The 71,642-nt window shown below is 48.9% G+C and overlaps 1 long non-coding RNA gene across 1 annotated transcript; it reads left to right on the forward strand.

Moving 5' to 3' along the window:
• Positions 1–21,820: 21,820 nt before the first annotated feature.
• On the forward strand, positions 21,821–24,894 carry LOC119003713 (uncharacterized). Its single transcript, XR_005070008.1, has 2 exons — positions 21,821–22,041; positions 23,538–24,894. It is a non-coding gene; the product is annotated as an uncharacterized LOC119003713 (long non-coding RNA).
• Positions 24,895–71,642: the final 46,748 nt, after the last annotated feature.

Genomic DNA, 71,642 nt, shown 5'->3' on the forward strand with positions numbered 1-71,642 from the left:
AGAGGAAAAAGTCTTACAAAGAGGAGGAGCCTTCCTTCTGGGCATGTTTTTTCACCAGTACACTTTAAGATAGTATTTTAGTTTAGCATACATTTAGACTTGCTGAAAGGGGCCAAGTTCAAGCAGAGAGCTCCCGTGTGCTCTCCAGCCCCAACCTCAAATACAGAAGGTATGCGTGACTCCCTGGTTTCCCTGATCCAGCCTCTCATGCGGAAGATGTGCTGCATTTAGGTGCTGCATGTTAGTCTCCTTGGGTTTGCAACAGCTTCTCTGTCTCTGCTTTCAACGACCTTGACAGTTTTGAGAAGTCCTGGCCAGGCATATTGTAGAATGAACTGTGACATAGGTCTGTCTGCTGTCTTCTGCTGGTGCGACGGGAGTTGCGGGCTTGGGGAAGAAGACGGCAGAGGTGGCATGGCCTCTGGTTACATCGTACCTGACGCCCACGTGACTGACGCTGTGATGAACATGGATCGCTGGGCCAGGAAGCCCTCGCCAGGTTTGTGCAGGGGCTTTGGGCAGGTGGGCAGGGGTCACCGTCCCTGAGCACACTTGCTCAAAAGAGGTCTCTGCTACTAAGAATGGGATGACCAGTCGGGGTGGGAGAGAGGACTCAACAGCATCCAACAGCCCCTCGTCCACATTTCACACTGCGTCCCAGCCCACCTCCCCATCTGGTGCCCGCTGCTGGGCAGTATGAAAATGAATGAGGGGCAGACACAGGCACCCGCAGACGGCAGTAGCTCCAGAATGACATTGCGCTGTGTCACAGCAACAGTGCACGTGTGGAGCCTGACTGCTCAGATGCAAATCCCGGTTCTGCCATTTACTCACCATGGGACTTTGGGTGTGCCCGTCACATTCCCTGGGTCTCAGTGCCCTCATCTGAAAAATGGGCATAATAATAATGCTGACCTCATACGGCATGTAAAGGGTGAGGGTTAAACGAACCCCCAGCAAGACTGTGTGAGTGTTAGCTGTAATTTCATTTCTACTGAGTTCAAAACCATGGAAGGTTAAGTGATGCATTGTTAGGGGTGCAAACGTGCAGGAGAGCTATACTGAAGAGGCATGGAGTATTCAGAGGTCAGCACCGGGCTGATCCCCCTGAAGAAGGTCCCCAAAGGGGACAGACACTAGGGCCTCTGAGCTACGATCATATTCTATTTCATAAGCTGGGTTCATGGGAATTGATTTTATTCATTTGTGTAACTTACATACATGTTGCCCATTCTTTTCACATGGCTAAGTCATTTTATCACAGAAACAATACTCCATCTGGTCCCTGCTCGGTCTTCACAGGTGAGGTGGAGTTGGAGCCACCCTGGGTGCTGGCTGGGAGTTGGCAGGGTAAATGAACAACTCACAGGCAGGACCTGCCCTCTGGGCCCTGGTAGTGACTGGTGCTGGACTTGGAGTCAGGCCCTCTGGGTCCAACTCTGGCATTGACCAGCTGTATGACCTTGGCCAAATCACCTCTCCTGGTCTCGACGTCACTGTAGTATGAGTATTCAGACGGCTTGCCTTCCTTTTACGTTTAGGGGAGGGACAAGAAACGAGATGGGTGCAAGAGCTAGTGTTTGGGTTGTCATGTTTGGATCCCTGGGCCACGGGCTTCCAGGTCATTACTCCAGACCTTGTTCCGGGTCCCTCACTCACCTGGCCCAGTTGAGACCTGCTTCCCTGAGCAGCCCCGGACTGGCCGTTTGACCTGCAGCTCTGAGTAGTAATGTCAGCTCTAGGGGCAGGAGGAGGATCATAGCAGCACGTACAAGTCTGTGACCAGTTTTCCATGACCTTTGACCACTTTACCATGACCTTGAACCTTTCCTCGTTCACTTTGAGTTTTGAAACATGGCCAAACCGCATGGTCCCAGTAACATGGGTAAGACACAAGTTGCAGGCACAAGACAAAATAGGCTAACGCTGGAAACTCGCAAACCCCAGGAGAGTTTCCGATGGTAGAGCCTCTGCAACCAAATGATGTTATCTCGAGGGTCCTGCCCCAGAAAGGCAGACTGGCCTTACACCATGCAGGATACGAGGGGAGAGCTGGGTGTGCGGTCACCCTCCTAATGGGGACGTCGTAAGGATGCAAACTGGACACACACATGAGTTCCTGGCACAGCCGTAGGGACATGGGTGCTGTCCCTGCTTTTTTGTCTGTGCAGGGTTTGCTGCCACAGTCACCCCCTCTCCTGTGCCATCATTGTCCCCCTCTCCTGGGTCGCTTCCATCAGCATACAAACATGCACTAAGAGCTCCAGCTTCAGAAAGAAGAAACAGCGACTTCTTGGGCCCCTGGCCCCTGGCCATTGCCACGGCAAGCTGCTCCACTTGTAGAAAAACTCCTCCAGACAGGCCTCCACTCTCGAGCTCCATTTGCCCCCCTCCAGGTTCCCCACCTTCCTAACTCAGTGACATCCGAAATTTTCCTTGTGGCCTTCATACTCCGTGTGACCTGTCCCCCACCAACCTCTGTACCTCATCTCCCACTGCCGTCCCCACCATCCTCCAACACTGCTCCAGCCTCTGCTGTTCCTCTGTCAGGCCAAGCTCTCCCTTGCCTCGGGGCCTTTGCATTGGCTGTCCCCTCTGCCTGAAACACTTTCCCCTACATTTTCACATGACTCACTGCCATGCTTCACTCAAGGCTTGGCTCTTGCCCCTCCCCTGCCTGGTTCTCATTACACTTCTGCATCCTGAACATCCATCATGCCTGAATGGATTGCATTGGGTAGGATTTTTGGTCTCCCTCTCTGGACGGTAAATGTCAGAGGACTTGTCCTCTCTCCACTGTTTCCTGGGAGCCCAGCACAGTATCTGCATGGGCAGGTGCTCAACCCATACCTGCTGAATGAAGGAAATGGTCGCTAGGATGACCATTGACGGTGATCCGTAATAGCCTATACTATTATCATAAGTGATCCTGTGCAGGATGGGCTGGCCAGGTCATTCCAGCACGTTGGAGATGTTTTCTGAGCTGATCTCCTGCCCCCACCCCTTCTGTCAGACTGTACGTTTCAGGAGGGCAGGTGTTATCCAACTGGGAGGTAGCTCAGCCTGCAGTTTTCCAGATGGACTCATTGCATCTCTTGGTTTCAAGCTCCTCTGATGTGATTACCATCAGCAGGAGCAGGGACACAGACCGAGGCCCCTGCCCGTCACTCAAGGCTGGGAGTCAGGCACTCCGCTGTTTATCCTTGGTCCCACCAGTACCCTCCCGCTTCAGCTGAGCTTAAATTACATAGCCAAGCTGGCCTGGGCAAGAAAACCTGAGACAAACTCAGGCCAGAGGACACCGATGGGTCTAAATGAGGGGTAGATAAGGACAGAGGGAAACCGGCAGGCCTAGGAAATTGGCATCTAGGCCCGACTGGCCCAAGGCTCGCTGGACATGCCAGGTTCCAGGGGTCAGTGCAGAGCTGAGAACTGGGTTGGTCTCTCTCCATCCAAGAAAGTCTGAGTCCTGGCAGGCAGGGTTATTGCTGAACAGGTTATGAAGACTCACACTTTGTAGGAGAGCCCCAGTTATCCACATCCTCCGCCTGTGCCCCCTCACCACCCAGTGTCCAGCTGGAACAGACTGGCTGGTTCTACCTCCCCCATCACACTGGCACCCCATATCCCCTCCCCCTCTTCCATTAGGGCCTTTTAAGGCCCCCTTTTGCTGCAGCGCTTCAGAAACAAAGCTGGACTGAAACGCCAGCTCTGTCTCTTTCAGGTTCTGTAAATTTGAATATGCCGTTTAACCCAGGGGTCAGTGAACATTTTCTGTAAAGGGCCGGAGAGTAAATAGGTTAGCCTTTGTGGGCCACAGGGTCTCTGGTGCTGCTTCCCTGCTGCTGGAATAGCAGCCACAGATAATATGTAAATGGGTGTGGCTGTGTTTCAATAAAACTTTATTTATACAAACAGGAAGTGGGCCAGATTTGGCCCTATAAACCATGATTTATTAACCCCTGAATTACCCTTCTGAGACTCAGTTTACTCATCTATAAAATAGAGATAATAAAACCTTAATAGGATCACTGAGATTTGATACAGACAGAATTACTTAAAACTGCACAATGATTCTTGTTTTTGTCTGTTTTCTTTTTTTTTCTTACAGCAATCCCCTCCCCCACCCTCCACCAGAGCCCCAGCAGCCGCCCCTGCGTTCCTCAGTGGGCAGGGCAGCACAGCACAGCCAGTCGCTTTGACCTGGGAGCCTGCAAACCTTGGGTTGCTTGTGTTGTTATTTATTTCAGTGTGGCTATTCTGCTTCCCCAGTCCTGAGTGGAAAGACCTGAATGGCGTGAGGCCTTTCAAATGAGGCAGGATTGTGTGTATTTCTGATGAAGTCCGTGGGGAACACAATAGAGGGGCCGGGGCAGAACGCACCCCCTGCCTCCGCCTCATCTGCGCTGCTTTGTGCGTGATTTCCTCCTCTGTGGCCCCATTTTGCTTTTTCTCTTTATTTTTCTTATTCTCCCCCCTCCTCATCCGCTTAACAATGTGCCTCCCTCTGCTTGCTTCCCCCTGCCATCCCTACGGTTCCCCTAACAGCCCGGCTGCTCCTGCATTTAATAAGAGCTGCTGACAGGGAAATCCGGGCTAACTGAATTACTTCCTCATTAAAGAGGCGGGCAGATTCCTGGGCCCTGTGTGCTCTGTTGTCCCTGCCCTGCTTATCCCAGCTGCCTGCCCTGCAAATTCTGTGCAGCTTCTTTGAGCCCTGGTGGGGGGCCTGGGTCCTGCAGGGGGCTGGGTGGGGCTGTGGCTTCTCTCCAGGGTGATGCTGGCCCTGCTTCCTTTCCCACTTTCCCAGAGATTCAGTTCCACAGCCTGGAAGATCCAGGCCAGCTGAGACAGGAGAAGGAAGATGACTTGCCCAAGGTCCTCCTTCTACTCTTTATTCCAAAGGAGCTACGTGCTCTGGGCTGGTCAGGTGAGTCTGTGGTTCCCCAGATCTGCCTTTGGATCAAGGCAAGGCTGTGAGGACATCCCCTTAAGGTAGCTGGACTCCCCTAAGAAAAAGAAGAGGGGAACCTGGCTGGCTCCTGGGTCTTCCTTGGCTGTGTCTGCACTGCCTCACCTGCGGTACCCAGCTACCCACTGGCATCACTGCAGTGAAGTGAGCCAGCAGCTCATCTGTGGCAACCCCGCCAGCTTATCTCACCAAAAGCTCCTCTGTGCAGCTAGTAAGTGCTTTGCAGGGAACCCAGAAACAGGGGTTTTAAAAGCTGGCTACATTAGGAGCCTTTTACTTGCAGGCAGAGAAGATTTACACCTCCTTTTTGTTTGGGAAAACACCTTAATGGGCCTGCTGGCCCCTGGGTACTGCTAGATGGGAGAAGGTTGAGACAAAGAAACATGGACTTGCTCTGCATCGTAAAGCAAAAGAAAATTGATGTGCCCTAAGCAGCCCAAGGATGGGGGTGGTAGAGAGACTGGAAGAGAGTCTTGTGTGGGGGTGTGTGGACAAGGGGGATGAAAGCAGACTGGTTACAGCCTAGGAGGCCTGGAAGAAATACCTTAGACCACAAGACTCTCATTATCTTGCAGTGTCATGGGAGATGCTGGCGGGGGCTGAGAATCCTGCATAATTGTAACCCACTGGCTGGTGTCTTGGAACAAAGTTCCTGCAAGAAACCCCTGCTGGAGCTGGGGCTTCCTAAGCAAATGACACTTGGGAATGGAACATGCTGTTCCCCAGGCCATTTGGTGAAGTCATTCAGGCCTTTAGGTCTTGGTGATCTGGCTGCCTAATGCAGTTAACGATAATGCAGCAATTTGAGTTCAAGGACAGATACTCTCATTCCACTGCTGTGTGTGAAAGGCTTTTAGCGGTCTGTTCAGGATGGACTGTTGGGCGGTTTGCCTGAGGAGCCGGGTCCCAGAGGTTGTGGCTATGCTGGCTCTTGCTATGCTGGCTGTTCACTCAGTGTCATGTTCATGCAGGTGGTCCCTTTAGGAGGGGCCATCTTTCTCTGGGGCTCCTGTTGGGGCCCTTAGTGCTGTTTCTTCTCTGGCCAGCCAAGAAGTGATCCAGCTTTCCGAGGGTCTTATCTGTCTGCACAGTGCCTGTGAAGGGCTTCGACTTGACCATGGAGTGTCCAGACATTTGGTTAAACATTATTCTGGGTGTGTCTGTGAAGGTGTTTGGGATGAGATTAACACTTGAGTCTGCAGACTGAATAAAGCAGATGACCCTCTCTCTGTGGGTGGACCTTGCTGGATCTGTCAAGGTCTGAATAGAACAAAAAGGCTGATGGGTAAGAGGGTGCTCTGGCTGCCCGACTGCCTGGAGCTAGGACATTGGTCTTTTCCTGCTTCACGGGGAAACGTTGGCTCCTGCTGGGTCTCAAGCCTGCCAGCTATGGGATTAGAACCACCCCACGGGCTCTCTCTCCTAGGTCTTCAGCTTGCCAACTGCAGATCTTGGAACTTGTTTGCCTCCATAACCACGTGAGTCAGTTCCTCCTAGTAAACACCTGCCCCCACCTCTCTCTGGAGAACCCTGACTAATACAGCAACCAATTCTTGGTCCCACTGTGGGAGTACCCACTGGGAAACCCCGAAGAAGATGCTTTGGGATTGTCCCTGCCATGGGGAAGCTGAGCCTTCATCCTCTGACTCCTGTTCCACTTGGTTGAGGTTTACTCCTCCAGGGTCATTAGATCATCTGACACTTCTAGGCTGCCCTGTGTACAAGTTACATAGATTGTACCAGGTCCCAGGGCACTGGGGAAAGATCTCAGGTAGGAAAGCAGAGAAATGCAGGGACTTGAGGTAGAAGGCAGCAATGGCTACAGGTGAACCTCAAGGTGGGCTGACAGGTTACGGGATGGGATAAAGAACGCATTTGCTATAAATCCCTAATGTCACTGAAGCTGATCCCAGAGAAGAATTTCAAGCCTTCAGAGGAGCTCACAGAAGTGCCAGTGAGTTGGAAGACTGTGTTCTCAGGCCCTGCTTTGGCTATTCCTTTCAGAATAGTTTATTTTAACATAGAGATTAAATACCTGGAGAATGAATTAATACCTATGGTTCTGGGTTTTTTAATGGGGTTTTCTGTCTAAGAGGAAAAAGCATGATGAATTTAGGACAATTGGGGACATATATGACAAAATTCATAGCCATAATATATAAAGACCTGCTGCATTCAACAAGAAAACCATCACAAACTGATAGAGAAAATAGTCCAATGATACAAACAGCAAACGGGAGTTCAACGAAAATGACAAGCAAATTGCTGATAAATTCCTAAAACTATTTCAATTTCATTCACAATAAAAATAATTTAAAAGAAGGTATTATTTCTTTCCCCATCAGATGGGCAAAAAGTCTGGAAGACTGACGCTAGCCAGAGTCAGTGAGGGTGTGGAAGGGTCGATGCCCTCACGCCCTCCACTCTTTGTGAAAGGCATGTGGCAATGTGTGTTCAAAGTAAAAAGTGAGATTGCCCTTGACCTGGCCGTCCTGCTTTTGGGTGTGTGTCCCATAGAAATATCACCATGATTGCCCAAAGGTGTCAGAGACAAAGAAGTTCATTTTGGTTATAATCACAAAGTCTTAACCCATCTAAATATCTATAAGCAGGTGGAACCTTGCAGTATGCCTGTGGCCTAAAACACTGAACAGCTGTTAAAAAGAACGAGATAGACTTATCAGAGGCCCACTAAGTAAAAGAAATAGGTCTCAGAACAATATCTGTTATTCCAGTTTCATCAAATGAAGAACCCTGTGTGGGTGTTCACATTGAAAACTATCTGAAAGGATGTATATCTGATTGTTAACAATGGTCCCTCTAGGAGATGAATCAGAGCGGGGACCACCGGCATGGGCAGGGGTAGAGCTAGATGGTACAGTAAGCAGGGCTTTAACTTCATACAGGCTTCTTTTGTTTGTGATCTTCCTAATGAGCCTGTGTTATTTATGCAGCATGGTGAAAGCTAATAAAATCTGAAGCATTGACATAAGCAGAATTTCAGAGGATCCTAACAACTCTCAGTGCCTAAATTTGATTTTTTTGGCTCGCCATAGAACAGCTCCCTGTGGGGAAGCCTGGGCATCAGAGATTCAGTCTGAGCTTCCCAGGGTTTCACATCTTCTAGCACCAAGCCTGGCTCCCTTCAGGCTGATCTCTGGAATGACTTTAATGTGTAGATAAAAGAGATGTATCAGTTAGTTGTAGCTGCATACCAAGCATCCCAAATCCTAGTGGCTTAAGGCAGCAACCATTATGGCTTCCCATGAGTCTACAGGTCAGCTGAACTGGGCTCAGCTGATCTTGTCTGGGCTTGTTCATGTATCTGTGATATAGGTTGGCTGGTGGCTAACTGGTCCAGGATGACCTGGGCTGTGGCTTCTTGGTTTTCCTCCATGTGTGTCTCGCATGCTTCCAGCAAGTTAGACCAGGTGTGTCCTCCTGGTGGAAGCACAGGTACCTGGTGAAAATGCACAAGCACTTTTTCAAACTCTGCTTGAGTCCAGGTGACTTCTGTCCCATTGGCCAAATCGAGTCACACGTCTGAGTTGAGACTTTTGAGGACTGTGGGATGTCGCTATCAAAGGGCCTGGAGACAGAGACAGAGGGGCCGTTCAGAGCCATTAACACAATCTACCACAGAGACTAGCTTGGGATCTCCAGCAGTCAGAGATGGTTGAGGCATCTGGTCCGCACGACCTTGGAAGCATGGTTGCGGGGAGTCTAAGTGCCGAGCGGTTACTGGTGACCACAGCCTCCTCTGCATCAGGTTCAGCCTGGGGATAACAGAGTCCAGTCTTTCCGCTGCAGGAATAGAAACCACAATACAGCAGTGGAGGAAACAGCTCCACAGGTGACGAGTTGGAGATTCACCATTGGTGGTTAGCCAGCCTTCCAACTACAGCTGGGGGCCCAGAGTGAGCCTGAAGGTGAAGAAATTGAGGAGGAGGCAGGGAGTAGGGAGGAGTTAAAGAACCTGCAGCAAGCCAGAAATGTCTGCATGTTCCGCAGTGAATTTGTCCTGGGTATTCATCAGGCAGCCGCTGTCTGGCCTCTCTGTGACTCCTCGCTTTCTACCTTCGGCATCCCCACCCCTGCCTGTTAAGTGTGTTGAGCTGGGAATTAATTCTGTAGCAATGTCCATTTTTGGCTGCAAGGCTACTTCCTGCTTAAAGAGAGGGGACTGAGTTTGCCCCCTCTGGAGTCCTGGTCCTGTTGCCGTGTCCTCCCTGGCTCCTGTCCACTAGCCCCAACCAGAGACCCTCCTTCAACACACTCTCACACGGACAGATCCTTTGGTGCCTGCAGGGACTCCAGGGCCGAGTGATAGATTCTGCTGGCTCTTGCTTTCAAGAAATATCGCCACTCACCTCGCATTTGTCCTGCCCCTCATCACTGCGTGGAGACCTAGGCTGGGGCGGGCTCCTGGCCATCTATTACCTGCCTGTGCTGGAGGAGGAGGACAGGCCTGCACCTGGCTGCCACGGGTGGGCTGTGGCTGGGGAAATGGAGCTCTTGTTTAATAAGCCACAAATATTTATCAGGAGTGGGCTGTGTGCAGAGAGCTGCAGAAAGCAGAGCCGAGACATGGTGCCAGAGGGGTGAGGGACACTCCCACCACACTGAGACCTGGGGCAACAGAGGTGAGACTTAAGCTTCTATAAGCCGAAGCCTTCATTCCACTGGTGGCAGCAGAAGTTGGGACAACAGTGCTAGACGGCGATTCGAAATCAGGTACAGAATCCTGCGGGAGCATGCCCTTTGACCTGGGAATTCCACTTCTAGAAATTTTCCTAATGGGATGTGTGTGTGTGGAGATGAGCATGCAAGGTTTACCAAAACATTATTTATAGCAGAGACGTAACTAGAAAGCATCCTAATAAGAGGCGAGTTTGTATATTCACACGGGGAAATACCAAGTTGAATATTAAAATGCAAGTGGTGGGAAAATATTTATTGGTATATCAAAAAGCCCATGAATTATCAAGAGATGATTTCCAGTAGGTCAGTGTATGTAGTACTGGCCATGTTTTTATACACACCGTTTCCCCCAAATAAAATAATACTCTGTCTTGTTGCTGTACCTCATCCCCCTCCCCCAAATGCTCCTGGGAAGTTTGGGCTGCAGGGAACCAAGTGGGGTCATCGGCAAAGCTGTGGACGCCAGTGGTCCCGTGAGGATCCACTTTGCCCCATGGAGCTCTACTGGATGGTGTTTATCACGAGGACCCTTAGAGCTCAGTGTCATTTGAGAAGGCAGCTGAATACATACAATATTTTTTAAAAGGTTGTGATAGAGAATGAGGACGCTTGTAATTGAATATTTAAGTACATGGGAAATCTCATCTGTGGCTGCAGGGTGAGCACCTGTGACACCTGAGTGTAATCCAGGTGTCCCACCTTCCCACAAGCAGCTTTTTATTGTCTATCTCCATCCCCAGCTGCAGGCACGATTGAGATAACCCCCAAATGGGATTGCCTGCTGGGAATCCCAATGTTTTGAAGGGAAGGCATAATTATACTGGAACTCAGAAATCTTCCAGGGAGGGTCTGTTTTGGCAGCTGTGAGCTTAGTGCTAAGATATGAGTCCAGGATGAATGAATGAGGATATGAGCTCAGAGTTCGGGGGAAAAGTGGGTGGGTGTGGGCTGTAGTAATAGCCATGAACTTTCTGGAAGACCCTCTGGACCTAAAGCTTGAGGGAGGTTGCAACAGGCAGGTGGGGAAAATCAATAGGATCGAGATTGGGACAAGCAACCGAGATTCAGAGAGGTGTTGTGACTTATGCCATATCACATAGCTTAACGGGGAGCCTGGAACTTGTCCATGTTCTGGCTTCTGAGGGAGCACATGTGCTACCCAAGGCTCTGGAGCATCTGGGAAGGACAGAGCCTGGCAAGGAGGGGTGGGACATGGCCTCTCAAGTCCACTTTGATGGAATATCTTGAACGTAGTTATCATGTGTGGATGGCTGTGGAGGAAAGTCTTGTACTCCATTCTCATTTGCATGTGTAAATGCATGTGTATATATATTGCTTATTAGTGTCAGTAGAATTTGCATTTTAAGTAGATTGGTTTGTTGGGCATGTTCTTTACAGGCCCTGGACTTGAAAGGAATTTTCCAACTTCAGTGTTGTTCCTGTTTATACAATAAACAGTAGGGTCTTTCTGAGGGCCTGATGAGAGGTTGATTGATGTGGTGTGAAGGAAGGAGAGGGACACTGAGCTAGGTGTCAGGATCAGGGTTCACTTGCAGCTCAGCCAGCAGTGACCTTGGACAGGCATCAGTTTCCCATGCCTTGGTCTCCTTATCTGCACCATCTTTCCAGCTTAGCTCACAGAACTGACTTAGGCTCACAGGAAAGGTCATTGTCACAGTGAGCAGGCTCTGTGCGTAGCCTCACTGCATGAGGCTCTGCAGAAATAGGCATCATTGCCCTGGCTGGTGTAGCTCAGTGGATTGAGCGCGGGCCTGCAAACCACACGATCGCGGTTTGATTCCCAGTCAGGGCACATGCCTGGGTTGCAGGCCAGTTCCCAGCAGGGGACTCATGAGAGGCAACCATACACTGATGTTTCTCTCCTTCTCTCCTTCCCTTCCCCTCTGAAGATAAAGAAATAAAATCTTTAAAAAAAAAAAGAAATAGGCATCATTATCACTCTTGCAAACCAAGCAGTTGCCATTCGTTCATTCTTGGCCACCAGTGTCTACCCATAGCTGGTATTTATCTCTGCACTCCACCCAGACCCTGAACCTGGCATGTCTTCAAGTCCCCCAGCTCCCCACACAACTTTAATGAACAATCTAGACTTCAGTGGAGAGGGGTGGTGAGAAGTTATATTGAAGATTCCACAACAACCAACAAATTTACATTGAACATCTCTGCTCCCCAAATTCTACCTCTGAGGTCCTTCTCTAGGTTCAACACCCATCAACACTGTCTCTACTCTCATGGCATCCAGATTCCCTTTGGACATTTTCATTGTTTTACCTCTTACATGCTAAGTGATTCATTTCTGTTCCTGCTCCTACTCCCACCTTTGTTTACCTGAATCCATCAGGGTGCTCAGCTGGACAAAGGCCCTCTAGTTAATCAGACACCCTATCCTGGGAAGGTAGTTGGGACTGGACAACACAACTAACCCACCATTTATTTCAACACTGGTGTGTCACCTCAGCATTGGGGTGTTGGCTTGTTAGAGTGGTCTGTCTACTCATTGTAGTGGCCCACCATTAATTTAATGACGAGAAATCTGACTTCCTGAACTCCCTGAGGGCATATCTCCATTGTTACCAACAAAGAACAGTGACAGTGAGGGATGGCCAGCCAGTGCTTTTCTGGATCCAGCGTCATAACTAGGGGACAAGGACTAATGGAACTAAGAGTAACCAGGAGGTGGGAGAGGGCAAGGAGAAATAAGAGACAGTGAAATTTGCTGCTGCTCTGTCTGAAGAGTGTAATAAGTAAGGGTAAAAGGCAACTCTCCCATGCTGAAGAACTCCAAATAATTTATGTAGCTACACAACCCCTAAGGAGAAGAGAATCATTTCCCACTCCTGAAGTGGCTGCGCATTGTGACTTTCTTCTAAGCAGAAGGGGGACAAAGAGAAGAGAAACTTGACTACAAGGAAACCCAGTCACCTACTGTATGTCCCCTTGGTATGATGGGGTGGTGAGGATGGCACTTTACCCCGGTGGTCTTCCTCCCCCAAACATGTTACCCTAATCTAATCAAGATGAATACATTTACACCATGGAATTCTATGCTACAGAAAGGAAGAAGGAGCTCCTACCCTTTGCAACATCATGGATGGAAAGCATTATGCTGAGAAATAAGCCAGGTGGTGAAAGACAAATACCATATGATCTCACCTTTAACAGGAATCTGAAAAACAAAACAAACAAGAAAGCAAAATATGACCAATGACACTCAAATACGGAACAGGCTGACAGGGTCCAGAGAGGAGAAGGGAGAAAATCACAGGGGAAAAGGGGATGGACTCACATGAACAAGTATAAAGGACACATGGACAATAACTAAGGTGGGGGGCGGAAATGGGAGGGAGGTGGGAAGCATTGGGCAGGGCAGGGCTGGGAATATAAGACAGAAAACTGTACTTGAACAAGAATTAAATAATTGAAAAAAAGATGAAAACATCAGACAAATCCCAGTTGGGGAACAGTCAACTAAATAAGTGACCAGCACTCCTCAAAACTGTCACAGTCACCAAAAACAAGACAAGTCTGAGTTACAACCAAGAGGAGCCCAGGGAAAAGACGCAGTCACTACATGCCATGTGATATGCTGGAACAGAAAAAGGGACATTAGGAAACTCATGAAATCTGAATAATGTATGGACTCTAGTGAACAGTAATGTATTAATATTGGTTCATTAATTATGATGAATGTGCCATCATCATAGAAGATGTTAATCACAGGGAAACTGAGAGCTGATGATGGTTTGGGCTCAAGCGCTCATACTGAGACCTAGTAGAGGTCTGCTACCTTGGGAAAGGGGCAGGAAGTTTCTGACCCAAACCAACCTCATATACAAGGCAGTTCGGATGCCAAGGAAAGAGGACAAAGGGGGCAATGATGCTGAAAAAGCTTTACCCTCGAAGTGCAGGTATACAGAGCCCCCTAAAACTGAAATTAAGCAAGGCAACAGAAAGTTTTCCTGCCCCCTTGTCACAAGTCTAGTGAAAAGTACCAAAAAATAGCAGTCTACCGCGGAAAGAGGGTCAACAGCATGGAGAGAGACAGGCATACAAAGACTGATAAAAGCTGAGGGTAGAGTGTCGACACTGAGAAGAATCCCCTATCACCTAGCACCCATCCTAAGTATAGACAACAAACAGCCTACCACTAGACCATGAAGCCTGTAGTCCATGAAGGTTACCATAGCAACAGCAAAGTTGAAACCCAGCTCAACTTATAACTAAACTGACTCGACCTTCCATCTTGATGGCCTAAAACAAGAAGAGTTCTTATTTCTCTATATAAATACTATTTACTTCATACTACTATGTTCTAAACATGATGTCTGACATTCAGTGTTAAATTGAGAGACACACACAAAAAGCAAGAAAACACAAAATATTGAAAAGAGATAAAACAACCAAGAGAATAAGACTCAAATACGACCTGATGTTAGAACTGTCAGGCACTTTATAATAACTGATTAAAATGTTAGATGATCTAACCCTGGCTGGTGTAGCTCAGTGGATTGAGCGCGGGCCTGTGAACCCAAGCAACCAAGGTTCGATTCTCAGTCAGGGCACATGCCTGGGTTGCAGGCCAGTTCTCAGCAGGGGATGCATGAGAAGCAACCATACATTGATAAAAAATTTAAAAAATAAGAAAAAAAATGTTAGAGGATCTAGTGAGAAGGTAAACAATATGCATGAATAGGTGGAAAATTTTAGCTGAGAGAAACTATGAGAAAGGGGACATTGGGAGTGCTAGAAATAAAAACTACAATAGCAGAGATAAAGATTTCCTCTGTCAGACTCATCAGTGGACTCAACGCAGAAAAATATAGGTCAACAGAAATTACTCAAACTGAAACCCAAAAAGAACAAAAGAGTGTGGTGGGGGAACCAGATTAGAACACACAGCAACTCAAAGACTATATCAAGTAGTCTAAAGTATATATAATTGGAGTCCCGTTGAAAATAATTTTCAAAAATCAAGGAGAAATGCTTCTTATTTATTTATTTATTTATTTATTTTGAATTTAATTCTTTTTCAAGTACAGTTTTCTGTCTTATATTCCCAGCCCTGCCCCCCCAGTGCTCCCCACCTCCCTCCCATTTCCACCCCCCACCTTAGTTATTGTCCATGTGTCCTTTATACTTGTTCATATGAGTTCATCCCCATTTCTCCTGTGATTCTCTCCCCTCTCCCCTCTGGTCCATGTCAGCCTGTTCTGTATTTCAGTGTCTTTGGTCATATTTTGCTTGCTTGTTTGTTTTGTTGTTTAGATTCCTGTTAAAGGTGAGATCATATGGTATTTGTCTTTTACTGCCTGGCTTATTTCGCTCAGCATAATGCTTTCCAGTTCCATCCATGATGTTGCAAAGGGTAGGAGCTCCTTTCTTTCTGCTGCATAGAATTCCATTAAGAAATGCTTCTTTAAACAAGTAAAAGCTCAAAGAATTCATTGCTGATAGACCAGCAATGCAAGACTGTTTAAGGATGTCCTTGAAGTTGAGAAAAGTAAACATAAGCTCTCCCAAATGAAACTGATAATTAGGAAAACGACCAGGAAAACCAAAACAAGACACCATTTCGCACCTGCCAGATTGGCAAAGACATAAAGTCAATGCGAGGAGCTGGTGATGATGTGGAACAACAGAGCTCTCGTGGAGTGATTTTGGTGTGACTATTTTGGAGAACAGTCTTCCAGTTCATTTATAAAGTTCTATATGTGTTACCCTCACACTCACTTCCACATCTAGGTACAAACCTATGTATCTAGAGCAGTGCTTCTCAAACTTTAATGTGCGGGTGATCAGTTAACAACACAGATTCCGGGATGGTGGGTCTGGGATAGGACCCCAAACCTCTGAACTTTTAACAAGCTCCCAGAAGATGTTAATGCTACCAGCCTGAGGACCACACCTACACAGCAAACAGGAGTCGCGTGAATCGGTATTTACAACCACATCCATAACAGCACGAATCCCGAATTTCCACCAGCAGTAGGCAGATAAATTGCATCGTATTCATAGGTGAAAATTCTATTTGGAAGTGAAAATGAATAAACTACAACTACTCACATTAAAAATGGATGAATCTAACAAATAGATTGTGGAGCAAAAGAAGCAGGGCGCAAGAGAAAAAATACAGTACGATTCCATTATACAAAGTTCAAAACTCAGGCAGAGCTAAATAATATATTGTTTAGGAGTGCATACACACCTGGTAAAACTTTCTTTAAAAGGCCGGTGAGGAACTGATGAGCACAGAGCTCAAGCTAATGATTAGCTCCAGAGAAGGAGAGAAACGTGAGGGGCTAAATACTCAGGGGAGAGCAGTGCACGGTTTCTCAAGCCGGAACAGTGAATAGATGGGTGTTTTATTGTATTATTCTTCTTTACACTGTATATATACATTTTATGTCCCCTTTTGAATAAAACAGCTGCAGGAAGGCTTTTTGTATTTAAATCCCAGGTGACTAGTAAAATAAACCCAGTGAGTTATGAAAACTCTGTTATTTTGAGACTTGAGGTGACTCACACCCCTGAAGCAAAAAGCACATACGTCCTCACCCCAATGTGCAAGTCACGCAGCGTTGGCCACCAGCAGCAGCCCCTCAGGGGCGTGCTCGCTCCATCTAAGTGAGGACTCTCAGCTACCAGCAAATAGGTAGCGGGAGAAAAACCGGCAAAGTGCAGAGAGGTGACTGCTCCGCGACAGCAGCCCCACCCATGTGTTGACAGGGGTCAGCATCACTGACGGTGGGACTGGTGGGTGACCTCCTGGAGTGGCCGGTAAACAGAGAAGAAGGAGGGAGAATGAGGTCCTGCAGAAGGGACTCAAAACCCATCATCTCCCACTTCACTGGTTTGGGGAGTTCTCTGGGGAATCCCACTGCCCCTTTTTGAAGGTCTCACCAAAGCCTTCCTTCTCCCACTTTCAAAGGAGCACCACCCCCACACCAGCTGGCTGTGGGAGCCGCAGCAAGATGGGGTTAACTCTTCAGCCTCTGATTCTCTGGGGACCAGAGAACTGTGGTCCAAAGCCCTCTGTCTCCTAGACAGGTATGGTACCTGGGCCAGACTCTCCCCTTCATGCTAGGAGCTCCTCCCCCATGTGGCAGCCCTGCTTGCCTCTGACCACTCATGCAAGAATGATGATGAGATTGGATTTTAGCTTAGGGAGAAGCCAGATATAAATACATCCTGGCGTACTATTAATATCAATAATATTAGTGCAATTATTTCCAGACTAGTCAGATTCAATAAAAGCGACAGTAAATGAGCCTGGAGCAGCCACCAGGTGAGTGCTCCGGGGGCCGGCGCAGCTGATTGGCTGCTGACGACACTCTGTCTTGGCTACAGGCAGTTGAGCAGGAGGAGACTCTGAGTGGCTCTCTCAGCCCTGTGCCTTCCCCTGCCTCCCCAGTCCTGAGGCCCTCAAGTAACTGAGCTGGGCGGCCATCTCCATTCACTGTGTCATAGGTGCAAAACAGGCGGCGGGGAGAGGGGGGGGCGGCATTCATGCTGTTGACAGGTGAGGCACCTGCAAGCCGAGAGCAGAGTGTATAGTCCAGCTCTGCAGACCCCTTCCTGACATCCCCAGGTGTCTCTCTGGCACCACTCACTGCTTCGCAATTAGCTGTTTTGCATCTATCATCCCATTGGTCTCCGAGGACAATGACAAGGAATGCTGAGTGCCGTGACAGTATTCTGTGCAGAGTGTAACCTGAATGTCTGGGCCTGGCTGTTTGGGATATCACATCCTCTGGACTCTAAGAGGGTGGAAGGGAGGTAAGCCTGTTGACAGGCTAGGGGTCCCTCTTAGCTTCTGTGGCTGGCCTAAGAGTTTAAGTGATATAAGATAGATGAACAGGAGAAAAGCATACAGATTTATTTAATAGTTTTACATGCAAGGGGAGTCTTCTGAGAAAAATAAAGACCTGAAAAAGCTGTTAGACCAAGAGCTTTTATCTTTTTAAACAAAGACAAAAGGGCCTGAGCCGGGGGCAGTAAATTATGAGATCGTGACTAGGAAATACCTGGGGGAAACTAATGGAAAGTAAGGGTTGTTCTAGCAGGTTTGTTTATACAGGTCCACTTTAGCTTGGACTCCTAGACTCTAGTGATAAGAATGTTTTTCTTTTCCTGGTGCAAGGAAGGCACCTTTCTCATGGGGAAGGTTATGATCCGCTTTTAGGGAGGAGGAAGGCGGTCGGGGAACCCTTCCGGCAAAGTGCCGTTTCTCAAGGGTCTTCCACTCCAAACGATCAGTAGGACAAAGTGGCATGTTCTGGGGTGACCTGCTCTGAACCCTTTCTAACGCAAATCTGGAGTCTGGTGGGCACCGGGTCAAAGGCCTATCCTTCCACTTGTTGGCTGTGTGACTTTGGGTAAGTTACTCAGCCATTCTGTGCCTCACTTCATTCATTTGTAAAACAGAGATAATAGTGCTATTTGCCTCATAGGGTGGTTGTGAGGACCACCAGAGAGGATCAGTGTCAAATAAGATAACTTGGTACCAGGAACAAAGAGATGCTTCCTAAGCATATTATTATCTCACTGCTATAATAATATCAGAGAGGCAGGATGGTGGCATGGGTGGGAGTCAGACTCGCTGGGTTTCATTCCTGGCTCAGTCCTTTTCTAGTTAGGCAACCTTGTGTGTCAGGTCTGGGATCAGGGGCAAGTGAGGCACTTCGGGCATAAAATATAGACAGTTACCTCACTTGCCATGTGATCAAGGCTAAACGAATGTTAGTGGCTCTTCTCCAGGCCAACGTCCCTGAACAGTTGCCCAGGTAGCAGACTGTTCCAATGACGGACAGAAAGAATAATCTGAGCCCACCGGGGAGCCTAGCAGGAGGAAGCAGTTAAGAACTTCCACTGACGAAGAAAGAGAGGTGAGGAAAAAAAGACTTTCCTGGAGTGCCTCTGTTTCTTTTTGATCAAGATATTTTCCTGGTCTGCCTGGTGTGGCTCAGTGGATTGAGCACCAGCCTGAGAGCTGAAAAAGTTGCTGGTTCAATTCCCAGTCAGGGTCCATGCCTGGGTGGTGGGTCGGGTCCCCAGTAGGAGGGTGTGTGAGAGGCAACCGATTGATATTTCTCTTGCACATCAGTGTTTCTCTCCCTTTCTTTCTCCCCCTTTCCTCTTGCTCTGAAAAATAAGTAAATATATATTCTTTAAAAGATGTGTTCCTGGCTTTCGCTTGATTGGAATGCTCAAATGGAAGAGGCCTTGAAGGCCACAGTAAGAAGTTTGGTCTGGATTCTCTCTGGCTTCTCTCCCTTTATGATCCAGTCAGTGGCTCCCTCTTAGGAAGTCATGGCTTCTTTCGCATCCTCCCACCAGGCGATCTTACCCGCTTTCTTCCCACCCAGGCCGCGGGAGCAAATGGAGAAGAGTCACCCAGGGTGTCCCTGCGAGGAGAACATATAACATTCGTTGGCTGGCTCCTCTCCAATCAGGAAGAGATAGAGTCCACTTAATTCTTAAAAAGGTTAAAGCATTTTTCTTCCCAGCAGCTACCGACTTGGGACTTGAAACAAATTTGCATGCAACACCCCCTTCGGCAGCGTCCAGGCAAATGTCTCCAGCTCGCTTGCTCTCTACAAACGCCTGTATATCTTTTCCCTGGACCTTTCCAGCTGAATTTTAAAGAGGGTTTTAGAGAGAGTGTCATAACAAGGGTTCTTCAGAGTGGTCTAAATCACAGCACACAGAACTGAGAGAGGCCATTTCTTTCCTTGACAGTGATTTGCCCACCCTGATTCTTCCGTACCCTAGCCACAAGCTAAAAAACATGTAGCTTCCCATTCCCAATTTTTCCTCCCCAAGAAATCACTTTCAGTCTCTTTCTTTCCCCCTTGAGCTCCCCTCTCTTTTCCCTCTCCCCTCCTCTCCATCATAAAATAATAAGGCAGACCCGAGTGCATCTAAATCCTCTCCAGTAGCTAGAGAGGGGGCCAGCCAGACGTATTTACTACTAAGTGGATGCAAATTCACTTACTGCTGATTTCCAAAGAAATGAGACATCCCTGCCACAATATTGCTTTTCTCATCACCAAATGGGGCCTTTGCGTTGTAATTTGGCGAAGCTGTCAAAGCAATCAGATCTGGGAGGCTGGATGGTGTCTGCATCTGCCGTCCGCATCCGGAGAGATGGGTCTTGATGCAGCCTCAGGCGCCTCCACTCGGAAATGTGAGAAGCAGTGAGGAGTACGGGGCAGAGGCTTGGCCCGGACCAGGGGAAGCTTCAGGTTCCCCAGCAAACGCAGCCCCAGGGAGACAGGGTTCTGGACCATCCACAGGGCTGACTGGAGAGAGACACCCGTGCACAACCTAACGGCATCCTCGGCCCTTCCCTGGACTTTCACAGGCCCACTGGCCCCTCTGTATCCTGTCTATAGACTCTAGATCAAGCCCCCATGATGGGCAGAAAACTAATCTACTGTCCCAGACAAGTCGCTGGACCTTCTGGGCCTCACGAGCATTCTTCATCTGCAGAAGCCACGCACTCATTCATATATGTTCCGAAGCTCTAGTTTTGGGTCTTTAGAAGTAATGGATGTGAAAGCAAGTTATGAGAGCTTCATAATGGGCTACCTTGAAAAGGGATGCCAGTTCTCCTGGGGCTGAGTTCTTCGATGACAAAGGACAGACGATAGCTCTAACACAAGCTAATTTGGTCCAAGCAACCAGGAAGCTGAGTGGATTCGTTTTCTACTGCTGCTGTAACAAATCACCACACATTTAGTGGCTTAAAACACCACAGATTTGTTGTCTTACAGTTCCGGAAGCAGGTCAGAAGTCTGAAAATGGGTTTAGGTGACAAACACCAAGATGCAGCAAGGCCGCTTTCCTTTGGGAAGCTCTGGGAAAGACTTCATTTCTTGTCTTTTCTGAGCTTCGGGGGCATGCCTGCGTTCCTCGACTCGTGGTCTCCTTCCTGCTAAGGCACAGCTTTGACCTGTGCTTCGGCCATGAGATCTCGTCCTTTGAATCTGGGCATCCTGCTCCCCTCTTGGGATAAAGACCCCCGGGGATTGCATTGAGCCCACCCAGATAAACCAGGATACTCTTGAGATGCTCCGCTAAATGTCATGTCCCTTTACCATGCGAGGTGACATATTCACAGGTTCTAGAGAAGACGGCACGGGTGATTTGGGGAATGATATTCTGTCTGCCACACTGAGGACTGGACTTTGGGCGTGGATAAATCTAGGGGCTCAAGCAGAATCATCAGGGTCTTTGCTTCATCTCGACCTCTGCAGTCCGCTTCCTCTTGTGTTCATCTTTTTCTCTATGACATTTCAAATAGCCTTCCTCCTGTTACCAAGGAACATGCTGCCTATAGCCCTGAATCATGGCACTTCAGATTGGAAAAGTATGATTTCTTTCCTCCTATCCTTCCTCACTTCCCTGTCCCATCATCAGTTGCTACGGAGACTCACTGCACTAAATAAGGCTCCCTGGGTGCTTGGGAAGAAGGGGCCTGGGAAGGGAGTAAAATACCCAAGAGATGGTCGAGTTGGGGGACAGTCACTTATATATTAGGCATATACCATTTTGTTATCTAAATTGGTGGTGCTGGGCACACTGGATACAAAGTGACCTAGCTGCATAATTTGGTCATTATTTCAGTCTTTTAAAGGCCAGGCCGATCACACAGAGGCTTTGAGCAGATATCCCAGACCTGCTCTGCCCAGGGCATTGGCTTCTGTGGTTGAGCAGGACCTATGGGAGCCATAAATCCCCCTTGGCCTCCCATGTGCCTCTGTGACCTTAAGACAAAGGGCCCCCGTTCTGGGTTGGCACCATAATTAAGGGTGATGTCAGCTTTGCTGACCTCCGGTCACAATTATGCATTCTAGCTCTATTAATACTCAAATTTGCATGGAGAAGATAACAGAATTTAGAATGGAGACCCCCATTTAAGGGCTAGGCTGGGGTCACCCCTTCCTCCAGGTTTGCCAGGGACAGGCCTGAATGGGACCTGTTGTTCTGATGTCAGTATTAATAGCTGTCCCCTTTACTCTCAGAAAGGTTGCTGTTCAAATGAAAATGCCACAGTCACCCTAGGGGCAAGAGGAGTACAATGGAGTTTATTTTCCCTCCGCCTGTTCAGCTCAGCCTGGAGCCGGTAGGGGCTCCGTGGTGCAGCAGCTTCCCTCTTCCTGCTTCGGGAGTTTTAAAGCCAAGGAACAAACAAGTCCTTCCTGGTCTGACGCGGTTTGGGGAGCCTGTGACTTGGGCCCTGTCTTAGCTCTGTGGTCTCTCCAGCTGACCCACGTACTGTGCTCCGTACCGTGGCTTCTGTGTCTGCGAGTGCCCGATTGGAGTGACGACTCCATTGCTCTGAGGTGGGGGAAAAACTTTGAAAAGTTTTCCTTGAATATGCTTGCATGAATGCTTATACCTTTATGTAAATGCATAAGTAGGGTCATATGCATGGTATGTGGGTATGTGGGTGTGTTGTTTTTTCATCCTTGTTAGTTCGAGTTTCTACCTCTCCTTAAGCCACAAAACCAGTGGAGATCCCTGGTAGTATCCCAACAGGGGTCTTTCCATATTTTTCTTTATAAGCATATGTATTAGCCTACACATGCATACGCATGTTTATGGAACTCTTTATGCACCCATTTACATGCCCTTATGAAAACACAGATTTATTACACATGTATGGCTAGCCTTTTGTAATTGTTCCATTGAATTATATGATATTCAGTTTTTTGCGCCTTGCTTTTCTTACTCAACAATCCCTTGGGGAAATCTCTCTAAACCCTCTGGTGTAGCTCTAATTAATTGTTTTCAATAGTGTGAAACATGGCATTGTGTAAATGTAGTCTAATCTATTTACCCGAACCTCTAGTGTTGGATATATTCACTTTGTTTCTACCGGAAATTTTCCCATGGTAACCAACAGGTGACTGTGTTACACTCTGGCGCTAATGCTCCTGACTCAGAGATCATTCAAAATTTTTTTTTAAATGTGTCAACTTGAAGAATATAATCAGCCGCTGCTTTTTTTCAAGGTGCTGGGCTGACCCACCAATCAAACTTCAGACGCAGCCCTGTGCCCTTGGTTCCTACCAGCGTGGTTGCAATCAGCCTTTTCTGTTCTCTCAGGGTTTCTGTTGGCCCGCCAGACTGGCTTGGGGTGGCCAGTCAAGGCTGGGCCCCGACACTGGAGTCACGTCAATGTATTAGACAGGGCTCAGGATTTTAAGCAGACACATCTGGCCTCAGATTATTTGGATGAATACCTTCTCCCAGCCCTAGCTTCTCGCCTTCAGAACAGGAGTCGTGGTACCAATCACACAGAGAGTTAAACGCGACAGGCTCTGGCACCAGGAGGCCCACGGCTCAGGTGGCCCTTCCCCATGCGCAAATCATGAATCACGTTGAGGCTTGAAGGGCAACGGTTCAAATCAATCAACAGCGATACCCAGGGCCAACAATGGAGGTCCGATAAGCAAACAGGAGCAGGTTGTTTTCAGAATAATTGGATGTCTTGTCTTGTTTGCACTGAACTGTGTGTGCACTGAGGAGGTTGAAGGCTCTTCTTGCTAGCCAAGTCCAGAGCCCTGGAGGTGTTGCTCCTCCTCCACCAGGGTTGACAGGCCAAGGGTGCCGTGAGCCCCTGTGTGTACTTTCTAGGAAGGGCCCAGAAAGGAGGGGAGCTGGTGGGAATGTGAGAACTTGAGGAAGGCTTCCTGGGGTAGGCGTGCAGGAGGTAGCAATGACCTAAATTCTCTTGCACTCTGGCCAGGGCTTTGGTGTGGCAGGAGCAGGGTGTGGGCACTCCCCACCTAGCAGCAGAGCTCACTGCCTGTCCTCTCCCCCCACCACTTTCCAGGTGCCCACCCCACTGAACTGCCTAAGAGGAAAGCAGAACCTGGAGCTTCATACCACAGCATCTGCAGAGGCTGGGTGTGTGTGTCCCCCACCAAATTCAGAGGCTGAAGCTCTAACTCCTGTGTGATGGTATTTAAATGGTATTTCAGGAGGTAATGAAGGTTAGATGAGGTCACGAGGATGGAGCCCTGAAGATCGGATTCATGTCCTCGGGAAGAAGAAGAGCGATTAGGGCTCTTTCTCTCTTCCACATCAGAAAACACAGTGAGATGGTGACTGTCTGCAAACCATGAAAAGGGTGAGCTCTTACCAAAAACTGAATCTGCCAGCCCCTTGATCTTGCTTTTCCAGGCTCCAGAACCAGGAGAAATAAATGTCGACTGTTTTTAGCATCCCCATCCCAAGCATTTTGTTATGACAGTAGCCTAAGCTCATGAAGATGGGATCCCTGCTTTTCCTTGCTAGGGTACTGGAAGCAAAGACTCTAAAAGAGTGTTCTCAACATATTTCACACACCAAATCAAGTCCCGTAGCCAACCCCCAGACACTTGCCTCACCCACTGCCACCTTCTAAGGGGACCGTGGCCGGGAGTTGGAGAGGCATCCAGGGTGCTGATGGGCAGAAAGCCCATGAAAAATTCTTAATGTCCATGGCACTTTTGGGAGCAGATGATGCTGAGGGTTGGAAAACCAGAGAGTACTCTGTCTAGACCCGCCTCAGATTTCTGTTACTAAGGGTCAGATTTTGGCTGCAAAACCAGCCCACAAGAAAGTATCCAAAGGCCTCGAGGATTTATAAGAATTCTAATTCCTTTCTTTTAGGCAGCCTCCTCAGACTTTCATCTCCAAAGGCCACTCCTGCAGCACCCTGGGTAACTCAGCACCCCTCCCCCACCCTCAGCATCCCCCCCCCCCCCCTCCAGACTCTGATGAGAAGCCCTTCTTAGGAACAGCTTGCTCAAAACTCTGAGACATTTGTTTACACCTCCCTGGTGCTGAGCACAGGGTCTTGCACACAGTGGGTGCTTTACATGTATTTGGTGAGTTATTGGTTAGAAACCATACGTGGTCAACAGCAGCTGCGGGAGAGGAGGACTGAGAATCAGGAGTTGCCTTGATCGGAGGAAAATGTGAAGCCCCATCTCCAGCTGAAGCCTGAGTCTGGAACCCAGAGCCCCACCAGGCAGGTGGGGGTCTTCACTGTTCCTCAGACCCGGACTTGACTTGTTAAAATCTCCAAAACAGGAGTCACATTCACGTCCAGGCCTGCTACTCTTCCTCTCAGGGTGAGAAGATTTACTACCCAAACTTACATTTTATCACGCGCAACCGAATAAAAATGATCGATTCCCCTGCCCGCCTTACAGCATCCTTCCACAGTTATTAAAGCCTCTAAAAATGTTTTCTTAAAAAACGAGTTAAAAGAAAGAGAGAGGAGAGAGGTGGAGAGAGGAGACTGGGAAATGCCGGATTGCCGGGGGTTTATCCATCTTGTCAGCTCGGGACCACACAACCTTGATGTCACCGTGTTTTCTGCTCACATCCAAATTTACAATTTGCCAGCCAAGGAGTTGGAAATGCCAAAGCTCCTCCCTAGAGGCAAATGCTGGAGAGTTCTTAAAGACCTGAGAGAGGGGAGGACCCCAGCTCTGAAGACTGTTGGCAGACATGGATCCTGTCTCTGAGCTCTCAACAGTTTCCCCAAGTCAGGAAAACTGCCTCCAAGAACAAGGAGACTGTTGAAACGCCAGGGCCCCAAACTCATCCAGCCAAGAGCCTCTTTGCACTCAGTTCGGTGATGAATGAACAGGTTTCCAAGCAAGAGGGGCTGGAATTTTGCCCGTGCAAGTTAGATGTGCGGGCAAGACCTTAGGAAGGTGTAAACCCGGGGGCTGGGGAGGTGTTGAACCTGTAGAAAGGAGCCAAGTCTCACAAAGCCCAGCCCAAGCGCCAATGCGCATACAAACATGGTGATGAGCAATCACACATCATTCATTAATTCATTCTGGTGGGTCCCCAAGAACCTGTGTTTTGCCATTTTGATCATTTAATTTCACTGCATGTCAAATAATATAATTATATATCATCACCCATTTCCCTGGCATATTGGGAATTCCTTCAGGACAGGGGTAAGTTCTCTCTCTTCTCTTTCTCTCTCACACACACAGGGTGCTTTTGATAGGAGTCTATAGGAAGCAGGCTCTTTACTTGAGAATGGTAAAATTGTGTTTTAAAATTTCATGATTTCACATGTGTTACTAGGTCAGTCTGGCCTTTTTCCAAATTAGTGCTATTTAGTCTAGTTAGTCTCCCCGTACTTGTTTCTGGGTGAACCAAGACATCGGTAAAAGGATGACTCCTTTTTGCTCAGACTCCTTTTTGCTCCAGTGTTTGCTCAGACTCCAGTAAAAGGCAATCCCATTCTGGGTGCTGGGGGGTTCACACACTGCCGATGAGGTCACGGGCTCCAAAGCTGCAGTGTTGGGGGGCTGCAGCCCCCCTCCTTTGCCCCAGGTTTTCTGAGCCCGTGAGAGTGGTGTTTTGTCAGGGAGCGCTTTCCTGGCTTAGCCTGGAAAGTAGCCACAAATCTGTCTCGGGCCATTTGACTTGGGCTTCCAATGCCAAGCTTAACAGACTTTTCCATCGGGCCCGATGCACCAACAATCTATAAGCCGTTAACCAGACAGTATTACACCTCCTGACTGGCCTCCTCTGTGGGAACCCACGCAGAGGAGAAGGTGGAAGGAGGGAAAGGGGAGGTTGTGTTTAGGGGGCTGGCGGTGGTGCTGGCCTGGAGACAACTGCTAAGCCTTCCCTCGGCCCACCAGGACCCCAGAATCACACAGCACCTACACAGCCAGGTCCTATCCAAGACCTGGTGTAGGGCAGGAAGCCAGCCTGGTGGAGAAGGGCCAAAGCTGGCAGACCAAGAGCTGGGTAGAAGTTCATGACCCTGAGGCCCAGCAATCTCAGTTCTGCTCTCATGGATATGCCTCGTAGAAGTTTCCCTGCCAGCGTGGACCGGGCTTGCCATCCAGGAGTCAGCCTTTGGCCCCTCCCACCAAATCTGAATGCCCTCACAGAGCACATGTCCTGGGCAGCCCGACCTGGTGACCAGATTCCCCATTTCCTACAAGAATAGATGCTGACGTCGAGGATAGCGGCTAACAGTTGCTTAAGCTCACTGTATATCGAGGACTCTTCTCAGTGCTTCACATACAATAACTCATCTACCATCACAGCATCCCTAGGAGGCACTGATGCTCCCCACGCAGACGGGGGCGCCTAGGCCCAGAGCTCTGAAGAAGCTTCCCAGGGTACATAGCTGGTGAGTGACAACACCCGGATTTTAACCAAGCCTCTTGGCTGCAGTATCTGCTCTCTCGGTCACTATGTTTACTTATCATTCAAAGCGGCCAGGAGGCCTGAGTCAAAATAGATTGGAGACCGTTCAGCTCAAAATAGGCATAAGAGTCATTGGTCCCCAGTGGTACTGAGCCCCAGACCATGAGGCAAAGGAAAATAGTTTGACTAGACAGTCCTTGCTCAGGCCACGGTAGCCAAAAATGACATCTATTTTTAAAAGAAATAGAAGCTTCTAGAACAAGAGTGTCTGAGACGCTTCCTTACTTGAAACCCACTAGACCATATGCATTTTTCAGTGGAAGGTCTTTCACCTGTGAGGTTCCTAGTGGCCAGAGTCTCAGCTTCAGCCAATGCCAACTAGCCATGCAGAAGGGACTGGTCTCCAAACCCCCCTCGCACGCCCAAATCCCTTTAAACACAGGAGACACAGGATGAGAGCGTGGGATGAGATGGGAAGTGGATAAACAGTGTCTCTTTAGTTAAGCTCTCCATACACTCCAATCTCCCCTTCCTTCTAGACAATTATAGGTAGAAGTTAAAAACAGTAGCAATTCGTGTAATAGCCGGTGATCCCCAGCTGTTCACCCAGGATTGAAGAAACTCCATTAGAGGGGTCTTAGTCTGCTTGGGCTGCTAAAGCAAAATACTGTAGGCTGGGGGCTTAACCAACCAACATTTATTTCTCACAGTTCTGGATGCTGGAAGTCCTCGTTGAGGGCAGATTCAGTTCCTGGTGGGATCTGTCTTCCTGCCTTGCAGATGGCTACCTTCTCCCTGTGTCCTCACAAGGTGGAGGAGAAGGTGCTCTGGTCTCTCTTCTTCTCATAAGGACACCAAGCCCTTCAGAAGGACCCCCTTCTCACAACCTCATCTAACCCTAGTTACTCCAAAGGCCCTACCTCCAAATACCATCCCATAGGGGGTTAGGGATTCAACATACGGGTTTGGGGCAGCACAAACATTCAGCCCATAACAGTGGGTGTCCCGGGGCCTGCACACTCAAACTGTGGTCCTATAGGCCTCTTCCATGCTTTGCTCCCCTGCAGTGGGCCCCCACCTCCCTAGCTCAAACCTCTCTCCCAGGAAGCCATCTCTGACCACATCTTTTCCTTCTCTGATTCCCAGCTCTATTTAGAATTTGTCACCCAATTTAACACTTGCTTCTTGTACGGCGCTGCATCGATCTTTAATCTTGAGATCCATTTATGTGGCATATAGCCTCTGTTTTTGCCCTGTGGCAACCTTGAATTAATTTAATTTTCCGGTGATTAAGAAACAGACTCACATAGAATCAGAGAGCATTAACCTTCATTTTACAAATTTGACACAGTGGCTCTGAGAAATTACAGGACATGCGTAGTGTCACGTGGAACGGCTGGAGCTCGGCTCCCCCACACCCCTCCACTACAATGCCGGGAGCTTGTGTCTGGGTTTTTCTCCTAGAAGAAGACCTTTGGGCAAGGATTTGAGTGCAAGTGGTTTGTTTGGGAGGTGGTTTCAGGAAGAGCCCAGGAGGGAGCAGAGAAGGGAGAACAGGAGGAGAGAAAAGCTAATTAAGGGGCATTCATGGACAGGTTGCCACGGTGGGTGACAGGGGCCCAAACGCCTGGGGGTCCTCTGAGAGGCTGCAGAACACAGGGAGCCAGCAGGTGTCTCTTAGCTCCTGTCGCCCACGGTGAAGAGCCACCTTAGACGTGTCACTCCTGGCGCTCCTGCCTCTCTTTCATATCTGCGTCCTGTTCTCTATTTGCTGGGAACTGGCCTCTGCTCCCAGAATCAGATGAAAATGGATGATCCCCACCTCCATCGTACCCCCACAGACATATTGTCGTGGGAGACTTGGTAAAAGTGCAATGCCCAGTGACATCTGGGAGGTGCCTGGCCTCTCAGCTGCTCACCACATGTGTGAGGAAAGGCCTCCTGGCTTTCTCCTGCAGGAACCTCCCCTTGGGGTTCCCTCTGTGTAGGGGCCTCGTGTGCATGTCAGGAGGGACATGAGAGTTCATCAGACCCCATCCCGGCATGCCGCACCCCTAGGGGAGCAGACTGGAGTCGCAGTGAGCTGCCTGCCCAGCAGGTGGAAGTGACTCAGCTGAGTGACGGGCTCCGTGCATGGGGTTCTCCCAGGGGCCTGCAGCACCCAGCGTGGACAGCCTGTAAAGAGGAAATACGAGCTACAGCTTCACCTGGTGTTTCACGAAACTCCTCACATGCTTCTCCCAGGCAGGTCATATTCTGAGTTTATGAGGCAAACATACTTTCCATTTTTGCCTCTTGTTCTAGAAGTCAAGCTCTCATCTTGGCCACGAAATATGGACCTCTCTACTCGACTCACTTCCCTGAAAGGTGTCATGTGCTTGGCCCCCCCACCCTGTGCACACATGTGCATGCACATACAAGGAAAGCCCTGGAACAGGAAGGAGACAGCAAAGCCTGACTCCAGCCTCCTCTCTGTCTCTGAGTAGCGAGGGGCCCTATAGCATGTCCTTTTCTGGCCTTATTTTTCTCATCTGTAAAATGGGGATGCTGGATGTGTCCATCACTAAGCCCCTCTCAGCACTGGCTTTCTGTGTCCTCGCAATTGTAAAGGACCCCCCGGGGACACCCAGCCTCCTGTCCAGAGAAACCAGACCCTCATGAACAGTATATCTTGGTGCCCTCTCCCCTCTATATCCTTCTTCTTCATGGAGGTGCAGTCCCCACCTCAGGACACTGCCACCATGCTGACAACAGGCCTGCTGGTGGAGAGTAAGCAGGGCATGTACAGGTAGCTGGTGGAATCCGCCTTGCCCTTGCTGCACCGTGGACCAAAGTCTTTGAGCAGAGCCACCTGGCCTAGGAAGAACACCCACCCTCACTGAGAAGACACGGCCACTGTGCCATCCTCGATTCCCACCTTTCACTCTGCTTATTTTGGCTCACAAGGTCGTGTTCCACATAACCATGTGTTCCCAGTGGCTTTGGGACGGTGAAAAGGAAGCTGAGGGGGGTCGTTCCTTAGCTCCCCCTGTGCCTGTGACCCTGTGGGGACAGTGTCTCAGGATCCAGAGGCAAGTTCTTTGCAAAAGGGCTTTTCTTTTGAAGATTTTATTTATTTTTAGAGAGAGGGGAAAGGAGGGAGGAAGAGAGAGAGACAAACATCGATGTGATTGGCTGTATACACCCTGACCAGGTACCGAACCCATACCCAGGCATGTGCCCCGACTGGGAATCAAACTGACTATCTTTCACTTTGTGGGACAACACCCAACCCACTGAGCCACATCAGTCAGGACTTCAGGCATGTTTCTCAACAGGGTCCTACTCCCCAACTCCTGTAGATGGCAGGCTTTAAGTGAAAGGTTTCTATAATACAGACCTCAGGCTGCCTGGCCACCTGGACTTTAAAAACAGCCCTAAGATGACCACAGGGTGGAGGACACTTCCACAGGATCAGCAGTGACCTGAGGCCCTGAAAGCCCACCCAGGCCAGCCCACAGTGGGACCTACCCCTCCAATAAGGGAACATTCATTTGTGTTTGCATATTTGATCGTTATTTGCTCAGATTATGGAGCCTGCTTTTACTCTTCTGCAAAACACAGCTCAAACTTCTCACCCGTTAGCACTACCCAGTATCACAGCCACGTGAATAATTATCACTGTACCCCAGGTGGGGAAACCGAGGCTCAGGAAGCGGAAGAGACTGAGTCAAGGTTAGGCAGTGAGTCATTGCCTGGCTCCTGCCTCTGATGCACCTTAGAGTCGGGGATAGAAGTGGAGTTGGGGGCTGTGCAGGGTGGTGGACCTATGCTTCCTCGGGGCCTGGGGCATACCCATTCTTTTCGTCCAGGAAGAGAAGACAAGATTTTCACAAAATATATAAATAAAGAAAAGGAAAGAAGAAAGGGAAACTAGCCATGTGATTTAAACTCTCCAGCAATCTCTTGTCACAGTGTGTCCGGTCAGCCCCTCCTCACACCTTCCCCTTTTACATCAACATTCAATCATCTTTTCCCATTCACTCCGTCTCTTCCATTCTTATCTTACGCTGCCCGTGGAAATTGGTGTGAAATAAAAAGGCAACTCTGCCTACAGATGTAATCAATTGATTTGGCAGGTAGCCCATGGACACCTAGGAAGGGGACAGCCAATTTCCAGGGTGGACACCTCTCGTACCCCCATTTTCTTTCTCTCCCTCCTCCTTTTGGCCTCGAAGCCCCGACTTTTCTTTTTCAGCCTCCTCCTTGGCCTTGATTTCATCTCCTTGTTATTTTCTGTTTTGCACTGAATGGAAATAAGCCAGCCTGTGGGGCCTCGCACCCTTTTTATGGTTATTTTGTTATAGGAGAGGCGGTGGAAGGCGTCTGTCTGTCCTGCCACCTCTGCAGATGTGTGGATACCGGTGCCCAGCTCTCCCAGGGGTCTTCTCAATCTTTCTGAGTAAATGGGACCAGGTTCAAGATCTTGAAGGACCCCAGCCTCCTAACCCCCAAGGACACCCCCAGGTAGGAGATGGCTGCTAAAACCCATCCTGGAATGATGGTCTCCCCGTCACCCAGGAAAGGCAGAGACACCCTGTGTAGGAGAGTTACCTGGGAGAAGCCCGCAGGATGACGGGCTCAGGGTAACATGGTGCTGGGTCAGCAGATGTTGGTCTCTGTACTCTTCAAACCAGAGGTGTGACTGGACCATTTTTTTCAGTGCCCACAGCCTATTAGATGTATAAGTGACATCACTGAGTAGCCAGTTGGATATGTGAGTTTGGAGTTCAACATGAGGTCCAAGGTAAAAACAAAAATATGAGAGTCTTGAGCTTGTAAGTGCTTTTTAAAGCCACAAAAATGGATGACAGTGTGTGTAATTGACTGAGATGAGCAGCCCAAGGACCAAGTCCTAAGGCACACCAGTATTTAAGGGCTGCGGGATGAGGAGAAGCCCGCAATGGTGGCCCAGGAGCAGGAGGAAGACCAGAGCCTGTGAAGCCCTGGAAGTCAAGGAGAGAAAATGTTTCAAAGAGAAAGGAGTGCCGCCTTTTTTTTTTTAATTTTTAAAGATTTACTTATTTATTTATCTTTAGAGGGGAAGGGAAGGAGAGAGGGAAAGAAATATCAATGTATGGTTACCTCTTGTGTGTCCCCTGCTGGGAACTAGCCTGCAACCCAGGCATGTGCCCTGACTGGGAATCGAACCACGATACTCTGGTTTGCAGGCCTGTGCTCAATCCACTGAGCTACACCAGCCAGGGCCAGGAGGGCCGCCTTTCAGAACAGCACCATCATCTGCAGTTGGCATCCCTCATGGATCCAGCCATTCGCCAGCCACACCCTGTGCATCATCTCACTCAGTTGGTCCTCCGGCCTGTGCTGGGTGTTAGCTGCTCATACCCAAGGTTCCACCCCTCCCCAGGGACCAGTTGATGCAGGAGTGCAAAGGCCCCGCCTCTTTGCTGCCATGTGAGTCACCTCCAAAGGGCCATCCAGTGGAATCAGCTGGGGTCTGGGTGGCAGTGACAGTCAGGTAGTTTCCCCACTGGAGTTGAGGGTTAGGCCTGCGTGGGGCTGGGTGAGCACTGCCTCTTCCAGCATCTGCTGGGGGCTTTGGTGAGAACGAGGAAACTCACAGACTCTCTGTCACTCCATTCTGAGTGGTGGCCCACTTCACCCCTGCTTCTGGCTACTTTCCTTTTTCCTATGACCCTCATCCAACATACGACATCAGTTCCATATTTATTTTTTCAACTGTTTGTTGCCCATCTTCCTTCTTTCCCAGAAGGCCAGCTTCATGGGGGGCGGATCTTTATCATTCTGTTCACTGATGTGTCCCTGGTGCCTGCTCCACAGTCAAGGCCAACAAACGCCCATTGAAGATATTCACAAATGTGGGCCACAAAGGTGGTGCGTCCCAACTCTCCAAATCCTTGCTGGAATCCAACCATCCCCCATGAATAGAGCCCTCCAGGCCTCCACGCACAGAAGTGACATGGACTGCAGTGACCTAACCTTTAAACTCTGAGAGCAACTTTAGGGCCTCGGTCTCCTCCTCTGTCAGACGGGATGCCAGTGACAGGTAATTCACTGGATGGTCCCAGAAGCCTTCTTGGAGTGCTGTCCCTGAGGCTGACCCTGCTGAAGGACCTGCAGTCCACGCTGGTGCTGAGGGCCTGTTCCTGTTTCAGCATCCAGGGGGTCCTTCCAGAATGATAGCCACCGAACCCCCATAGGTGAAGAATAAGACCAGCCCACTTTAGACGGATCGCTGGCCTGAAGTGAGGAGCAGGAGGACCCATCAGGGGCCACAGGACAAGCAGGAGCTCCCTGCCTGGGGCAGGTTATCTTCCCGAGAACTTGAACACTGACCACGGTTTCCAGGGGTCGGGGCAAGGGTGGAACACCAAGGCTGACTTGTCAGCCAACTTAGCACAGGCAGGAGCGTGAGAAAAGTGAGGTGGAATTTGGCAGAGAGAGCTATCAGAAGAGGTGAGATCTCAGACTGGGTGAAAGGTGGGCACAGACAAGACAGATGACCAGAAGGACTTGGTCATGCCTCATGGCCGGGTGGCACAGGGAAGTACCAACTCCACTGTTTTCCAACCATGTGGCCTTGGCTGATTTCCAAAACCTCCCAGGACCTCAGTGTCTTACCTGTGAAATAGGAAGCTGGAGCGAGATCATGTCTGAAAGTGCTTTGTCAGCCCCAAACTGTGGTCCCCTGAGTTTGAAATTTCATAGGTCAGGGAAACTGTCAAGCATGTGGGGCTGACATAGGATTCCAACTCTCTACCTTCCACCTAAGGACGTTAAACCACAAACAGCCAGACCGGTCACTACCCATGGTTACATCATCGAAGAGGGAAAATGCTTTATGCCAAAAAAATGAAGAGGGTCAAAAACAGTTCTTTTAATAAAAAAAAAAACTTACAGGGAAAAAATTAACTTAGAAGAAAAACTCCCTAGCTGGTCCTCTTTTGCCCCATTTTGCCAAAGGGAAGTTTCCTGTGACAACACCGACAAGGTGTGACATCGAAGTAAGGAAGTTGCAGAAAGGCAGGCCCAGAGCTCCGGCGTCCCCAGGGCTGCAGGACAAAGTCTCAACCCACCTGCTACCCACCGAGGCACCCCAGGAGGATGCGTTCTGTGTGCAGTGCCCTGCGGGAGGCAGAGACCGGAGCTTCTCCCCACGGGAGGAGTGACCGAGTATGAAGGCACAGTCGGGACCTTGTTAATGGTCGCAGAGGCCACCAAGAACATGTGTGTGACACTACTGTGTGCTGAGCACTGTCCTCAGGGTTTCCCGGAGCTCTTTGTTTCTCACAACTGTCCTGTGAGGAAAAAGCTATGATCATGCCTGGGTTACAGCTGGGGAAACCGAGGCACGGTGAAATTCAGTCACATCCTTGACTCTTATAGCGACTAAGTGGCAGAGCCAGGGTGCTTCCTTGGTGACTTGGTCACAGTTGGTGCTCTTAACCACCCCATTGACGTGGCAGAGAGAAAGAGGAGAGGAAAGGAGGGGTTGGGGAGAGAGGTGCAAACAGGCCCTTTTCCTGCAGAACCACCCACCCCCACCAAAGCTCAGTGCTGTCCTGTGAGATCCAGGGCAGCAAAGATGCATTCCTGTGTGAGGCCCCACTATAGCGGGCTGGAGAGTGGCCTCCAGACAGATGTGTCTAAGTCCCCAACCCTGACATCCACAAAGGTGACCTTCCTTGGAAAAGAGCCTTTGCAGATATAATTACAGATATGCAGACGAGTTCATCCTGGATTTAGGATGGGCCCTGGACCCAGTGGAGACTGTCCTCACCAGGGACAGACAGAGACACACAGAGGAGATGGCCATGTGCACATGGCAGAGACTGGAGTGATGTGTCCCTCAGTAAACCAAGGGTGACCAAGGATCATTGGTGACACCAGAAGCCAGGAGAGAGGCCTGGATTCTCCCTCGGGGGCTCCAGAAGGAACCAACTCTGCCAACCTCTTGATTTTGGGGCATCTGGCCTCCAGAATCATGACGGAATCTATTTTTGTTGTTTTAAGTCACCCAGTTTGTGGTCCTTTGTGGTAGCAGCCACAGGAGAGTAATACAATCCCTTCCCCGCTTCTTCCTCTGTCCCCCATGAAAGAAACAGAAAATGCCACCTCCTGCTCCCTTTCACCTTCTCCTTTTCTTTATATCCATCCCACTGTACCCATCGTCAAAATGCTGAATTGGTAAAGTCCCCATAGCAACGCCTCTGATACCAGAGTCCAGGATTCTGACCCTGGGTCAGCCAGCAAGACAGCTTGGAAGTGGGGGCCGGGAGGCACCTGCTGGGAAAACAAACAGCAAAGGGAAGAATCCCTGAGTGACAGACCCACTGGCGTTTACGTTAGCTGCTCTTTAGGAAAACAAAGCGCTGTGAGAAGTATCTCTTAACCGAATGAATAATCTGTAGATATCAAAGCAAAAACAGGCCAGGAAGAAATGTGCACGCCAGGAGTGGCTCTTTGTGGGGAAGGCAATCTAGCCCTAGTGGGAGGCAAAGCCACTTCCCTGCTTCCTCCTCCAGAGATGCACCCCCTACACACATACTCAGACACACTCACACTACCCTCACACACACACACACACACACACATACTCCTGCACTGAGGCTCAGGTAGTGCCTCAGGCCACAGAGGTGGTGCAGAACAGAGAGATGCACTTGACTGAAGAATGCTCAGGTCAGGGAGGTGGAATCAGAGCTGGTTTATCAATAAGCTTGTCAGCTCCGTGGTGACAGGGACTGGCATGTCTTTTTGTCTGTCTCTTCTCCTCTCTCACCCTCCAGCGCACCTAGCACAGTGCAAGACACAAAGTAGGTTCTTCATAAATAATTCTTAAACAACTAACTGTGAGCCTCCCAAGTTGAAGCCTACCTGGGAATGCGTAGAGCCTGCCATTTTGCAATCCGGAACTTCAGATCAGCCTTGTTAAAGCCACTGGATCATTCACCAAAAGCAAAACAAACCAAAAATAAGAGAGAGAGAGAAAAGATTGCCAATGCCTTTAACTTCTGTCTGTATTCTAAGTACCTCCTGCTCCGAGCTTTTATTGACAAAAGCCCTTATCCTGGAAAACCTCCACTACAAGCATTCGCTGGTGTTTGGGACAAGGAGACCCTCACTGTTGGTTGCGGTATAAATAAATAAATGAAAGCATCAATTAGCATCACTTCTCCTTGGGCCCTATTTTGCACAGGTCTGGGTACACTGAAGGCACCCATTGAGGTGGATGAATGGGTGGGTGGATGGATGAATGGGAGTGACCTTTAAAATCTGGCTTAAAACTCGCTTCTAAAATTCTTCCTGGACTATTTCCACTCCATTCTGTTCTCCCTCTTTCCTGGGCAATTTTTTGGTGTGTAATGAATTCAGCCCGAGTAATACTCCTGTGTGGTTTTACCCTTTTCATTCTCATGGATGCATGAGTCCGCGTGAACTTATCACCATCCCCTTCCACAGGCCCACAGTTCTTCCTGAGCAAGGCCTGGGCTGTTCCCATCACACCCTCCTTGAAGCTACTGCATGACTAGGTTGCCAGCAAGGCTGTCCCAGCAAGGGCAGCTCCATGCAGACGCTTCTTGAAGCATGGGGCCTGACTGGGGGGGCCTTTGTGGAGAAGGGCGAGGGTGGGTAATGGGACTTTCCTAGAGCTGGGAGAACACCCCGCCCCTAGCCGTGATTTCTTCCCCTTTGTGGGAGTGGGCAAGTGCTGTTCCTTTTCAGGCCCTGGGAGAATGCTTGACTGCCTCTTGGAGGCCCCACTCACAGGGACAGGAACATGGCAGCTAGGGGAGCCTTCACCCCCCAGTTCCACAGGGGGAACAGGAGGCCCAGGCCTGGCGCTGAGCCAGGCAGAGCTGGAGTCGCTCTGGCAGACCAGGCCTTTTCTGGCACTGTGGAACCAGGGGTTCCTCTTACCCCTGTAAGAGGAACCAGCCACGCCCTGGCTCCTCTTACCCCTGTTTCCAGAAGCAGAGGGAAGAAGCAAAATGCAGACATTTTCAGGAAGCCCTAGAAGCTCCGAGAAACTGCCAGAAATCTCCAGCCTTGCCTGTCGACACAGCAGGCACTGCTTCTCTTCTTCACCTGGCTGTGCCCTTGAAAGTGGCCCAGACATGGCTCCGTTCCCTCCTCACACTCTGAGATGAGCCAGATCAACAAGGCAGCCCAGCCTGCTCCAGGGGCGGGACCAGGAGAGACCCTACAGGTGCACGTCCCCAGGTTATGCTTCCTGGTGTGTGAAATGGGGTGGTGTTAGCACTGACATCACAGGTGGCCTGAGGCCTAAACGACAGGAACCCTGTAGCAAGTACTTAATAATCAATTTTGATGATGGTGATGCTGCTGATGAAGGCCAAGAAAACACGGCGCCTTGCCCAAGATCACTGAGTGAATTAATGGCAGAGCTGTGGTCAGAATACAGGTCACCCAGACTGCCTCGTCAACGTTGTCTAAGGCTTCTGTAGCTCCAGGCCCTGCTCACATCACCAAAGCATCAACAGAACCAACAGTGCCCCCTATAGGCCTCGGCCTCCAGGCACAGTTCAACAATGGCTGGCTGCCTCTGGGAACAGAGGGCTCAAATGCCTGGGGAACCTTCCCCTGAACAGACAGGGTTCCTCTGAGTTCTACTGGAACTCCTAGGGTTCGTCTCCAAACAGAGCATCCCTAGAATGTATGGCAGCCTCTCTTCTCTCTCTCTTCCCCTGAAAAGCTTCTCTAGCTCACAGGATTTAGCACAAACACTGGGTCAGGGGGACAGGAAGCCCAAGTTCAAAGACAGCTCAACCGCTGGCTGGCCCTTAGAGAAATTCAGGGATTCTCAGAGCTCCACATCTAGCCAGGACCTACAATGCAGGGTGACCTTGGGGCTGCAACAGCTTCTCCAGAGTGGTGGATGTCAAGTGCATCACCCCTGGCCCCATCCCACCAGCCCAGCCCAGACCACTGCTCTCTGCCCTTGACCCCTCAGCCATCCCTCTCAGGGCAGTGATTATTCCACCATCTGTCTGGGCTCTTCTGGTGTGCGTGCTGAGGATTTGAACAGAGGGGCCCACTCATTGCCTCTGGCACTTTGCAGGGTCACCTTACATGTGGAGTTTATGATGGAGTCTTCCGGTGATGTATCCTGACTAGGGCCCATCTGACTTCCGTAATGGCCTGAGAAAAGGTCGTGGCCGGGGCGTCTGTATTACTCTGTCACAGAAATTAAAGGATCAGTTTGCCACAATAAAGGACTGTCTGCTTGGTGGCCTGCTCACCCTTGCCAGCTTCCTCCTGCTATCTTGTCTGATGATGTTGATAAGCTTCTGCTAGCAGAGCAGGCAGGATAAACTCATCTTCCAACGCACAGCTCCCCCCATACCCTGCCTTACCGTAGCTGCTCTGGGAGAGGGAGTGGGGAATATAAACTGAACGGGGGTGTCCCCACCAACTTACTTCCTGAGGTTTATCTCTTTATTTGCCCCGTGATGATCCCAAAAGTGTACAAATAGAAAGAACTCTTAGGGAGTAAATAGACTAAATTGTTTTCAGGGGCCCTGGCTAGTGTGGCTCAGTAGACTGAGTACTGGCCTGTGAACCAAAGGGTTGCTGGTTTGATTCCCAGTCAGGGCACATGCCGGGGTTGCAGATCCAGTTGTGGTCCCAGCTGTGGGCACTTGAGAGGTAACCACACCTTGATGTTTCTCTCCCTTGCTTTCTTCCCTCTGTTCCCCTCTCTAAAAATAAATAAATAAAGTATTTTTTAAAAATTGTTTTCAGGGTTATTGGCTGGGGTGGTGGGGGGACAAAGAGATGCTGGATGGGATAAGAGACATGAGCTTTCCACTTTTAATTTGTACATATATATTATGAATAATTTTTTTCTTCTATTTTCAGCTTTATAAATAAGCACCTTCTGGAGTGGCGGGGTGGGGGATGCAGATGTTGAAATGGCTTTATGTCACCTGGTGCAGTTGAAGGGGAAGGCCAGGGCAGGAGCGCAGCTGGCTTCTAAGCTCCAGGCAGTGGTGAGATTGACAGGGGGAGGGGGCTGGACGTAGAGAGGAGGGACAAACCCCTGAAAGGATGAGATGACCACTCAGGCAGGCTCCCAGCATCGATGACGACTTGATATTTGGTCGACTCCGTGGGACTGTAGAAAGGGTGTTTCTTGTCAGGGCTCTAAGTCTTTCTGTGTTTCACTGTTTATGATCTTGTTTTGCTCCTGATGGGGTCTGCAGCGTCCTTGCCCTCCGTCGCTCAGCAAAGATTTGAATTTCACAAATGGAACCTGTAGCCCAGGAAGGCATCCCTCATTTGCTAAGCTCTGCTGTCTCCTTTCCCTTGGCAGAAAGTGTAGAATGCCTGAGATGGCTTGTTTGGGGGTTACTCTGTCACCAGAGCCAGGGATGAGTGAACCAAAACTGACATCTATAACGAATGGTACAAGAGAATGTCCCAGCTGAGAAAACAGTGTAAGCCTGTGTCGCAGAAATGGAGGAAGCTGCTTCTGACAGAATCAGCTCCTCTCTGTCAAGAGCCCTTGAGAGCAGGGCTACGGAGCAGAAAAAGTGTCCCTGTCTCGGCATCACAGCCCGGCCCAGGCCGCCAGCATCAGCCCTGGCTGCTTCAGAGTTGAGCATGGAGGATTGGCTCTGCTGAAGTCGGGTCACCTTGAGGACGTATCGGTTCAAAACTGTCAGGAAGAGCCTAGAAACTGTCAGAGGCTCTCATATCCCCAGTACTGGTGAATCCCGACTCCTCGCATGACAGCAAAGCTTGGGGGTGTGCTGTTTTCAGACAATTCTTGGCAAGATGCTTCTAGACATTACAGCCCTTGCAGTGGTCTACAGACAAAGCCAAGAGGGCGGGTATGGGGTAACCAAGGCTGGTGGCAACATGTCCTCATTCAAGGAAGATGCTTCTCTGATCGTTTCTAGCAAGACCCTGAGCCAAAGTACGTGAGTCCCCACACATTTTTTCTTTTGCCTTTTTTTTTATTATAAAAGGTGACAAATATATACACATAAAGAGAATGGTGTAATGAGCCCCCCTGTTACATCACGTAGTTTCAACAATTATCAGCATCCTGTATTTCTTATGTCCTCTGCTCTTCCTTCTACTCAGCACTCCTTGTCATTATTATTTATTTTTGCAGTTCTTGAGATAAAATTTATATGCATCAGAATGCACAAACTGTCCCTCTCTGGTTTTGACAAATGGATCTATTAATATAACCTGTAGGGGAGGAAAAAGTTTTCTTTGACCCTCTTAGGGTCCCTGGCTGGGTCTGAAAATTAAGCTGACAAAGACAGATAAGCAGGGGAAAACCACACAGAATTTACTGAATTTTAACATGTATGTGGGGACCCTGCACGAGAGAATGAAGACTGGAAGAACTAGCTAGGGCAGGAAGGTTTTCCAGGGGTGTCCAACCTTTTGGCATCTCTGGACCACACTGGAAGAAGAATTGTCTTGGGCCACACATTGAATACATTGTGACATATAATCACACACACACACACACACGAGAATCTCATAATGTTTTAGGTAAATTTATGATTTTGTGTTGGGCCACATTCACAGCCTTCCTGGGCTGCATGCAGCCCTCTGGCCACAGGCTGGACACTTTGTTAGACAAAAAACACCACGTTTTTAAAAAATCAACAAGACAAAGGGATTTGGGCGAGGGATAATAAGTGTTGAAGACGTATAGGTCTTCTTGACTATCCTTCTCTGACTATAGGTCAAGAAATAAATGAGGAAGACAAAAGTCTGCTTAACAGGCTTTGTTTGCACAGATTTCTTGAACCCCAAAGTGCCGGCGTCGGGTGATAAGACTGTCTTCTTTCCTCCTGGTACAGGGAGGGGACCTTACACGTGGGAATTTTACAACCAGGTTCAGGGGAAAAGGGCAAGATGGGGGAGGGCTGAGTGATCTTGCTGCTTCTGCCTTTTTTAAGAAACCTTCCTTATGCTTAAAATACCTGATATGCTAAGACACCATGTTTTGAGGTGTCTTGAGCCCCATCAACCCTACCCCTCATTACAATACAGGACATCTCCACATCAGTAGAATGATCTGCGGTGTCTTTTCCCAGGCAGTGCCCCCACGCTCCATCAGGCCACCACGACCCAGAATTTTTCCAGCATAGATTTGCTTCACCTGTCCTAGAAATTCACATAAATAAAACCTACAGCGTATATTCTTTTATGTATGGATTCTTGCTCTCTGTATCACTTCAGTGAGATTCTTCCGTGCGGTTACTCACATCTCTAGTTGCACATCCTCCTTTTGGCTGCTCTGCTGTCTTCAGTCCTGTGGCTCCTCCACTCTTGTGCACCTGTTCTCCTGTCGATGGACATTTGCATCCTTTCCCAGTTTCAGTTGTTATTGATAGAACTGCAATAAATTCTGATGTACAAGACTCTGCGAATACGTTTTCATTTCTCTGGGATAAACATCTAGGAGTAGGCTTACTGGGTCAAAGGCTAGGTACACGATTACCTTTAAGGGAAGTTGCCAAACTTTTCTCCAAAGTGCCCATACATTTCATAGTCCCACAAGCAGTTCAGGAGACTCCGGGTGGCTTTCCATCCTCGCCAACATTTGAAGTTGATGATCTTTCTATGTTAGCTTGTCTGGTAGGTATAGCTGTGCAGTGTGTTTCATTGTGGTTTTAATTTGCAACGTACCGGATGACTAGGGATATTGAACACTTTTATACGTGCTTATTGGTCATTTATACAGTGCCTGTTTAAATCACTTGACTATCTTGTAATGAGTTGTTTGTTTTTCATCATTAAGTTCTAGATGTTCATTGTGCAACCTCAATACAAGTCCTTAGTCAGACAAGCATTTAGTGAACATTTTCTCCTTTTAATTTTGTTAATAGTCTCTTTTGACAAGGAGGACTTTTAATTCTAAGAAAAGTTATTTTTTTTTCCTTTTATGTGAAAAATTTATTATCTTTTTCTTTTATGGTTGTTTTCTGTCTTGTCTAATATAATCTTTACCAACCCTACCTTGCAAAGATACTCTCATTTTCCCTAAAAGCTGTTTATTGTTAGCTTTTATGTTCAGTTCTATCACTCATCTCATGATAATTTTTTAAATTAATTATGTATGTATTATGTTGAAGTGTTTTTTTCCCCATGTAGATATCAAGTTGTTCAAAAGACGTTCCTTTCTCAATTGACATATTTCAGTGCCCTTGTCAAAAATCAATTGTTCATGGAAGTGTAAGTCTATTTCTGGCTTCACTATTCTGTTTCATTCACCGATTATTCTATTATTGTGGCAATACTACACTGTTCTGACTACTTCATAGTGAGTCTTGAATTTAGGAAGTATAAATTTTCTAGCTCTGTCTTCTTTTTCAAGACTGGTTGGTTATTTTTGGTCCTTTGTTTTCCACATGAATTTTAGAAGCGTATTATCAGCATCTATTTGTAAAAAAACCATCTGGGGAATTTTTATTGGGATTGGATTTAAACTATAATTTGGGGAGAATTTACATCTTAACGATATGGACTGATCTAAAATCCTTAAAGACGGTTTATCTCTCCTTTTATTCATTACACAAGTTATTATTTTTTGTTACCAAAATTACAAAACCACACTGCAGAAGTTATTGCAACGTCATTTCTCTCCATCGTTTGTTGTCATTTTATGTAAAGGTCCTGCAGATTTGTTGGTAAATTTAGTCCTTGTAGAGACTGGATTGTGTCCCCTTAAACTTTTTATGTTGCACTAACCCCCAAGGTGACTGTATTTGGAGACGGGGCTTTTAGGTAATCATTCAGGCGCAAAGAAGTCAAAAGGTTGGGGCACTAATCTGATAGATTTCACAGTCCTGTAAGAAAAGGAAGATTCCCACCCTGCCCCCACCCGCCCCCCCGCCCCGCCCCACCCCGCCTCTCTCTCTCCCCATACGGATGGATGCACCAAGGAAAGGCCATGTGAGGACGCATGGAGGAAGCAACTGCCTACAAGACAGTTCTCACCAGAACCCAGCCTTGCTGGCACCCTGATCTCAGACTCCCAGCCTCAGGACTGTGAGAAAATACAAGTTCATTAAAGCCACCCAGTCTATGAAATTTTGTGAGGGTAGCCCAAGCAGACTAATACAATTCCTAAGTGTTTTCTATTTTTAAAGATATTGTAAATGGCATTTTTAACTTTCATTTTCTAATTGTTTCTACTATTATATGAAAACACAGTTGGCTTTGTGTATTAGGAGCCTACAATCTTGCTGAACTCAGTGGTTCTAGTGATTCTGTTATTAATTCCTTAGGGTTTTTTTTACAAACAGGGATAGTTTTACTTCCTTCTTTCCAACTCTATGCCTTTTGCTTCTTTTTCTTGCCTTATTGCACTGGCAATAATGTCCAGCACGATGTGAAATAGAAGTGGTAGGAGCAGATATCCTTGCCTTGCTTCTGGAATTAAGGGGAAAGCATTTGGTCTTCCATCACTAAGTATGGTTCCAGCTGTAGTTCTTTTTTTTATCAGTGCCCTTTTTCATACTGAGGAAGTCCCTGTCTGGTTCTAGTTGCTGAGAGTTTAAAACTTTCTCTGATTTTATTGAGATATAATTGACATATAATGTTGTATTAGTTTAACACGTACAGTGTAAGGATTTGATATATATGTCTATGGTGAAATGATCACAGGAGAATGTTTAGTTAATGGCCATCATATCGCAGAGTTACGCATTTTTTCTTGTGATGAGAAATTTGAAAATCTACTGTCTTAGCTTCTGTCAGATATACAACACCATATAAATTTAAAATTTTGAACGGCATTAAACTTTTTCAAGTGCTTTTGCTTATCAAATGTCTTTTCTGTATCTCCTTTATTCTGTTAATATGGTAAATTGCATTAATTTGAGCAGATCTGTTGGTAAATTTAGTCCTTGTAGAGACTGAATTGTGTCTGCCTTAAGCATTCCTGGGATAAACTTCACTAGGCTATAATGTGTTAGTCTTTTTAGTTATTGCTAGATTCAACTAGCTAATATTTCATAAAAGATTTTACATCTCTTTTCAAGAGGAATGTTGGTCTATATTTTTCTTGTACTATCTTCGCCAAGTTTTGGTATAAGTGTTATTTTGGCCTCATGAAATGAGTTGGAACATTTTTTGACCTCCTATATTACAAACAATAAATTTACCAACTTCCTCTCTTTGTAAAGAAAATAGCGTAGTAAAATTGGTATCGATATTTGATAGAATTAGCCAGAGATACCACCTAGGCCTGAAATTTCTTTGTGTCAAAGTTTCTGATAAGAAAAGCAAATTCTTGAAAACTCAGATGTCTTATTTCACCTTATGTCAGTTGTGTTTTCCAAGGAGTTAGTCCATTTCATCTAATTTGGCAAATATTTTAGAATAAAGTTTCTTCCAATAGCCCTTATTGTTCCTTACTGGTCTGTAGACTCTATAGTAATGGCCCCTTTTTCATCCCTAATGTTAGTCATTTTCCCCTCTTTTTTCTTGATTAGTCTTGCCAGGAATTTATCAATTTTATTTATCTTTTCAAAGAACCAACTTTTGTCTTTGTTTATTTTTAGTCAGTTTTCTATTGCTATGGTTGCTGCTCCTTATTATTGCCTCCTTCATTCTTACTTTGGGGTTAATTTGCTTGTCTTCTTCTAGCTTCTTAATGTGGAAATTGAGGACATTTATTTTAAGCTTTTCTTTCTTGATAATATAACCACTTAGAGCTATAAATTTTTGTAAGCATTGATTTAGCTGCATTTCACAAATTTTGATACGCTACACTTTCATTATTTCCTTTGTGTTGATCTTTTTTTTTACCCCATGGGTTATTTAGAAGTGTTGTTTAATTTCCAGATCTGCTGGCTCTTTCTTATTGTTCTTGATTTCTAATTTAATTCCATTGTGCCAGTACATTCTGTAAGAGTTCAATCTTTTAAAATTATTGAGAGTTGTCTTAAGGCCTACCATATATGTCTTTCAACTGTTTTATGTACCTTTGGGGAGACAATGTATATCCTGCAGTTGTTGGGTATAAAGTTCTATAAATATCATCAGGTCAAGGTAATTGATATTCTTTTCAACATTTTATTTTCTTACTGATTTATTTTTAATTAATCATTCTATCAAGTACTGAGGCAAGGGTGTTAAAATCCACCCCCACCCCTGCACCACCATGACTGTGGGTTCACCTAGTTCTCATTTTACTTCTGGCAGCTTTTACTGTGTGATTTTGGAGCCATGTTCCTAGGTTCATACACACTTTAAATTGTCCAGCCTTCCTCGTGCATTGGCCCTTTTGACATTATAAATTGCCCCTCCCTTCTCTGGCGATATTCCTATATCTTAAAGTTTAATTCATCAGATATTGCTACAGCCATTCCAGCTTTCTTATAATCTAGTGTTTGCATGGTTTAGATCATCTTCCATCCCCTTCCTTTTTGCCTATTTATGCCTTTGTACTTAAAATCCATGCCTTGTAAATATATAATGAGTCATAATTCTTATCCAGTCTGATCCAATCTCTGTGTTTTAGGAGAAATGTTTAGTCCCTTTCTTTCTTTTTTCTTTTTTAAATATAATGTGATAGAAGTTTTATTCTTTTTTAGTTCTTTTTTAATTTTTAAAAATATATTTTATTGATTATGTCTTTACAGTTGTCCCATTTCCCCCTTCATTCCCCTCCACCCTGCACACCCCCTCCTCCCCCATTCCCCCCCTTTAGTTCATGTCCATGTGTCACAAGTTCTTTAGCTTCTACATTTCCCATACTATTCTTGCCCTCCCTTGTATATTTTCTACCTACCGTCTGTGCTACTTATTCTCTGCACCTTTTCTCCCTTCTCCTCCTCCCACTCCCCTGTTGCTAACCCTCCTTGTGATCTTCATTTCTATGGTTCCACTCCTGATCTAACTCTCCACTTAATTTGCTTTTGTTTTAGGTGTGGTTGTTAATAACTTTGAGTTTGCTGTCCTTTCACTGTTCATATTTTTTAGCTTCTTTTTCTTCAATAAGTCCCTTTAACATTTCATATAATAAGGGCTTACTGATGATAAACTTCTTGAACTTGACTTTATCTGAGAAGCGCTTTATCTGCCCTTCCATTCTAAATGAAAGCTTTGCTGGATAGAGCAATCTTGGATGTAGGTCTTTGGATTTCATGACTTGGAATACTTCTTCCCAGCCCCTTTTTGCCTGTAAAGTTTCTTTTGAGAAATCAGCTGACAGTCTGATAGGAACTCCTTTGTAGGTGACTGTTCCTTTATCTCTTGCTGCTTCTAGAATTCTCTCTTTCATTTTAATCTTGGGTATGATGTTCCTTGGTGTTGTTCCTCCTTGGGTCCACCTTCTTTTGGACTCTCTGAGCTTCCTGGACTTCCTGGAAGTCTGTTTTCTTTGCCAGATTGGGGAAGTTCTCCTTTACTATTTGTTCGAATAAGTTTTCCACTTGTTGCTGTTCCTCTTCCCTTTCTGATACCCCTATAATTCAGATGTTGGAATGCTTAAAGATGTCCTAGAGGTCCCTCAGCCTCTCCTTATTTTTTCTGAATTCTTGTTTCTTTATTCTTTTCTGGTTGGTTGTTTCTTTATTTCTTCCAGTCCACTCCATTCATCTGAGTCCCAGTTTTCTTTCCATCACTATTGGTTCCCTGTGCATTTCTCTTCATTTCACTTAGTGTAGCCTTCATTTTTCATCAAATTAGATTAAAATTGTGACCAAAATCAATCAGTTCTGTGAGTATCCTGATCACCAGTATTTTGAACTGTGCATCTGATAGGTTGGCTGCCTCTTGGTCGCTTAGAAGTATTGGCTCTGGGGCTTTGAGCTGTTCTTCTGCTTTAGCCATAATGTTTTGGTTAGGTCACTCCTGTTACGTATGAGGGGCAAAGCCTTAGGTGTTCACCAGTGAGGGGCAACCCACGTTGCTGGATTGTGATGCTGTATGTGGGGGCGGGGTCAGAGAGAGAGCAATGGTGTCTGTTCTGCTCTCCCTTGGATCTTGGTCCCCTCTGCCGCCTCCCACAAGCAAATTGGGCCCTTCTGGTACTGGTCCCCGGGTATGTGGGCTTGTGTACATTCTAGTACCCTGTGGGTCTCTCCAACAAATTCTCCTGTGAGGCTGGGAGCCTCTCCCAGCACCTCAACCCCCGAAAGTTTCTCTAGTTGGTGTTTTAGGCTTTAATCCCTGTCACTGGGGCCCTGAGTTGTGCTGTTTGTCTCACTGCTTATTCTTTTGCCTGGTTTATCTGCGTGTGAATGTATGACTGTGGTCAGCCAGCCGCCTTGCACCCCACTGGGTCTGCCTGTTGCCACCCCACGCCTAGGATCTGCCAATCACCGCCTGCACGCCCAGGTCCATCTGACCACTTTTTCCTGCTTGACCCTTCTCTGCCAGCCACCGATTCCGCCCTTCCTACCTGTCTGGATGAATGGTTTGTTGCTGTTGGACTTCAGCACAGTTCAATTCTCTGTCTGTTTTGGTTGTGTTTTTGTTTCTATATCTTTGTTGTCCTTAAACTTGGTTGTGTAAGGCAGTGCAGTGTTGACACCTATACCTCCATCTTGTCTGGAAGTCTAGTCCATTTATTTCTAGTAGAGTTATTGGTAAGATTAGACTTACTCTGTCTTTTTGCTGTTTTCTATTGGTCTCATGGCTGTTTCCTCTGACCCTCCTTTCCTGCCTTCTTTTGTGCTCACACGTTTTAGTATTTAGTTTTGTTTCCAATGTTGGCTTTTTATCTGGGATCTTCTATAAGACACATCTTTTAATGCATCACAGTCTACTTGGAGTTCATATTTTCCCACTTCACACCAACTACAGAGACTTTGCAAATGTAAAGTCCCATTTACTGCCCCTGTATCCTTGGAGTTATTTTAGCCATGTGCATTACTTCTACCTATGTTTAAAAATACCCATGATACAGTAGTGTAAGTTTTGTTTTAAATAGTCATATGATTTTAAAGAAATTAAGTGTATATGTGCAGTACATATATGTTATTCGTGTACTTATTAATTTACTTCTTTATTCCTTCCTGCCGATTTGAGTCAGCGTCTGGTGTCATTTTCTTTCAGCCTCAAGAACCTCCTTAGCATTCTTATAGTATAGGTTTACTGGCAATTAATTATCTTAGTTTTTATTTTTTTTAGTGTCTTTATTTTTGCCTCTATTTTTGAGGGATAATTTGGAGTCCATTTTGTTCTCTGTTAACTCATTGCAGTGGGTGATTTAGTGGACTGGGCTCAGTCTCCAAAGTTCCTCTCTCCTTTGAACAGCAGCAGCTGAACTCTCGGCTCAGTTTCCTCACCTCCAGCTGCTGCTTTTTCCTCCCTGATGTCCTTAGAGTCTCCCCTAAATATACAAACCTTAGGTGTGCCAAGAATTTGGTCTTACTTGTAGATCTGGAGGCTCACCTGGGGCAGAGGACTGACCTTCTCCTGGCTCCTTGCATGCTCGCCACCCCTGTCCTGGGATCAGTAAGCAAGAAATCTTGCGACTTTACTTCCTTTGTGTGGGTGTGTTGAAACTGCTCCAAAGTGGGAGCCTGGATGCTCAGAAAGCTACCTGTGAACCCCATGTGTGTGGCTTGTGCCTTCTTATTTAGCAGATTGTAATTTGCATATTCTTAATTTATACAACAGCTACAGCCCCTTTCCCCAACACAAAGGAAGGAAGGCACAAGCCACAAACTTACAAATACCACCCATTCAGTTAGTCTTTCACTGTAGGTTCCTCTCCAGTTTTTGCCTCCTTTTTCTTGCTCTTCTGTGCCTTCTTATGTTTTCTCTAGGTTTTGTAGTTGTTTCCTATGGAAGGGTCACTCTGACAAAGTCAGGATGCCTTTACCAGAAGCCAGAAGCTCCCAGCATGCATTTTTCCCAGTATGATGTGCACCCAGTCTGTGTTGCTGAAGATCATTAACACTGCAGCATGCGGCCTTAGAAGGAGAAGCTTCCAGTCTTTGTTACGTGGAGGGAACTAAAAGGCTAGCCTCATACTTCAGCCATCGGACTCCAATGCAATCACTATCTCTGCGGTACAGTTGTCCACGTTTTCCAAGATACGTTCTGTAGAACATCTGCCAGGAAACCAGCACAATCCCATCTGGACCCAACCTTTCCTTCCACCCTTGTGAAAACTAAAAATAAACTTTATCTTTTCTTCTAAGGAAAGAAATGTTAGCGCTTGAACATCTAGTCAGCATTATTGTCATCTTTCACTTAAAAAAATAATTCTCCTTGAACCACCCTCACCTACCGATAGGTTGCACTCAGAGGCCTAGCGGTCCGGTGATGATTTGACAGGAGATGCGTGTGTGGGTGTGGAGAAGTCCTATTGCAGGGAAAATGTGGACTCTGAGCCCAGTCCCACCATTTTTCAGCTGTGTGGCCCAGGGAAGTTTTTCCCACCTCTCTAAGCCACAGTTTCCTCTTCTGTAAAATTAGATAATAGTATCTGTCTTATAGGGTTATTACGGGAGTTAAATACTAAAGCATGAGATAAATACTAAATACTTGCCCACCACAAGGCTACCAGAAAGCTCTCAAGAATTCTGTTTCTCACCCCTTTTCTTTAGATTTATTGGTAGTGCAGCGAAGGTCTTCTAGCCATTTGAAATTCCAGCTGAGGGCAAGGCCTTACCAAGTAGTAAGACCTTGGTCTTACCAAACTTACCAGCAGGTGATCATGGGTGCTTCTCCAACTGCTTCTAACTCACTCACAGGCACACTGAGCATGGCGTTTCTGAAGATACCTTCAATATCCCACAGTTTCATGAAAATTCTGTTCTCTGTGACTCCTGGTGTGGGACATTTCAGCGAAGTCCTTTGGTTTCTGGAATCATCTGGGGAGTAAGTCACTTGGAATCATCTGGGAAGCTGACACCTAAATGAGAGAGGGAAAGGACGATGGCCTAATTTCCAGTGTCATCTTCTTAGGCTGTAGGATCAAGGCTACCGGCCTTCACCCTTTCTAACATGAAACTGGCTGCACTGCCTTCAAAGCTGGATGGACAACAGCTTCCAGCCTTCCTGGGGCCTTTCACTCCTTCCAAGCACATCGCCCATAAAAGGCAGCCCTTGTGTGACCCCTCCTAAGACCCCTGGGGGGAAGCCTTCCAGGATGGCGGATCCACCAGTGTGCATCTGCTTCTCGGGATGTCAAGCAGTTATTGACTTCCAGTGAGTGCTTTGTAATGTTGTGTTTCTCGTCCGTCACTTCACCTAGAGTAGCAGAGCCATGCTTATCCACGGTACTCAAGGTGGCCCTGAGTCGCCCATTACTTACCACTCAAGAATGGTGTCATTGCAGGAAGGAACAATGCACAAATGGACAAATAGCCCTGGGACAGTCTTCCCAAGAATTGGGTGGCTGCACCACAATTTGGGCAGGGCTGTCTCTACAAACGGTATCTGCCCCAAGACGCCCAGGGGATCTGCTTCTAAAGATGAGCCTCCACTCCCTGGCCACGAAGGAGGCTGGTTGGGGCTCAGTGCTTAGAACTAAAAAAAATCAAATGTTTGCCAGTGTGTGTAGGTTTGCCTGCTGAAACACGCCCTGAACTACCTTCTGCTCTTCGCACACCAGGTTGTGCCCCACCCCCCCCAATGGAAAGTGATCACCCTGGTTCATTCATGCATTCAATGTATTTCTGAGTGTCTAGCTCCTCAAGGAGGTGAGGGGGAACAGCGGAGAACAAAATAGACACTGGCCCAGCCTCGGGTGACTTATGTTCCTGTGGGATGGGAAGTGAATGGATAACTATAAAATCACGTAGCAAGAAATGCAGAGGGGAAAAATAACGAAGCAGAATCAGAGTACATAGGATGATGGGGTCAGTTTTAATTATTGCGGAGTGCTTGGAAAAGCCCTTTGGAGTAAGGTGACATTTGAACAGAGACCTAAAGGCCAAGCAGACACCTGAGGGAAGAGGGTCAGGGACAGACAGAAACAAGGGCAAAAGTCTGGAAGCAGGAGCATCCTTTGGGAGTCGGTGGAATGATGGAAGAAAGTGAACAGGAGGCAGAGGAAGAAGATGAGCCCAGAAGGCAGAAAGCGGCCGGATCTTGCAGGGCCCTTCCGAAGGCTGATGCTGACCAGAGCAACAACCTCCTAGCAGCTCACTGTCCTCCAGGCTTGCTTCCCTGCACTCATTCCCCACACAGTTACTAGAGAGCCCTCCCTGGTGTGACCAGGATGCCTTCCTATATAGAACACCCTTAAAGGCTCCCATCATTGGCAGAATCAGGTGGACCACAGGGTCTCCTTTAACTGAACTCGAGTCCCTCTCCAGCCCCCCTCCCATTTTTGGCAACCAACCCCTGGCAAAACCAAGCTGCTTGCACCTTATGCCGTCCACATGGCGCATCTTTTACTCTGACCCATTGCTCATGGGGCCTCCTCTGCCTGGAAAGCAGACAACAAGTTGATTTGAACCAGGAATCAAGAGTCAAGACCTTGACATCCATTTGAGGTCAATCACTGGGCTGTATCAGGTGAGCAAGGAGAAAACTACCCAGGAACTGATAAAGAGGCATAACCAAGTATTAGTTCTAAGGATGTTCTGAGGCTCTAAAGCCAAGACAGGAGGAAGCAAATGGTCAGGCTACAGGGACTGGTTAATTCTAGCAGGTGACAATGCTTAGGACAGGAGCCAGCATTGACTCAGTAAAGTCTTTTCACAGAAAACCCACTATACATCACACAAAATACAAAATATTCTCTAATCCTCACTGCACAGATTACACAGAGAGGAGACAGAGATTGTGAGGATCTAAGAAACAGAGCTGGGCTCCAAACCCTAGCATATGCATCTCCATGGCCCACACGCTCCTGCCTTACATTTCCAGAACCAGACATGGAGGCTTCTGCAGCATGAAGGGCCCAACGTAACCAACAGCCTTTCCACCCCTGAATGGGGTCACAGTGCACAGGCACCCACTGGAAGAGGCAGCTGTGGTGCAGAGGCAGGCGAAGAGCATGGGTTGGTGTGCCTGCATTTCATCCCTGGGATTAGCTCATGGCTTCTCCCTGGCTCAGTTGCCTTATCTGTGAAGTGGCTGTCACTAAGAGTACCTATGCCTTACACTCGTGAGGATGAAAAGAACTAATTCATAAAGCACTTAGTGCCTTTCTTAGTCAGCTCCAGCTGCTACAGCAAAACACGCCAGACTAGGGGCTTAGACACAGACACTTATTCCTCACAGTTCTGGAGGCTGGAACCTGAGACCAGGATGCCAGCACTGGTTTTGGTGAGAACCCTCTCACTGGCTTGCATGTGGCAGCCTTCTTTGCCGGGTCCTCACTCAGTGGGCAGAGAAGAAGTTCTGGTCTTCTGTAAGGACACCAATGGCACCACAGGGTCCCCTCCTCATGACCTCATGTAAACTTAATTATCTCCCGAAGACCTGACCACCAACTACCATCGCACTGGGAGCTAGAGCTTCAACGTCTGAATCTGGGAGGGACTCAAGCCTGTTACAGGGACTGGCGCGTATCAGGAGCGCAATAAATGTTAACAGCACTTTTGAGGCATATCAAGATTGCACAAAATGCCTCCCCTCATTGACCTTGCTGTTCCAAGACGTTACACAGCAGGGCAAGAAGTGACCGGAGTACCAGAGAGCAGGGACTCATTATGTGTGTTATTTGTCAGGATTTGTGTTTATTTTGCATTTGCACGGAGAGGTGTTTCCTGAGCAGTTTCCAGCTCTAGGGAGCCTTTTATCAAGAGGCTGCTCTTTTCTTACCTGCTTCCTTTCCTCCTGCTTATCTGAACATTCAGCTCCTTAGCCACTGAGGTTATCTCTGGCTGGGTGCATTTCCTCCTCACAGCATAAGCACCTAATCTAAGAGCCCTGACTCTTCCAAGCTGCCTGGCTGGCCCTGTTGATTTTATCACAGTTGTAAATCTCTGGAATAGCTACTGTTACTCCACAGCTACTATTGCAAGGTTAGTACTGTTGCATCCACTGCAACATCTTCGTAAAATCCCAGGGGCATTTATTGAGTGCTTACTGTGTGCATCCTAGGGGTGCCTCACCACCACCACAGCAAACACCCCAGCTTATCGCCCTTGAATGGAAGCTGCTCCTTTCCTTCCTGGCCTCGTGGTTCCGGGGAGGGGGGTACCCTTCCTTCCTAACCAGCCCTGTTGTCTCTCAGCCTAAGGGATTGGCACCCTCTCCTGCCTTGGTTGGCTGACCTGCCTCCAGCCATCTCTCTCTTTGTTCTTTGTGAGTCTTGATGCTCCACAGCCACCATGAAAAAGGCTTCTTTTTTTTAAACATCGCGTATTTCTGTTCCCATCCCTACCTGTCTCATTTTTCTGTATTCTGAGTTTTTTCTCTCTTGAACATGCAGATTTTTCCAGCCCTTGATCTGTTCATAAATCTCGTCACCGTCCCTGCTGTATCCCGTATTTCTGTACCCAGGCTCCACATCTCCATGCACAGCATGCCCAGGCTCCCAGACAGCTGGCCTTGAACCCTAGATTCCCAGGTGTGCTACTGATGGCTGTCTGCTCCAACCTGAATCTGAGGACTTGCAAATGGAGAAGAAATTTCAAGTCACGGCTCCGCTGTTGATTAGTATTGCAGTTCCGCTTTGAAAGAGACAACAGCTATGGTCTGGGCACCCAGACGGCAAGCTCTCATTCTCCACCCCCATGCAATCTCCATTGAGCTTCTTGCAGGGGGCTTTGCATATTGTCTTTGCTATTGCCAAGATACCACGGGGCTCCTGAGCATACACAATAGGTGTGCAGGTGTGTTCCCACGCATGTGGGAGCCTGCAACCTCCCCATCATTTTCCCCAGGCTTATTTTCCAGTGGTATTAAAGGACCATAGAGAATTTCCAAGTCAGTTGTATTCTTTGTTGATATTATGAGTTGTAGTGCATTGAAGGAAGCAAACAATGCAGCTTGTTCTTTCGCCTCTCCTGTCCCAGAGATTTATTTTGTAGAATTTTTTGTTGTTCCTTTGAAAGAACTCAAGAAAGACTAATTATTCTCCTTTCTCTTTTAGCTGAGCATAAAGCGAGACAGGAGGGTAAGCCTAGGTGACCTGCTTCTGCGTAGTGGTCTTGTGTCTCTGCACAGAGGTGACTGAATCTCCCGGGTGTTTGCAGTATCCATGCCCAAGGGGGCACCAGAGATCCTCACTGATACCAGTGGATAACCATCCAGAAAGTGACTCGGCTGATGAACATCACAGTAGTGTTAGGGTGCTGCCCTTCTGTGCTCTTGGTGCTATGGAAACAAACAATACCCAAATCTCAAAAGCTTCATGGAAGTGATTCCCATACTCCTGCTACATGTCCAACCGATGTCTTTGTTCGTTCTCATGACTCAGGGACTAGCTTGCGGGAGGCTCCATCTCAGCCAGGGGAAGGGGACACTGCTACTCCCACGGGCTCATCAGGTAGACATGGTCACGCCCACATCTGGGGGCTGGGGAGCGTCCTGCCGCATGCCTACCGTGGGGAGACCCACACTTCTGACCACTACACCTCCCCCTCCTCTGAACCTTGGAAGTGACTCCTGTGTCCAGCCCACTCAATGGGCCCAAATTGTACCCTGTGTGCTCCTTGAGGTCACATGCTCTATGTTGTTTCCTATGGGAAATTCGGAAAGTTTCTCATGTATTTAGTTTTCCATGCCACGCCCACATCAGGATGAAGACAGAGTCATAGTGTATGTAGGTCAGGACAGAAAGGGGAAGCAAGGAAGACAAGGGAAAGAAGCACAGGGGTGGAAAGTGGTGGGAAGGGACAGGAAGAGGAGGGAAGGGACAGGAAGGGACAAAGGACAGTAAAGGAAACAGGAAGGAAAAGAGAAAAGAAAGAAAAGAAATCCAGTAACTTCGTGGCTTGATTCTACCCAGACAGAATTGTGGGAACGCAGCCCTCCTCCATTCCTCCCAGCTAGTGCAGGGAAGGTCTCAGGTGAGCCACCACTCCATGTTACCTGCCTCTGGCTCCAGCCCCTGCAGGTGTCCCTTGGGCCTGGGTGCAAGACGTCCTCTCCTGATATTCCTTTGTTTTGGCTCCAGCCACTCCCCCTTGACGCCCCTGTTCCCTGCCTACTCTGGGATTCTGCCCTGTGGATCGGAGACACCAGGTCCACCCCTCCTACTGGCCTTACATGCTCTTACAAGCGAGCGTCGCAGAGCAATGTGAGTGTCTGCGGCCATGTCCTCATGCCTTACAGAGGTTCCCGGGTTTGTCCAGAGCTCCCACTCAGTGTGGATGGTAAGAGGGTTGACAGGGTGAGACACGCTCTCCGCTGTCCTAAAGCGATCCCTCCCCTTAGTCCTAAACCTGCCTTACAGTCAGACGACCCCAATAGACAGCAGACCCACCTTCTCTCAGGATGTGTGGTCTGTTATTCCTCCCGTCAGCCTCCTGTTCTTAGATAGAAGCTCAGAAAATTCTTAGAGCCGTGATAGTGCTAATGATTATAAATGATTTGATTGGATGAGAGACCTAGAGGTATCTGGTGAGGAGGCGTAGTGCTAGCCACCTCCCCTCCCGGTCCCTCCATCCAGGCCTTGAGCTGCCTGGAGCCCATCAGGAGGCAAACGGGATGGTATCCTGGGAGTTAAGGGACCCAGCTTTCCGATGCCAGCTCTTCCACGAGCAAGCTGGGCAAATGTTGGCTGGGCTCATCCCCTCTCTGAGCCTCTGCTTCCTCACTTGTAAAATGGCGGGGGGGGGGCTGCCCCAGATTAACTCTGGGTCCCCTCCGGCTGCATAATTTTTATAGAGAAAAAATCCTTCACTCTGAAGAGCAGTAAGACATGACAGAAAAGCACTTCCAAAGGAGACAGCCTAGTTTCCTCTAGGAATCTTTTTAGAAAATGAGGAAACTATCAATCAGAAGGACAAGAGTCATAGTCAGTGTCTCAGAGAGACGTGGCCCCCCGTGTGGAGGTGGCACTTGGGCCAAGGTCATATCCTGTCCCCTGGGTCTTTGAACTCAGATCAGACATTTACTACCAAACAGGCCACCGCTGGGCAGCATCCAGGGACCCAGGGATCCACTGCTTGTGCTGATGACCCCTGACGGGGACACTCGGGCAGTCTCCCTGCTCTCAGAGTAGGATGAATGCCATCCGCCATCCCTGAGAGGCAGAAATGATGCCTGGCTGAACGAACATCGGTGGTGGAACGAGAGAGGAAGCACTGGGATCGTTGGAAAAGAATGATGTAGATTAAAAACCACAAGCTACTTCATTGGGTCCCAGAGGGCAAGTCCAACCCACAAATATCAATGCTAAAAGGTGTTGAGAAGTCCGCCCAGGAAGGCCGGGAAATCAGGAAGCTCGCAGCCCGACCCAAGGGCTGCTCAGAGCCACAGCCAAGGTGGCCATCTCCGCTAATGAAGCTTCTTCTAATGGATGTGGCTTAAAATCCCTCTTTCTCAGCCCCTGGGGAGTCCTGTTAACACCACTTGCCAGCCAAAGAGTTCAGGAAGATGTCTTAAGTGTTACAACCACCTTTTCCATGGCTTTCCTGCTCTGGAAGCCTTTGGAAATAGGAGGTGAGTCGGAAAGCCAACTGACTCACGGCCCTTGCCCCCAGAGAGGGGTCACCTGGCAGTGAATGAAGGAGAGACCTTGTGGAGTGGAGATCACTGCCTCCCTGCAGCTGCCGGACCGACATGGGAGCCGAGCAAATAGCAGGTTGGCAGGTTCAAGTCCCAGCTAAAAACTATTAGGCACTGAATGCTTTCTCTGTCTGACCTCATTCCATCTTGGAGACCCATCCAATTCATTTCTTATGTGGAGAGCAAATGGAGAGGTATAGGAATGGGAAGAGACAGACCCAAAGTCAGTTGTGGGGGAGAGTAAAAATGAGAAGCAGAATTTGCACGGACCAGAACATACACAGTCACTGAGCCAATTTTGTGAAGAGCCAAGTGGCCCATTTCCAGGTATTTGCTAAATGAAGAGCAAGACCTGGGAAACTCTGAGAATAAAAGAGGAGAAGGGGTGGAGCCTCAGTGGGCATGGCCACAGGGGACAGCCAATCACAAAAGACGATCTTTCTTTCCTGGGGGCGTTGCCACACTTCCCAGCATGGTGGATGGTATCTCAATGCTTCCAGCTGAGTGATGTGGCCCCAGCGGAGACTTGGCCCAGCCTGCTTTGTAAACACTCTCCCTCAGTGCCAGCCAGTTTGCTCTCACCCACAGGCTCATAAAGAAAAGGTAGGGTAGAGGGTGAGAGACACTGGATGTGGGGAAAGTTAAAATGTTGACATAAATACAGGGAGTGGGCAAACTAACTCCATCCCATCTGCCTCTAAGCTGTGGATGTGGTATGATCTTGAAGATGAGAGTCATGAAACTTAGTTTATCATGATGTTATCATCTAGGATTAGGGTCAGCTGTTTATAACACAAAACCCAAACTGCCAGTGGCTTAACTGAGATGGCAACGTCTTCCTTCCCTTATATAAAAGAAGTACAGAGGTAAGTGACCTAGGGCTAGTAAAGCAACTCCATGGTCATCAGAGGTCAGCTACCCTCTATCTTTCTCTGTCTCGCCAGCCTAGTGCAGAGCTAACATTTTGAGGCTTCCACTTGGTCCAAGGTGTCTGCTGGAGCTCCAGCCTTTGGCTTCCAGGCAAGAGGGAGGGAGATGGTGTCGAAGGGCATCAAAGGGCAGCACGCCCTCCTAGCCGAGCCAGAGTCCCTTAAGCCACCTGTCCAGAAGTCCCACTGAACTATGCCACTGACATCCCGCGAGTGGAATTTGGTCCTATAGCCAATGCCTAGCTGCTTGGAAATCCAGACAACAGGGTTTTGAGCTGGTTTCATTACCTCCCCAAATATAACAAAGATTCTCTTACTACGAAGAAGAGGAGTCCACCTATTGGATGGACCCAGCAGTTCCTGCTTCTCCTTAGGTCCTGTTGTCTCTGTGATCGGGCCGTGCGACTCTAACCTTGGTTTTCTACATCTGTGGAATGAGGAAAATCAGCCCATGCTCCTCCCCTAGCTCAGAGAGAAGGCATGATACCAAAGAAGTGAATTAAAACCAAAAAGAGGCCCTGGCTGGTGTAGCTCAGTGAATTGAGCGCGGGCCTGTGAACCACACGATCACGGTTCGATTCCCAGTCAGGGCACATGCCTGGGTTGCAGGCCAGTTCCCGGTTCCTGGCAGTGGACGCATGAGAGGCAACCATACATTGATATTTCTCTCTCTCTCTCTCCTTCCCTTCCCCTCTAAGATAAATAAATAATAAAACCTTTAAAAAAAACAAAAAGAGAAGGAAGAAAGGAAGGTCTGTAACTTGCAGGAAGGAAAGTAAGTGGGCACACACACACACACACACACACACATGCACACACAGAAAAAAACTCACCTCGGCCTGCCTCTCCCTCTCCACTGTGAATACTCCAGGGGAGCGACTAATTGTGGGCTCCCTGCCTCAGCGGAGCCTTTTGAAACGTAAGAATTCTTTTGAAATGCGACTAATTACCCCCTCCCTGACATTAAGACTAGGTTTTCATGTCTGAATCTTTTCAAAATGAGCCTCACCTTTGTTGCTGTGGTCCCAAGTGGACTCACGGTGCGGACGGACGGTTGGGGTGTCAGGGAGGGACAGGCCTCGGACAGACAAATGGGAAACAAAATATTGCCTACCTCCCTGTACCCAGTAGGACCAGCCTCCTCCGCTCCACATTTTTGGCCTGAACTGCTAACAAGAATAAGATCAAGTCTGTCCTTCTGCCTTCCCCACCCCAGCTCCTGAGGAAGTGTTCCCGAGTGCTGTAGTGACCAGGGCCTGGAGAAGCGGAAACCAGTGATTACACGGGACTCAAGAGCAGCTCTGGAATAGTGGGGATGCTCGTTCTCCCAGGCACCGGGGTCCGTAGGGTGACACTGCAGACCGTAGGGTGAGAAGGAAGTGTCACCGTCACCGTCACCGGAGGAGGGAGAGAGGGAAGGGGAGGAGGAGAAAGAAGAGGAAGCCGTAGAGGAGGAAGGGGCCATGTGGGGCTCTGGTTTAGAAAGGAAAAATCCGATCCCAAGACCAGAGCCCACAGAGGGCTTCGTTCTCCTAAGAAAATGCAATGGAAAGAAAGACGGCAACAGGGAAGAAGAGCGAGAATGAAGAGGGTAAAATAAAGACACGAACCTAACAAACTATAGGCATGTCGGCTGCGTCTACAAAGCCTGGAAGTGGGGTCGGGGTGGCTGGTTAGTGACAGACTCTCAACTGAAATTAAAAATGTTACTACTGCACCTCAGTATAGAAAAGACTCAGGGACCATTCTTCCTGGGCTCATACTTCCACAGAGCCTTAATGTAGACAACAGTGAGATCTGGGAGCAATGAGGTGGTAACAGGCAGGAATCCCAGTAGGCATTGTGAAGAACCTCCCAGCTGGGACAGCTTCCTAGAAGAGGACATCTTTGAAAGGGTCTTGTAGGATGACTAGGAGTTCGAGGGACGAGCAAGGAGGAAGGAGCATTCCAATCAAGCAAAGGCAGCCCCATTTGTAAAGCCCAGGGGTGTGAAATGGGGCGGGGATATTCAGGAAGTGCAGAGGGTTGGCTGATTATGGGTTTGTAGGGGGAGGGTGGCTGGTATGAAGCTGAACCAATAGGCAGGTATCAGTCCTGGGAAAACTATGAGTCATCCAAGGAAGGTGGGCTTTGGGTGGAGGTGACCAGGAATCATTGAAAGGTGTTAGCAAAGGAGCAGCCTAATCAGAAGAACATTCTAGAGCAAGCATTCTGGGCGCAGGAAGGGAAATGGACTTTAGGGGCTGAAGATGTATGGCAGGGTGACAAGATGAGGGACTCTCCAAATACTCTGAGACTCCGAGTGATGGCAGAATAATGGGGATGGAGGGCAGGAGGGCCAGCAGAGGGGTGTGGACAGGTCTTGGAGATTGGCAGCGTGTTTCTGGCTTGGGCGAAAGGGCTGATGGGGACCCTATTAACTGGGGAGCAAATAAGAAAGAAGTTTGACAGCGAGGTGATGAGTTTGCTTTTTGACATTTCAATTTTGAAGTGGCAGGAGGACGTTCAGGTGGAGGCAGCTGGGAGGCAGCCGGGTACGTAAGGCAAGGACTGCAGACAGATGGCCCTTCGTGTACACGTGACCCTGTGATCTCTTTGGTCCTTGAATCGTCTTTTCCTTGGCCCCCCGGAATGAGTCACATCTAGAGGAGGCTGGGTGAGCCACGTGGCCAGGGGAGACTCTTCCTGGGGATGGCGAGGAAGGTTGAGCAAAAGTCCCCAAAGAGAGGCCCCCTCGTCTGAGATGGAGTTCTTCAGGGCTGAGCAGCACCCCACACACAAAGGACCAGAGTTCTCTGTCACAGCTGCTCCCGGTCCCTTTGGCTAAGCAGCTGCTCACAAACGGAGCCAAATGCCGACAAGAAGCAAGTTGTCTCTGGTTGGGAGGATTAGAGCCTCTTTTCAACATGGCGGCTTTAGAAAGCTCAGGCCCCTCACCAAAGGGAGACAGGGAGGAGACCAAGGTGGGACAGTGGATGGGTGATTCGTGGTGAGGACTCAAGGAGAGGAAGAGGGCAGAGAGCCGTCAAGACCTGGGGGGCCACTGACAGGCTGGACCAGTGGACAACAATCCAAATTTTGACCTTCAGAAGCAACCTCACCACTTCCTTCAGCAGCCTGGGGGAAGTGGGTGGTGGGGCAGCCCCCTCTTCTCTGTTGTCAGATACCCACTCCATGTACAGCCTTCTCCAGGTACCTGGACCACACTTCTGTCCCCTCTAGCAGGCCCATCACCATCATTCCTGAGACCAAGGCCTGCTGACAGGTGACCCTGGCTGGGCGGATCCCTCCTCCCTCTGCACTGGGAGTGGAAACTGGATGAGCCTCATTGGACTTGCCCCTGTCGAGCTGGGAAATGGCAACCCTGGATGCAGAGCAGTAAGCCCACTCCAGGGACCACTGCCAAAGACGAGGCCTCCTCTGTGATACTGGTCTCAAGGCTCAAGGACCAGACGGAGCTTCAGAGAGGAGATGTGCCTAAGTGCCAGTCTGGGACCGCTGGTGCAGCCCAGGCGATGACTTCTCAGAATAGACCAGAAGGGAGTCCCAGTCACAGGAACTCTTTCCTAGTAAGGGCGGGGAGAGCTCTCCGGGAAAACAAGGGGAGGCAGAAACAAAGGGTGTTTGAGATGAGAAGGAACAGACCACCTTGGACCAATTATCCCATGTGGTAAGATATTGGAAACTCCACCTTCATTAGAGCTTCCAGGCTCATGAAATGTTAATCATGGAAACCTTGATATTCTGCGGGAGAAACTTACTCCGGGAAGGAAAAAAACACACTTTCATTTTCCTTTGAGGTTAATAGAAGGCTAATTTGAAAGTACTCGGTTAATGAGAAAGCTAAAAATACCACTTGCAGGATCACATGTCTCAGTCCGGGCCTCAGCATCTCCAGCCTCTGCAGAGCCCAGAGCCAGCTTCGAGAGGAAAATGGAGTTCAGCGCAGGAAGGACCAGCACCCACCTCGCTCCCGCGACCCTGTGTGGGGCAGAGCAGGTCATTCCCGAGCTGCCAGCTTGGTGCAGGGAAGAAACTCGGGGCCAAGGAAGTGGAGAGCGTCAACACGCCTCTTGTGCCACCCTGATGAAACCTTAAGGGCTACCAGGAGTGGGGTGGGGCTCCCTGGGCCATGCACATTGCTTTGCCCAGGCCTACCTGCCCACCCGCGTTACCAGGAAGGTTCGCCCCGTGGTGGAGGAACTGGGCAATAAACCCTGGGTTGTGCAGCTGCTCACCAAGTGACTGCAGCTGTGAGGGCCAAAAAAATACGGCTTGGGGGAAGTGAGCAGAGGTCTGATTCAGCCTCGAGGAGAGTGTAGGGTGTGTGTGTGTGTGTGTGTGTGCGTGTGCGTGAGAGAGAGACAGAGAGAGAGAGAGAGGGAGACCCAGAGAGGAATTTGGTATCAAAGAAGAGATACCTTCAGGACAGGCTACTTGGGGAGCTGTTCAGAAGGGAAGAGGAAGACCCTATATGTCAGGAAATGATCCGGGGAGCTCAGCAAGGAAGCCACCAGGTGCTCTCCCTTTGTCTCTTCCAGGGTCTGTGCTTGCCAGGAGTCCAGGCTGGTGGGCGTGGGTCTGAAGGTGGCAGGGCCAGAGCTCTCCCTCTACTGCAGGCCAGACCCTGGCCTCCCAGACCAGCCATCTGCGGGCCTCGGCGTGGCCTCTGTGCTCAGGAGGTGCTGAGAGTCCCTTTTCTCTGCAGCCCTGGCTTTCCAGGAAAGTGAGGGAAATGGAGGAGGGAAGGAGAGGTAGAGAGAGAAGGGAGGGGTCTGTGTTCTGCCCCCCCCCCCCGAGATGTGTGAGTTATACCCTGAGTAGGATCCCTCCTCCAAGAAGGACCTGGGTCAACCCTGTCCCCATCCTGCTCAGGAGCAAGAAGCACCCTGGAGCCCTTCCTCAGTGGTACAGCCAGCATGCCCTCTGCTATGCCCATGCCAGGTGTGGCTCTCATCCCACTGAAAAATGCTTCTCTCCTGGTTCCTCTTGCCTTTGTCAGAGGCCCGCATATTTTTCCTATTTCAACAGATGCTTCGAGGGTCACACTCCTTCCCTCCTCCTTCACCCCCAACCTGGGCCTCACAGAGTGAAAGACAGGACAAGTGGAGCCAAGGGCAGATGGAGGCGGACAACGGGACCCCTCCTCTGGATTCCTCAACTCTGAGCTCGAAGGTCAGGAAACCAAGGCCCATTCACTAATGCTGGCACCCAGCCTGCGTTAAAGGCCCGGATGTGGCCAACGTGGGAGGTCACTGCCAGCAAGGAAAGCACAGACGGCTCAGCCCGCGTAGGGAAGTAAGATATTAAACAAATAAATACATTTAACCCACTTAGTGAGGCGTCTCGACGTGTTAGAGAGCACATGTGAAACAGCTTTATGTGTCCCTATAATTCCCCCTAACTACATTCTGTCGAACCCTCCCTCGCCTGCTCCCTTAAAGACATTGGCCAAATTATAAATGCGGCAGCCAGGCCCAGTTATTAGAGCTGTCTCATCACAGCATTTAGCCTGATTCATTTCAAAACTTCGGTCTCCATGAAATTCACATCTCCATTTCTCCCTCCCTTCACAGCCCGTAGCAGGTCAGACCTAAGCCACCCAAGAGTGGCTCCTGGGTTTGCTGTAAGTAGGGTGGGAGATCTGATCTGCACCCTGTCCCTCCCTGCCTTCCAGCCTGGGGCTGTCCCTTTCCGGTAGTTTAGGGTAGGGGGCAGGTGGACCCTCCCCACCATTCCCTCATCTCAGAGGCACAGCTCCTGCTTCCTCCCCTCCCCCATCTCTTCCAGCTTCTTGCCTCTCACCCAGCTGGGATAGGATATACTCCCCTATCTTGGGTAGGATACCTGAAAAATGGCTGAGGCCCAGCTTCCTTCCTTGGGGTTCACTCCAGCCAAGGCAGGGGCACACAACCTTGCTCCACAGCAGTGGGAGGGCAGACAGCATCCCAACTGCCTGTTTTGGGACCCGGCTTCTCTAGCCAGCCCCGCCCCCATCCTGCTCAGGAGCAAGAGGTACCCAGAAAATCTATTGCTCAGCTAGTGACCAACCAACTGGGGAGTCACCTTGCTGTGGGGCAAGTCCCCCCACGCTGCTCCTCTGGGAAGGGAAGAGAGAGAATGGCCTTCCTGCATACTTCCATGGGTAGAGCAGTGGGCCCCCTTCCCCGGGCTCTGCTGATTTGGGGCCCGTGCATAATGATAATTGGAGCAGTGGGCCACCATTTGTGAAGGGGCTCCTGTTTTCCAGACTCGGGCATAACTCATTCAATTCTCACAACTACCCATGGTGTGGTACTATAGGTATCTCCTTTTTGGAGTTGAGGAAACTGAGGCACAGGGAGGTGACATAGCTCGCCCAGGGTCACACAGGAAGGGCTGGATCTCAGATGCTTCCAGGCCATTCCACAGCCTTGCCCTTGGCCTCTGCTGCAACACCCCCTGAGACCTGGGGAGGAAGGGCCATTCCCTGAACATACAGGGGAGTACGCTGAGCGCCTTTCCCCTCCTTCCGGGACAGATTTGTCCTAAAAGCGCTGGAGGAGTTCCAGCAGATTTAGGACATTCCCAAAGACTGGGCTCAGAGGAGTAGTGGGCCAGGCTACTCAGTCACTCACATGCAAACGGGCCGCCTTGAGCCCCCCCTGCTCTCCTGCAGCCCACCCAGCCTAATTTCTTTTAGATGCTAGGGGAAGTTGGAGGGGGCGGCAGGGATAGGCGGGCTTCCCCCCAACTCCCCCCAACCCCCCCACCTCCCCCCACCCACCACCCCCTGTGTTTGGGACTGTGCAGCAGCCTCAGGCCCAGCTACGGGGAAGGCAGCGGAGACTTCCTGCCTCGCCCCATCCCTCGGGGCCTCTGCACATCTCTCCGGAATCCCACCTGCCTGGGGAATACATCTCGGCACAGAACATAACTGTGTAATGTGCAACTAATGTTCTGTGGAGAGTTACACAGTGCGCCACTGCAGACTCCGTGACACGGGACAGATCGCTGCCCCTCCCGACGCTTCTCCTGCTGGGTGGGGGCCTCCCAGGAAATGAGAAGGGGCCCAGGCGCCAGTCCATCCTGGAGGAGGCAGTCCTCCCCCTCTCCCCGACCCCCGAGCATGGGCATAGGGACTCTCAGATGGAGACCACGGGCACAGAGGACCTGTGGGCACAGGATCTGGCAGCCCATACACCTGGATTTAATCCTGATCCTGCGACCACTCCTAAGAGCTTCGCTTACCAGTTACTTTGCAGATGTCACCTGTGTAACCTTCAGAACCAGCCCACAGGGAAGGTGGTCTCCCCACGATACGACTAAGGAAACAGAGGCCCACACTGGTGCTGGCACATCCAACTGGAATTCAAACTGCTTATGACCCCTCTGGGCAGCAGGCAAGCCCCTCAGGCTCTCTGCACCTCCCCCCGCCCCATTTCCCTTATCTGTAAAAGGACAAACAATCATTCCTGCTTCCCAGAGCTTTAGGGGGTTTCAGCCTGGATGGAGGGCCAGGCCCAGAGCCTGAACGTGGTTGCATTAGTTTGGGCTCTCCAGCGAAAAAGAACCAACAGGAAGTATATACATGTTTAGGGAGAGAGACAAAGAAAGATCTATTTTAAGGAATTGGCTCCTATGATTGCGGAGGCTTGGAGGGTCCAAAAATCTGATGGGTAAGGCTGGCAGACTCAGGGAAGAGCGGCTGCTGGAGTCCAGAGGCTGTTTGCCGGCAGAGTTCCCTCTTGCCTGGGGGGAGGGGAGTGTGTGTGCTAGTCAGACCTTCAACTGATTGGATGAGGCCCACCACAGCCCAGAGGGTCAATCTGCTTTCCTCCAAGTCCACTGATTTAAACATTAATCTCACCACCAAACACCCTCACAGATACACCCAGAATAATGTTTTAAGCACATACCTGGGCAGTGTGGCCAGCCACGTTGACGCATAGAATTAACCATTACAATGGCAAACACCGCCCACTGTGGCAGCCACTCTGGGCAGAGGTGCTGCCCCCTGGTGCAGTCAGCATCCAGGGGTCTTTGTCATGGGGTGTGGTACCCATGGCTGGTATGTGCACGGAGCATCTGTGAGAAGGTGAGGAGTTTGTGAGTGAACACGTGGGCATGAACGTAGCTATAAAGGCACAGGATACCCCTGGGGTGGCAAACCCAGCTTTGCCCAGACCCTCGGACCAGAGGGACCACTTTGTTGACAAATGAGGACCCAGTGTGAGTATGAAGAAAGTGGGGGGCAGTAGCAGAAGGCAGCCAGAACAAGGCACAGATGTTGGCTCCTGGCTATAACCCTGAACCTAGGTAGAGCAGAAAGACTTCCTGAGCCTCAACAAAGCAGGAATAATGAACCCAACTGCTGTGAGCTGCTGGGAGGGTGAAGTGCACTAATGATATAATAAAGGGTCTGGCTGGGCCTGGCCCAGGGCACAGCCAACATACGCACCTTCCTTCCCCTCCCCAGCCTTGCCAAAGACAAGAGCACGTCCAAAACCAAGCAGAAACTTAATTAGGATTGGAAAAATGTGAATTCCAAGGCTTATTAAATTCATGATATTTTTACTTACCATGTACCCAGAAATATATTTAGCAAAGCAATTTACACCCTCACTGGCTGATGGATTGTGGTTTTCTAAGTTGAGTTTTAAGATGTAAATGGGTTCCAATCAAGGGTTTGCTGGGGGAAGGTGCTCCCCTCCATACCAACTTGGTCCAATGGGCCCCAGCCTCACCTGGGCAGCACCTCCCCCCGCCCCCTTCCACCAGGGTGGACAAATAGCTCTGAGCTCCCACCCTCCACCGAGGCTCTGCTGGGGGTGTCTCTGCCTGGCAGGAAGTGGGATGGGCTACAAAGAAGGATAGGGCAGGGAGCAGAGAGGCAATATAATAACAGTGATAAGAACCATTTATCAAGCACTTACCACGTGCCAGAGGCTGGGAGCTTTCCCCTTTTACTCACCCCTCCCAACAACCCCATGAGATAAACAGCACTCGGCACCTTTTCTTACTATCCTTGCCACCTTGGGCGAATTGTTTAACCCCTCTCTCCCTCTCTCTGCCTCAGTTTCCTTATTTTCTAAGTGGAAATAACGATAGCTCTACATGAGAAGCATGCAGCACAGTGTCTGGAGCTTAGTAAAGACTCAAGATTGGATACCAGTGAGACCACAAGAGGGCAAATTACATGCTCGAGGTCAAACGGCAGCTAGTCAGCAGCAGAATCAGGAATCCAGGGCAGGTGGATAGACTCTGAAGGTCTTCACTGCAGGTGGGGGTGGACCTGCAGCAGAGAGATGCTCTCTCCTGTCGTCTGCCTTTCATGCCCAAGCGTGGGCATGGAAGGTGAGGTGGGGTGGAGGGGGTGGGCAGTGGGGTTTGGCTGGACCTCCCTGCAAACACCCACTCCCAGGAAGCCCAGGCAGGAATCATGCCTTTGAGACTTGCTGATTCTTCCCAAATGAGGTAGAGGCTCGGTTCCCAAAGTCCAGGCCAGCCCAGGGCAGGCCAGCTTCCAGCATCTATCACCCCCGCACCCTCCCTCTTCTGCGTGCCTTTGCCCGAAGCCAGGGCTCAGTGGAGGAGGCTCAGAAGCTGGCCTTGAAATTTTATTCACTGAGATAATTTGCGTAGAAACCAGATTCTTAATGGAAAGCTGAATATGGCCCCAGCTCAAATGAAATCCTCACAAATTCTAAATGAATCGATTTGTCTGCACACTGAACACCAGAGCGAGTAGAAGGCTGGTGAGCTCAGGAAGAGGCTGCCGGGGCCTGAGAAGGGGCCCAGGGCATTACATGGACCTAATGTTAGGAACCCAACCACAACGTGAAGATTCGAACTGCACTCTAGCATCTGTTCACCATTTCCAGTGGGGGAACCAGAAGGGGTGCGGGTAGATGGAAGCCCACACCATACCTCATTTCTCGTGATGTTGCACAAGGGGCTTCAGGCAGCAGTCGGCCACCATGAGGACATGTGTCACCTTCGGTAAATCAGTGTGCTAGTCTTACTCCTCCCAGATGTGGGCCCAGCGCCTGCCACCAAACAACTGGGTGGAGACGTGTCCAATGCCCCAGCCTCTCTCTCTTTTTCTCTTTGTCTGTCTCTCTCTCTGGACTTCCCCCTCCCAGACCACCTGCCAATGACCTTCTTCCAACACTCCTGGCAGGCAGTGTGGGTTCACTTTATCCTCCAAAGGACTCAAAAGTATCTTAAAAAATTGGACTTCTTGGGCCATCACCTTCCCTTGAAGCTGAGGCTTGTCTGTATCGGGGGAGGGGCTTTTCCTCTGAGTGGCCCGGTTCCTTCACTGCAGTCGCTGGCCTCTGGCCTCGGGGCACTAGCAGGGACCGTGGCAAGCCGAACAGCAGGTTTGCAGGCGGCTGTCTCGACTCCAGCCCCAGGGCCCTGAGGTCTGGAGGTGGAAGCCAGGCCTTTGCACCAGTTTACCCAGAGACGCGCAGGGGCTGTGGGCACACATCAGAACGCGCACCCCTTCATTGCTGGGGCATCACAGGAATGAGAACCCCAGACAAGTAGGCTTGCTTGTGCTCCTCCCCATCCCAGGGACCAGCTGTCCCCGCGTGGTCACTCCCCTGCAGAAAAGACAAGGACTGCTCCTGTTCAATAATAACAATACAAAATCAAGATCATTTAATATGGTTTTCATTTTCAGGTTATAAAAATAATACATACCGATTCTAGAAAACCTGAAGCATGCAAAGAGGTATAAGGAACAAAACTAAAATCACGTAATCCTCCACCAGAAGTAAATACCGTTCACCTTCTTTGTATTTGTACCACTTTTCCCAGAGTGTGCATTATATCCGTTCGTACTACAAAGCGCAGTGAGGAGAGCACTGCCCACACTTTTCAATTAGCACGATGTTGTAAACCTTCCCCCAAGTGACGGAACAGTCCTCAGGTCTCCCTCTAACATCTCCCTCATCTTTCCTACCGGTGGTTTGGTCATTCGCGGGACCTCCCCAAGAGGTCTGGCTGCACCCCCTCCCCCCGGGCCAGGAGAGAATGTGCAGCCAGGAGGGAAGGCATTAACCACAGCAACAGCCCACGAAGTTAAACATTTAAAAGGCACAGAGGTTCACAGTTAATCAAATAGTCGATTAGTTAGAAGGTGGAAGGAGATAAAGCAAGGGCTTTATTTTTAAGCTCGAAATGTTTAACAAGTGAGGTCTCCTCCTGTGTCCTCTTAAGTAATCCCATCTCACCCAAGACAATGACATCCTAAAATCTGGACCATTGTGGCCCCTAGTGTGGCCTGCTCACCCCTCTACAACTAATCCCTTTACCCTTTACCACCTTGCTCATCCATCAGCCACTAATCCACATTTCCCCCACACCTGCCAGGAGCTGGAGTTGGGTGAAGTTAATGGGGCCATGAACCTGCAGGGGGGTGGGGGGAGTAGGGGCTGCTCTGGGTGGTCAAGGTGGAAGGTGAGAGCTTTCAAATGACACAGCCCAAGTTCAAGGGCTGAGGGCCAGCAGGAAGCTTTTGTGGCAGTCATGAATTCAAAGTAAGCTAAACAACTCTCTAACCATTCCTGTTTTCCTTTTCCTGAGTGGTTCTCAACCATGGGTTCTCTTGTCCCCTAAGGGACATTTGGAATATCTGAAGACCTTTTTGGTTGTCACAACTGCAGGAGGGAGGTGCTACTGGCCTCTAGTGGATAAAGGCCAGGATGCTGCTAAACATTTTATCACACAGAACTGAGGGGCCCCACCACCCAGCAGGAGTGTACTCCAGAAGGCAGCGGTGTGGAAGTGGGGAACCCCACTTTCTCTTCTCTCCATTTGTCCCCGCAGCATTCGCATACACACGTCCGGATTCTCAGACACAGACTCTCATGACTCCCCAAGACAAGCACCAGGGTAATGAGACTAGAACAGAGAGGTAAAAAAAAAAAGTGTGTGGAGCCCGGAAGGGGCAGGAACAACAAATTGCGGTGGAGCTGTGTGCATTTGGTGCTGATGAATTCACAAACTCTCCCACAACTCTCTAGAGTCTTTGGAGAGTGCTTTGGAAACTGCGGACATTTTTGCTGCCCTTCTTAGGTTGTGCAAGGCATGTTCTGCCTGCAAAGTGGCAGGACATTGTCCAGGGAGCAAGTTGCTCTTGCACAATTTTGTGGGCTGGGAAAAGAACAGAGGTGACGGTGTCCTGAAGGGCACATGCTTTGAGATTTGTTCTTCTTGGAACTCTGTCCACCACTCCAAGCTCTTGAGATTAAAAAAATGGCCATTTGCTATTGGTGACCACCTCTTGAATAGATGTTGGATTGACTTGATAATGTCTGGAGAGGCTGTCCTGTCGAGGCCACAGGTTCTAAGGTCATACCCCTGCATAGAGGGCCAAGGTCACCTATTGTCGATGGTCCAAGGAAGTAATGTATCATCGAACTGGAAATTGGCACTTGGAGATGAACCTCTAACCTTCATCTCCTGGCCTAAAGGAGGGCAGCTGTCTAGGATGGCTCTAGGGCGGGGGGGGGGGGGGCGCGTCAAAATGATGCCGCCATCTGACTCATCCTGGGAATAAAGATGGGAAAGGGCCTGAGAGCTTGTAGGCCAAGTCCCCAAGTTCTGCCACCTCATTTTTATTTCCTTTCATTACTTCTAACAGTAAGTGCTGCACTGACCAAATACGTCAGCCCCTAAGTGTCAGGCATGGCCTAGAGGGTTTAAATGGGGGCAGCCAGTCTAGAGACTTGAACTGCAGACCCAGTCCCTGGGTGAATCTCAGCGCTGGAGTGAGAGAAGCCTGTTCCCTCTTCCTGAACAAGGTGCTTTCTCTCTTGTCCACACGGGAGGATTGCAGTTCACTGACTGCGTTAAGGGAAAGATGGTTCCTTGCCTAGTAGTGCCTGAAGCCTTGGGTGGTTGGGGTCACTCGATTTTTAGAATAAGAGCCCGTGGGAACTAAAGACAGAAATGAAGACAGAGAAAGAGATTGGAGAAGAAACTTTACCTCCTTCCTAGAGTAACAGAACTGGAGTTAAGAAAGAACAGCAAGCCTGAACATCAACCTGCTGGCCCACTTTGCTAGGAAGAAAGAAGTTCCCCCCATTGCAGAGATGCCGGATGAAGTAGGAGAAGGGGGAGATGCGGGTGACCGGAATACCTGTGTTATCTCCCTCTCCCTTCAAGGACTCTAGCACCTTCTGGAAGCTCCAGAAAAGCCCTGGCATTGGTGTGAACTTAATCAGCAGAGACTGGTTTGTACAACAAACATTTCCTGAACCCCCACTGTATACAAAGCACTGTGCCCCATGGCTAGCAGAGTGGCTGATATATAGCAGCTACTTGACAATTGTTTGGGGTGTGTGAGGGTGACTAAGAGGTGGTCCTGCAAACAAGGAGTTTATGATCCAGGGAGGAAGACAGACATGCCAGCTACTAATTCAAGGCGGATGAAGTAAGTACCGTACCTTGCCCTCTTTCTATCTCCACGGGCTCAGACAATGAAGCCTAGCTCCCCAGGGCCCAGAGAGCTTAGAAAATTTCTCCCTTGTGTGGTCCCCAAGAATTCATTGGGAAACTTTCCACAAGATATTACCACCTCACCCATCTACTTCCCTTCTGCAGAGTCAAGCCTGCAGAGCAAAGGGCAGCACCATCTTTATTGGCTTTTTCTCTCCATTGAGGCTGCTCTCTTTGCTGACCTGGAGATGACCCACTGGATGGGGGACCTTGGGTACTCCTCTAGAAAGGGAGCTAATTTTTTTTCTTCCTTTGAGGGCGGGTGGTTGTGGACATTGTGGATGCGCACACACCGTGCATCCACTCGGTGATGGGCTCCCAGGAAACTGCGCTTGCATCCTGGGACGGGCTTTGCGTAGAAGAGCGCCACGTGCGTGAAAGCTCTGAGCACAGGGCCCTTGTTTTACTGGTTTCCTCACATCTCTCCATGGCAGAGTGCAGTCTCCGCCGGGTAGGTGCTAAATAAACTTCTACTGGGCGAGTATTTATCACCACATGCCCATTGCGGGGATCACATCGTCAGAACCAAAAACTGTGACATGCCTGACCAGGACAAGTGTATCTGAGGCAGGAACAGATGGAACATTTTTGATGAGGTCCGTCCTTGGGCGTTGGGCTCTTTGGGCTCGAAGAGGAGCCCCAACCTACCTGTGTGCCGAACTTTCTAATCACTTTCTGGCAACACTGCTCTTCGGTGGGGAGTTTAATGAGATCCAGAGAGGAATTAA

This window comes from Sturnira hondurensis, unplaced genomic scaffold (genome assembly GCF_014824575.4).
Source record: "Sturnira hondurensis isolate 20B ecotype Veracruz unplaced genomic scaffold, ASM1482457v3 Scaffold0018728, whole genome shotgun sequence".
In the NCBI taxonomy this organism is placed as follows: domain Eukaryota; kingdom Metazoa; phylum Chordata; class Mammalia; order Chiroptera; family Phyllostomidae; genus Sturnira; species Sturnira hondurensis.